Below are 72,089 nucleotides of genomic sequence, written 5' to 3'. Positions count from 1 at the left end.
CAATTACACGGACTGGGTCTGTAACTTGAGGATTATCCTCATTGCTGCACATAAGAATTACGTCCTCGAAGCACCGCTAAGTGCCAAGCCTGCTGCAGGAGCAACACCAGATGTTATGAACGTCTGGCAGAGCAAAGCTGATGACTACTCGATAGTTCAGTGTGCCATGCTTTACGGCTTAGAACCGGGTCTTCAACGACGTTTTGAACGTCATGGAGCATATGAGATGTTCCAGGAGTTGAAGTTAATATTTCAAGAAAATGCCCGGATTGAGAGATATGAAGTCTCCAATAAGTTCTATAGCTGCAAGATGGAGGAGAATAGTTCTGTCAGTGAACATATACTCAAAATGTTTGGGTATCATAATCACTTGACTCAACTGGGGTTAATCTTCCTGTTGATAGTGTCATTGACAGAGTTCTTCAATCACTGCCACCAAGCTAAAAAAGCTTCGTGATGAACTATAATATGCAATGGATGAATAAGACTATTCCTGAGCTCTTCGCGATGCTAAAAGCCGTGGAGGTAGAAATCAAGAAGGAGCATCAAGTGTTGATGGTCAATAAGACCACCAGTTTCAAGAAAAAGGGCAAAGGGAAGAAGAAAAGGAACTTAAAGAAGAACAACAAACAAGTTGCTGCTCAGGAGAAGAAACCCAAGTCTGGACCTAAGCCTGAGAATGAGTGCTTCTACTGCAAGCAGACTGGTCACTAGAAGCGGAACTGCCCCAAGTATTTGGCGGATAAGAAGGATGGCAAAGTGAACAAAGGTATATGTGATATACATGTTATTGATGTGTATCTTACTAATTCTCGCAGTAGCACCTGGGTATTTGATACTGGTTCTGTTGCTAACATTTGCAACTCGAAACAGGGGCTACGGATTAAGCGAAGATTGGCTAAGGACGAGGTGACGATGCGCGTGGGAAATGGTTCCAAAGTCGATGTGATCGCGGTCGGCACGCTACCTCTACATCTACCTTCGGGATTAGTATTAGACCTAAATAATTGTTATTTGGTGCCAACGTTGAGCATGAACATTATATCTGGATCTTGTTTGATGCGAGACGGTTATTCATTTAAATCAGAGAATAATGGTTGTTCTATTTATATGAGTAATATCTTTTATGGTCATGCACCCTTCAAGAGTGGTCTATTTTTGATGAATCACGATAGTAGTGATACACATATTCATAATGTTGAAATCAAAAGATGCAGAGTTGATAATGATAGTGCAACTTATTTGTGGCACTGCCGTTTAGGTCATATCGGTGTAAAGCGCATGAAGAAATTCCATACTGATGGACTTTTGGAACCACTTGATTATGAATCACTTGGTACTTGCGAACCGTGCCTCATGGGTAAGATGACTAAAACGCCGTTCTCCGATACTATGGAGAGAGCAACAGATTTGTTGGAAATCATACATACAGATATATGTGGTCCAATGAATGTTGAGGCTCGTGGCGGATATCGTTATTTTCTCACCTTCACAGATGATTTAAGCAGATATGGGTATATCTACTTAATGAAACATAAGTCTGAAACATTTGAAAAGTTCAAAGAATTTCAGAGTGAAGTTGAAAATCATCATAACAAGAAAATAAAGTTTCTACGATCTGATCGTGGAGGAGAATATTTGAGTTACGAGTTTGGTCTACATTTGAAACAATGCGGAATAGTTTCGCAACTCACGCCACCCGGAACACCACAGCGTAATGGTGTGTCCGAACGTCGTAATCATACTATACTAGATATGGTGAGATCTATGATGTCTCTTACTGATTTACCGTTATCGTTTTGGGGTTATGCTTTAGAGACGGCTGCATTCACATTAAATAGGACACCATCGAAATCCGTTGAGACGACGCCTTATGAACTGTGGTTTGGCAAAAAACCAAAGTTGTCGTTTCTAAAAGTTTGGGGCTGCGATGCTTATGTGAAAAAGCTTCAACCTGATAAGCTCGAACCCAAATCGGAGAAATGTGTCTTCATAGGATACCCAAAGGAGACTATTGGGTACACCTTCTATCACAGATCCGAAGGCAAGACTTTTGTTGCTAAATTCGGGGTTTTTCTAGAGAAGGAGTTTCTCTCGAAAGAAGTGAGTGGGAGAAAAGTAGAACTTGATGAGGTAACTGTACCTGCTCCCTTATTGGAAAGTAGTACATCACAGAAACCGGTTTCTGTGACACCTACACCAATTAGTGAGGAAGCTAATGATAATGATCATGAAACTTCAGATCAAGTTGCTACCGAACCTCATAGATCAATCAGAGTAAGATCCGCACCAGAGTGGTACGATAATCCTGTTTTGGAAGTCATGCTACTAGATCATGATGAACCTACGAACTATGAAGAAGCGATGGTGAGCCCAGATTCTGCAAAATGGCTAGAAGCCATGAAATCTGAGATCAGATCCATGTATGAGAACAAAGTGTGGACTTTGGTTGACTTGCCCGTTGATCGGCAAGCAATTGAGAATAAATGGATCTTCAAGAATAAGACTGACGCTGACGGTAATGTTACTGTCTACAAAGCTCGACTTGTTGCAAAAGGTTTTCGACAAGTTCAAGGGATTGACTACGATGAGACCTTCTCACCCGTAGCGATGCTTAAGTCTGTCCGAATCATGTTTGCAATTGCCGCATTTTATGATTATGAAATTTGGCAAATGGATGTCAAAACTGCATTCCTGAATGGATTTCTGGAAGAAGAGTTGTATATGATGCAACCAGAAGGTTTTGTCGATCCAAAGGGAGCTAACAAAGTGTGCAAGATCCAGCGATCCATTTATGGACTGGTGCAAGCCTCTCGAAGTTGGAATAAACGCTTTGATAGTGTGATCAAAGCATTTGGTTTTGTACAGACTTTTGGAGAAGCCTGTATTTACAAGAAAGTGAGTGGGAGCTCTGTAGCATTTCTGATATTATATGTGGATGACATATTATTGATTGGAAATGATATAGAATTTCTGGATAGCATAAATGGATACTTGAATAAGAGTTTTTCAATGAAAGACCTTGGTGAAGCTGCTTACATATTAGGCATTAAGATCTATAGAGATAGATCAAGACGCTTAATTGGACTTTCACAAAGCACATACCTTGACAAAGTTTTGAAGAAGTTCAAAATGGATCAAGCAAAGAAAGGGTTCTTGCCTGTGTTACAAGTTGTGAAGTTGAGTAAGACTCAATGTCCGACCACCGCAGAAGATAGAGAGAAAATGAAAGATGTTCCCTATGCTTCAGCCATAGGCTCTATCATGTATGCAATGCTGTGTACCAGACCTGATGTGTGCCTTGCTATAAGTCTAGCAGGGAGGTACCAAAGTAATCCAGGAGTGGATCACTGGACAGCGGTCAAGAACATCCTGAAATACCTGAAAAGGACTAAGGATATGTTTCTCATATATGGAGGTGACAAAGAGCTCATCGTAAATGGTTACATTGATGCAAGCTTTGACACTGATCTGGACGATTCTAAATCGCAAACCGGATATGTGTTTCTACTGAACGGTGGAGCTGTCAGTTGGTGCAGTTCTAAACAAAGCGTCGTGGCGGGATCTAAATGTGAAGCGGAGTACATAGCTGCATCAGAAGCAGCAAATGAAGGAGTCTGGATGAAGGAGTTCATATCCGATCTAGGTGTCATACCTAGTGCATCGGGTCCAATGAAAATCTTTTGTGACAATAATGGTGCAATTGCCTTGGCGAAGGAATCCAGATTTCACAAGAGAACCAAGCACATCAAGAGACGCTTCAATTCCATTCGGGATTTAGTCCAAGTGGGAGACATAGAAATTTGCAAGATACATACGGATCTGAATGTTGCAGACCCGTTGACTAAGCCTCTTCCACGAGCAAAACATGATCAGCACCAAGGCTCCATGGGTGTTAGAATCACTATTGTGTAATCTAGATTATTGACTCTAGTGCAAGTGGGAGACTGAAGGAAATATGCCCTAGAGGCAATAATAAAGTTATTATTTATTTCCTTATATCATGATAAATGTTTATTATTCATGCTAGAATTGTATTAACCGGAAACATAATACATGTGTGAATACATAGACAAACAGAGTGTCACTATTATACCTCTACTTGACTAGCTCGTTGATCAAAGATGGTTATGTTTCCTAACCATAGACATGAGTTGTCATCTGATTAACGGGATCACATCATTAGGAGAATGATGTGATTCACTTGACCCATTCCGTTAGCTTAGCACTTGATCGTTTAGTTTGTTGCTATTGATTTCTTCATAACTTATACATGTTCCTATGACTATGAGATTATGCAACTCCCATTTACCAGAGGAACACTTTGTGTGCTACCAAACGTCACAAAATAATTGGGTGATTATAAAGGTGCTCTACAGGTGTCTCCGAAGGTACTTGTTGGGTTGGCATATTTCGAGATTAGGATTTGTCACTCCGATTGTCGGAGAGGTATCTCTGGGCCCTCTTGGTAATGCACATCACTCAAGCCTTGCAAGCATTGCAACTAATAAGTTAGTTGCGGGATGATGTATTACGGAACGAGTAAAGAGACTTGCCGGTAAGGAGATTGAACTAGGTATTGAGATACCGACGATCGAATCTCGGGCAAGTAACATACCAATGACAAAGGGAACAACGTATGTTGTTATGCGGTCTGATCGATAAAGATCTTCGTAGAATATGTAGGAGCCAGTATGAGCATCCAGGTTACACTATTGGTTATTGACCGGAGACGTGTCTCGTTCATGTCTACATAGTTCTTGAACCCGTAGGGTCCGCACGCTTAAAGTTCGGTGACGATCGTAATTAGGGTTTTTTGTGTTTTGATGTACCGAAGGTTGTTTGGAGTCCCGGATGTGATCACGGACATGACGAGGAGTCTCGAAATGGTCGAGACATAAATATTGATATATTGGAAGCCTATATTTGGATATCGGAAACGTTCCGGGTGAAATCGGGATTTTACCGGAGTACCGGGGGGTTACCGGACCCCCCCGGTGGGTTATTGGGCCTACATGGGCCATAAGGGAGAAGAGGAGGGCCGGCCGGGGCAGGCCGCGCGCCCCCTCCCCCCTAGTCCGAATAGGACAAGGAAGGAGGGGCGGCGCCCCCTTTCCTCTTTCTCCCTTCCTCCTTCCTTTTCCAACAAGGCAAGAGGGGGGAGTCCTACTGACTCCCGGTTGGAGTAGGACTCCTCCAGGCGCACCCCTAGGGCCGGCCGCACCTCCCCCTCTCCCTCCTTTATATACTGAGGCAAGGGGACACCCCATGAGACACAAGTTGATCCTCGTGATCGTTCCTTAGCCGTGTGCGGTGTCCCCTTCCACCATATTCCACCTCGGTCATATCGTATCGGTGCTTAGGCGAAGCCCTGCGTCGGTAGAACATCATCACCGTCATCACGCCATGTGCTGACGAAACTCTCCCTCAACATTTTGCTGGATCGGAACTCGAGGTACATCACCGAGTTGAACGTGTGCAGAACTCGGAGGTGCCAGATGTTCGGTACTTGGATCGGTCAGATCGGGAAGACGTACGACTACTTCCTCTACGTTGTGTCAACGCTTCCGTTGCTGGTCTACGAGGGTACGTAGACAACATTCTCCCCTCTCGTTGCTATGCATCACCATGATCTTGCATGTGCGTAGGAATTTTTTTGAAATTACTACGTTCCCCATCAGTTCCAAGGCCATATCTGCATATGCTAGGCTCGTCAAGTTTAACCCGAGTATTCTGCATGTGCAAAACTGGTTGCACCCGTTGTATGTGAACGTAGAGCTTATCGCACCCGATCATCATGTGGTGTCTCAGCACGAAGAACTGTCGCAATGGTGCATACTTAGGGTAGAAGACTTATACCTTGAAATTTTAGTAAGGGATCATCTTATAAAGCTACCATCGTACTGAGCAAAATAAGATGCATAAAAGATAAACGTCACATGCAATCAAAATATGTGACATGATATGGCCATCATCTTCTTGTGCCTTTGATCTCCATCTCCAAAGTACCGTTATGATCTCCATCGCCACCAGCATGACACTATGATCTCCATCATCTTGATCTTTATCAACGTGTCTTCACATGGTCGTCTCGCCAATTATTGCTTTTGCAACTATTGCTATCGCATAGTGATAAAGTAAAGCAATTATATGGCGCTTGCATCTTATGCAATAAAGAGACAACCATAAGGCTCCTGCCAGTTGCTGATAACTTTAACAAAACATGATCATGTCATACAACAATTTATATCTCATCATGTCTTGACCATATCACATCATAACATGCCCTGCAAAAACAAGTTAGACTTCCTCTATTTTGTTGTTGCAAGTTTTACGTGGTTGCTACGGGCTGAGCAAGAACCGTTCTTACCTAAGCATCAAAAACCACAATGTAGTATAGTGATTGCTTTTTGATCTTCAAAAAGAACCCTGTTCATTGAATCCGATTCAACTAAAGTTGGAGAAACTGACACTCACCAGCCACATGTGTGCAAAGCACGTCGGTAGAACCAGTCTCGCATAAGCGTAAGCGTAATGTCGGTCTGGGCCGGTTCATCCAACAATACCGCTGAATCAAGAATCAACTAGTGATGGCAAGCAATATGTATATACCCACGACCACAACTCCTTTGTGTTCTACTCGTGCATATAACATCTACGCATAGACCTGGCTCGGATGCCACTGTACGGGAACACAGTAATTTCAAAAAAATTCTTACGCACACGCAAGATCTATCATGGTGATGCATAGCTATGAGAGGGAAGAGTGTTGTCCACGTACCCTCGTAGACCGTAAGCGAAAGCGTTATGACAACGCGGTTGATGTAGTCGTACGTCTTCATGATCCGACCGATCCTAGTACCGAAAGTACGATACCTCCACGATCTGCACACGTTCAGCTTGGTGACGTCCCACGAACTCTCAATCCAACTGAGTGTCGAGGGAGAGCTTCATCAGCACGACGGCGTGATGGCGGTGACGATGAAGCTACCGGCGCAGGGCTTCGCCTAAGCACTATGACGATATGACCGAGGTGGATTATTGTGGAGGGGGGCACCGCACACGGCTAAGACAATGATCAACTTGTGTGTCTATGGGATGCTACCCTCCCCCGCATATAAAGGAGTGGAGGAGGGGAGGGCTGGCCCTCTCTATGGCGTGCCCCAAGGGGGATTCCTACTCCTAGTAGGAGTAGGTTTCCCCCCTTCCCTAGTTGGAGTAGGAGAAGAAGGAAGGGGAAGAGGGAGAGAAGGAAAGAGGGGGGGCGCCGCCCCCTCCCTAGTCCAATTCAGACTGGCCCATGGGGGGGGGGTGCGCAGCCACCCCCTAAGGCCCTTCTCTCCTTTCCCATATGGCCCATTAAGGCCCATTACTTCCCCGGCGAATTCCCGTAACTCTCCGGTACTCTGAAAAATACCCGAATCACTCGGAACCTTTCCGATGTACGAATATAGCCTTTCAATATATCGATCTTTATGTCTCAACCATTTCAAGACTCCTCGTCATGTCCGTGATCTCATCCGGTACTCCGAACAACCATCGGTACATCAAATCACATAACTCATAATACAAATCGTCATCGAACGTTAAGCGTGCGGACCCTACGGGTTTGAGAACTATGTAGAAATGACCGAGACACATCTCTGGTCAGTAACCAATAGCGGAACCTGGATGCTCATATTGGCTCCTACATATTCTATGGAGATCTTTATCGGTCAAACCGCATAACAACATACATTGTTCCCTTTATCATCGGTATGTTACTTTCCCGAGATTCGATCGTCGGTATCATCATACCTAGTTCCATCTCGTTACCGGCAAGTATCTTTACTCGTTCCGTAATTTATCATCTGCAACTAACTCATTAGTCACATTGCTTGCAAGGCTCATAGTGATGTACATTACCGAGAGGGCCGAGAGATACCTCTCCGATAGACGGAGTGACAAATCCTAATCTCGATCTATGCCAACTCAACAAACACCATCAGAGACACCTGTAGAGCATCTTTATAATCACCCAGTTACGTTGTGACATTTCATAGCACATAAGGTGTTCCTCCGATATTCGGGAGTTGCATAATCTCATAGTCAGAGGAACATGTATAAGTCATGAAGAAAGTAGTAGCAATAAAACTGAACGATCATTATGCTAAGCTAACAGATGGGTCTTGTCTGTCACATCATTCTCTAATGATGTGGTCCCGTTCATCAAATGACAGCACATGTCCATGGCTAGGAAACTTAACCTTCTTTGATTAACGAGCTAGTCGAGTAGAGGCATACTAGGGATGCTCTGTTTGTCTATGTATTCACACATGTACTAAGTTTCTGGTTAATACAATTCGAGCATGAATAATAAACATATATCATGATATAAGGAAATATAAATAACAACTTTATTATTGCCTCTAGGGCATATTTCCTTCACATAATTGGTGTTACTTACCGGTGTAATATGATGTAGGTGTGTTCCCCATTGTCAGCACGAGCATCATCCGGTCCCTGCTCTTGCATTTTTTGTAAGTTATTAGTCCAACCTTCTTCCCTTGATAGCCAAAAGTGATATTTTACTAGTTACCGTTCAAGCTTTTGTTCTTTAGTTTTTCAAAAAAATAATATGCGGTGATGGCATTTTATGTTATACTTGCATGGCAACTTGTGAACAAACCACATGGCAACATGTGACCACACTAAATGGCAACTATGACTTCTCTTTTTTGGTTTCCTGCAATATTGTTGAAACTTACATGGCAATTATGAGATCAAGTTCACTGCATTTTTAGTATTTACATCCTATACTGGGATACAACCCACATAAGTTGCCATTTGCACTCGATAACTTCATTTAACCTTGTTTTACATATTTTTTTGCATGTGAGCAGTGTTGGAAATATGCCCTAGAGGCAATAATAAAATGGTTATTATTATATTTCTTTGTTCATGATAATTGTCTATTGTTCATGCTATAATTGTGTTATCCGGAAATCGTAATACATGTGTGAATACATAGACCACAACACGTCCCTAGTGAGCCTCTAGTTGACTAGCTCGTTGATCAAAAGATAGTCATGGTTTCCTGACTATGGACATTGGATGTCATTCATAACGGGATCACATCATTAGGAGAATGATGTGATGGACAAGACCCAATCCTAAGCATAGCTCAAAGCGTGTAGTTCGTTTGCTGTAGCTTTTCTGAATGTCAAGTATCATTTCCTTAGACCATGAGATTGTGCAACTCCTGGATACCGTAGGAGTGCTTTGGGTGTGCCAAACGTCACAACGTAACTGGGTGACTATGAAGGTACATTACAGGTATCTCCGAAAGTGTCTGTTGGGTTGGCATGAATCGAGACTGGGATTTGTCACTCCGTATGACAGAGAGGTATCTCTGGGCCCACTCGGTAATGCATCATCATAATGAGCTCAATGTGATCAAGTGGTTGATCACAGGATCATGCATTACGGTACGAGTAAAGTGACTTGCCGGTAATGAGACTGAAGAAGGTATTGGGATACCGACGATCGAGTCTCGGGCAAGTAACGTACCGATTGACAAAGGGAATTGTATACGGATTGATTGAATCCTCGACATCGTGGTTCATCCGATGAGATCATCGTGGAGCATGTGGGAGCCAACGTGGGTATCCAGATCCCGCTGTTGGTTATTGATCGGAGAGTCGTCTCGGTCATGTCTGCATGTCTCCCGAACCCGTAGGGTCTACACACTTAAGGTTCGGTGACGCTACGGTTGTTAAGAAGACTTGTATGTGATTACCGAATGTTGTTCGGAGTCCCGGATGAGATCCCGGACATCACGAGGAGTTCCGGAATGGTCCGGAGGTAAAGATTTATATATGGGAAGTTGTCATACGGTCGCCGGAAAGGTTCGGGGGCATATCGGTATTGTACCGAGGCCACCGGAGGGGTTCCGGGGGTCCACCGGGAGGGGCCACCTCTTCCGGAGGGCCTTATGGGCTGTATGGAGAAGGGAACCAGCCCAAGTGGGCTGGGGCGCCACACCCCCCTAGGGCCCATGCGCCTAGGGTTGGGGGAAACCCTAAGGGGGGGCGCCCCCTTACTTGGGGGGAAAGCCCCCCTCCCCTTGGCCGCCGCCCCCCTCTAGATCTCATCTAGAGGGGGCCGGCCCCCTTCCCCCTTCCCCTATAAATAGAGGGGTGAGGGGAGGGCTGCACACAACATCCAAGGCGCAGCCCCTCCCCTCCCCAACACCTTTCCTCCTCCATAAGAGCTTGGCGAAGCCCTGTCGGAGTATTGCAGCTTCACCACCACCACGCCGCCGTGCTGCTGTTGGAGCCCCCTTCCTCAACCTCTCCCTCCTCCTTGCTGGATCAAGGCGCGAGAGACATCCTTGCTCTGTACGTGTGTTGAACGCGGAGGTGCCGTCCGTTCGGCGCTAGGATCTTCGGTGACTTGGATCATGACGAGTACGACTCCATCAACCCGTTCTCTTGAACGCTTCCGCTCGTGATCTACAAGGGTATGTAGATGCACTCCTCTCTCCCTCGTTGCTAGATGACTCCATAGATTGATCTTGGTGATGCGTAGAAAATTTTAAAATTCTTCTACGTTCCCCAACAAGTAGACTTTTGTCTTACGACATAAGAGGTTGATGGCCTACCTTCCATTTTTAGTTGAAGCCATGTGCCAGCTCCCATTCATGTATTTTTATTTTTTAAGTTTCTAGTTCATCTGTTTACAGTTTTTGCATTGCTCGATAGTGATATTTACCTATTTTTTACCGCTCTATCATTTTTGTATCCGCCTCTTTTTTTTGCGTACCTTGAATTGCTTCTTTTACTTGATGTTGGCATCGTGGATGTGAAGCATCGGTAGTTTTTTCCGGTATAGATTGCCATGGAACTCCTAATGGTGTAGTTGTATTGAAAGCCTCTGCAAATATATTTTTTGGTTTCACGTTAGAAGCCACAAAATATACATGATGGCACCTGCTGGATGGGGCTTATATGGTTACAAATTATTGTAAACTTTTACTCAAACCATCAAACAATTACCACCTTATTACTACACGCATGGCAATTCTTTCTTCACATGACAAGCTTTTCTTAAAGAAGTTGCACTTCATGCATAGTTCATACCTATGTCTGCATATTGCTACAATAGTGGTAGCAACGCTCCGGCTGAAATTAGTTCCTCATAGTCCAGTGCATCCCATGTGGTGCTCAAATCGATCAGAACAACCATGGATTAGACCCATCTACAGGATCCATTTGTTTCTCGTCTTTTTTGTTTCCTGTGTAGAATGAACAAAACACCATATAGTTAATTTAGCAGGTCTTCATCTCAGAATGATGTCAAACCATGGTGCCATAGGAGGGCATGATTTACAAAAAATGGCATTCTTTTTCCACACTTCATAGTTATGCATTTATTTTGATTCCTTGTCATTTTCATGTACGACAATCCGCGCGCACAGAGCATGGCAAAGACAACAAATGTAATATGCCAAATTATCTTTATCATCGTCACATGACATTTTTTGCATGAGAAATCCATGAGGATCCCATGGCAGCCCAAGGAGATGCTCCATGCCATTTTGTTTTGCGTGCATTCTGGACAAACACTGTTTCTTGGCTGCATGACAGTTACTAGCAAACATAGGTGGAAATTAAAATTAAAATGACATGGCAACTTCTGTGCCAACAGGGGTGGCAAGTATCACTAAAATGATGTGGCAGATAGACGCATCAACTCATGTCAATTATTTCTTGGCTATCAGGGTGGCAAATACAGCTAAAATGTCCCAACAATTAACTACAAATAGACATGTCAATTTTTTAAAATTTCTAACTGGAGTTTGCGCGGGTGTCTTGTTTTTTTTCTGCTGAATGCTTTGTTTTTCATTTTTTTTGTCCCAAAATACATGGAAGCAACTGAAATTCGAGCCCACATTTTGAGTGTAGTTTCTCTCATATCCAACCATGATGTGGAACCAAAATCGCAAACAAAACCGAACACACATGGCAATTCTTACTCAGTGTGCACCCGGATTTGTGGTTCACAATAATAGTATCATCTCGTTGGCAAGAATTACAGGGAGGGGCAGGGGGTACGGCCCGATACGTGGATGAACTGACCTTCAAACCAGCAGATTGTTGCTTGTTTTTCGTCTAAATCTGGCTAGGGTTCTCGTGTTCTTGCCATGGCAATTTGAGAGGAGGGGATCGGGGGAAATCGAACTGAGGGGAGACGGGTGCTGGAGCTGCGGGTGGGAGAGGGGTTTCGAGAGGTTTTTCAGGCAATATTTGTTAGGGTATCTAAAACTTCATCCGTTGGAGACGATGTTGCGTACTCGCATGTACATGGGGACGGTGCATAGTGTGTGGCAAATCGACTTGCACTGTGCTTAGGGCATCTCCAGCCGCACCCCAGGAAGACTTCCCCAGACGATTTTTTCACGCCGGCGCCAAAAAAACGGCCCAGTCGCGTCCCAGGAGCCCGATTTTCGCCGGCCTGGGCCGAAAACAGCGTCGGCGGACCCAGGCCGAACCCGGCGCGCTGGGGGGCGCCCGGTGGCGCCGGGGCAAACTGTTTTGGCGCGAAACAGCCGCGGGCCCGCCGCGTCAGCGACACGGCGCCTCGTCTTCCCCCAACGGCCTCGGTTCCCGCGGGAAATCAATGCCAAGGCTGCCGCCGGTCAGCCTTGCCATTGATCCCTCACGGGCGGCACGTCACGGGACGGCGCGCCGACGCCTCCCCTCCCTCGCACGCGTACACACGGGTGCGGCGCGGCTATATAGCCGGTGGCCTACACTTGCCTGTACCCACACCAGCCCCGCCCCTCACCGCCGCCCAGCTCCTCCCTCTCCCGAGCGCCGCCGCCCAGCCCCTCCCTCTATCTCACTACCTCTCGCGAGCCCGTCGCCATGGCGGAACGCTACCCCGGAAACGAGGCGGCGGCCAACGGCTTTGGTCGCCGTTCGCTCCGCGAACAGGAGTCCTGGCTCCTGTTCCAGGCGAACATCCCGGCGCCGCCGGACATGCGCGCCGGGCCGACGGGGTGGAGGCTCAGCGCCGGGGAGTGCCCATTCCCCCATCGCCCGACGCCGTGGCGAAGCCGACGTACTTCGCCGAGGAAGTCGAGGTCATGCGCGCCTCCCTCACCGACGCCCAACTCTCCCTCCCCCAGTACGCCGCCGACAACCACGCGGCTTGGGCGGCGTATTTCGAGCGCCGCCAGCAGCAGCGCTTGGCGTCCATCAACGGCGCGCCGGTGGTTGGCGGCCGGCAGAACAGGGAGGGGCGCCACCTATGGTGGGGCGTCCCCAGCCGCACACTCGAGGGCGTGCTGACGTACCTCGAGGGCGGCAACGACCCGCCGTTGGCGTACCCAGCGAGGGCGGCCGCCCCGGCGCAGCACCGACGCACCGGGCCATGGGCGCTAAGGAGGTTCGGGTCCTCCTCCTCTTCTTCCTCCTCCCGATCTTCATCGCACTCCTCCGGCACTCCGGCCCTGCTCGGCGTCAAGGCCGAGCCCGCGGCGGAGACGCCGCTAGGCCGGCGCACTCGCAGCGCCGGCATCGTCATCAACGAGGGCGGCCGGCGCGCCTCCTCGTCGGCTCTTCCTCTGCACTTCGTCAAGCCAAAAACGGAGCCGGGGCTCGCGCCGGTGACGACGGCGCTCGACGATGACGACGTGGCCCTGGAATGGGCGCGCAGGGACTCCATAGCGATGGAGAAGGAGCGCTTGGAGAAGGCGAAGGAGCGCCCGCGCGCCACCCTGCTTCGCTTCGCGGAACGCCGACGCGGCCGCGACGAAGGCGGAGTCGTCGTCATCTGCGACAGCGACGACGACGACGACGATGCGCCGCCACCAGTCCGCCATGGCGACGCCGGGCAGGGGTCCAGCAGGGGCGCCCGCGTTAAGGAGGAGAAGGCCGACGACAACGATGGCGGCGACGGCGGCGACTTCAGCCAGTTTTTCCTTTAGATTAGTTTATGTATATGTGCTATGTAATGAAAATCCACGAACTTCGCCGAAATGTGCCGAAATTTATCGTGTTTGGCCGAAATTTATCATGTTTGGCCGAATTTTATCGTGTTTAAGCCGAACTTCTTTTATTTTAAAACGTGCCTGAGGCGGCTATGGGGCCGGCGGCTGGGGACCAACTCGCCCCCAGTCTCAATTTTTACGCCGGCTCATCCCCAAACGGCGATTTTAGATGCCCTTAGCCGGGCAAGAGCCCACAGGAAGTTGCGCTGCCAAAAGGCACTGACAGATAGACACGACGAAGAGAGAGGGACCGAAAGTCGAGCGGCTTTCCGGTAAAATCTGGGCAGGTTCCTCCAACATTTTGGCTCTTGTTGGCTGGGTTGCTCTGCTCCCATGCTTTTCACAGCGGATGCTGCGGCTTGCTCATGCGTGGAAAGACTGACAGCAGCACAGTGACTGGTGATTCGCCAACAAAACAATAATAATAATTGAGATAAGGGCATCTTCTATCTGAGTGCTTAGACCGTTTTCTCCAAAAGCATAAGCAACTAAACACCACGAAGATTAAGCAGGAGGCGAGGGCCCTTCCTCCCTATTGCAACTTTGCAAGGCTGCATCTGCTGTAGCCTGTAGGCTTTCACCCGCATTGCACCCGGCCTTGTCCCCTGCTGCATGGCTCCCATATGCAGCTCGGCAGCTGCCGCCGGAGTCCACAGCCACCTGCTGTTGCGGCGTTCCGCAAGATCCTCCGGAGATTGCATCTGGTGGTTTCGCCGGAACAATCATTTAGTGCCGTAACTTGACGCCCGAGAAACTTTCTGGCGTACTCCTTGTGCTCGCGTCGCGTCCTTTCGACGCGGTGGGGGCGTGCCCAGCGCCCGCGTCCTGTTCGGCAGAATTCCCCACCGGAGGTCCTCAGGCCGAAGCCAGGTTGGTCGGCCAACGGCCATGGCTGCCTGCTTCTTTTGCGGTGCAGTGCGTGCGGGGGCGCCATGCTGCAGGATCTGTGCCGTGGTGGTCTCCAAGGGTTGCGTCCGCGTTAAGCGAGAGGCGTCACCGCGTCAGGCTGGCGTGACGCTCCTTTGCTCCGCCAGTCCGTCTCGCCGGTGAAACTGTGCCCAACTGCCAATCTTCGCCGAGGCTGTACATGTTCGGTCCAGCTCCCTGCTTCACTCATTGAGTTCTCACACCGGAACGCAAGGGCCTGGCACGCAATGCCATGAATGAAAAAGACATGGTCGTCCTGCTAAAACAGAATGGATATTATTATCTTCGGTTCCGGGCAACTGGCCAACGGCCGCAGGGCCGCAACACGACTTGTTTGAGGATTTCTGTGAAAGTAGGAGACGTGGTGCCATTATCGGTGGATTGTTGGATGATTGGTGGACATATAGGCAGGCTAGTCTAACATGGGTGGGTCAGGCAGACAACTTCACCATGGTGAGGAGCATAGCCCCAGACCTCGGAGCCGGATCCTCTAACATTATAGAGCGAAGTCAGGGCTAGACATCCCTTCAGGAAACGGACACACAACACCTCTCCCTTCTCATGCACGTGACCTGCTCTTTCTCTTTCTTCTCTTTTGGAGGGAAAAGTCACCCAGCTTGGCGCCAAAACCACACCCGTGAGTTGCTTCCCTCCACTTCTTCTCCACTTTCCCCTCCACTGTTTGTACTGCACCTCACTTTTTCTCTTTTGCTCTTCTCTTTTGGAGCATCTGCCACTCCCAGCACAGTAATACTGCTTTTCTCCTCTTCTCTTTTGGAGCATCAGCACAACAAGCACCTGGCCTGATCAAATACAACATCAAAATCAGAATTTAGAGGCTGATCAATGGAGAATCAAGATCCAAACAAGTAAGTTTTGCTTTTTATGGATCTTTTCAGTAGGAGTTGCACATGTTAAACCAGTTCTTGTTGGTGTCACTATGTAGCAATTATATCATGAAACAAATTTGCACCTCTCCTCTTTCTTTTGTATGGATTAGTTAGAATAATATTTACTTGTTTATTTTACAGGGCAAATGTCACACCTAGCTGGAAACCTCAACTTGGCATGAAATTTGATAATTTGGATGAGGCATGGGACTTTTGGAGGTACTATGGAGGAAGAATGGAATTCAGTGTTAGAAAGAGGTTTACAAATCAGAGTAAATTTGATGGTGTAGTGACTTCATGCAGATATGTATGTTTCAAAGAGGGGAAGAAGTCTGCAGATAAAAGAGACAACCTAACTAAGACAGGCCGAGCTGAAATTAGAACTGATTGTGAGGTCCGTATGTCTCTTACAATAGACCGTGAAGTCGGAAATTATGAAATATATGATCTTTGTCTTGAACATAATCACATGCTTCAGCTGCCAGAAGCATGCCACTTGTTGCCATCACAAAGAAGGATCTCTAAAGTGCAAGCTTTTGAAATTGAAATAGCTGATGACTCTGGTATTGCACCAAAAAATGCTCATGAATTTGCTAGTCGACGTGTTGGTGGATCAGCTGGTTTAACTTACACACGCGTAGATCACAAGAACCACTTGCGAACAAAGCGCCAAAGAGAATTGAAGTATGGTGAGGCTGGAAGTATGTTGAAGTATTTTTAAGACAAAGCCATTGAGAATCCTTCCTTTCAATTTGTTATACAGTTGGACAGTGAGGAACAAATAACAAATATATTCTGGGCTGATGCCAAAATGATCATAGATTATGCTCATTTTGGTGATGTTATGACATTTGACACTACTTTTGGGACAAATAAAGAGTACAGGCCATTTGGTGTGTTTGTTGGATTCAATCAATTCAGAGAAACAATAGTATTTGGTGCTTCACTTCTCTATGACGAGACATTCGAATCTTTCAAATGGCTATTTCATGCCTTCTTGTTGGTACATAATCAGAAGCAGCCACGCACCATATTTACTGACCAAGATAGTGCTATGGGGAAGGCAGTTGGGCATGTTTTTTCAGAGTCAATACATGGGCTGTGCACTTTCCACATTATGCAAAATGCTATCAAGCACCTACCCAGCAAAGAGAATAGTGAAGACAACGAAGACAATGTGGATGAGGGAGATAATGAGGAAAATGAATCATCTCTTCTCAAAGATTTCAGTGCTTGTATGTTTGAATACGAAGACCGAGAAACATTTGAAGATGCTTTTAATGTTATGAGAACCAAAGTGAAAAAGCAAACTTGGATGGATAGTATTTATAAGGTAAAGGAGAAGTGGGCAGAATGTTTTATGAGAGATGCTTTCACTTTGGGAATGCGAAGCACACAACTGAGTGAAAGTTTGAACAATGACCTCAAGAATCATCTCAAGTCAGATTTAGATATCAACCGCTTTTTTCATCATTTTGAAAGAGCCGTGAAAGTGAAAAGAGACACTGAGATAAATTCAGAGTACGAGTCTAGGAAGAGTCTACCTAGAATCAAAATCCCCACACCAATGTTGCAACAAGTCAGTAGTCTTTATACTCCTGCTATATTTGAAGCTTTTCAAACCGAATATGGGAGGTCAATGGTGTTAGGTTTTGTAGAAGCGTCTCAACCCCCGTAATATGGGAGCCCGCGTATATATATTGATATGGTGAGGCCAGCTCTCGCAGGAGGCATACATCGAGGTAGTTGAAACCACCAGAGAGATACATGGAGATAGAGAGGATTACATCAAGAGATAAACATGAAAATAAAACAAAGAGATCTCCTCTAACTATCCCAACCGATGGTGGCCCATATCCATACGTGACAATGTTTAACATGCCCCCTTAATCACAACTGTCTCAAGTTGAGATTGCGCCTGAATTCTTCAAAGCTTCTGGTTGGTAAGGCCTTTGTGAAACCATCTGCAAGCTGGTCTTTGGAAGGAATAAACCGAACATCAAGTTGTTTATTGGCAACTCGTTCTCTCACAAAATGAAAGTTTATCTCAATGTGCTTGGTTCTGGCATGAAAAACTGGGTTAGCAGACAAATAAGTGGCACCAAGATTGTCACACCACAAACAGGGAGGTTGAACTTGAGGTACTCCAAGTTCTTTAAGCATAGATTGGATCCAAATGACCTCTGCTGTGGCATTTGCTAATGCTTTATATTCTGCTTCTGTACTTGACCTGGACACAGTAGCTTGTTTTCTGGCACACCATGAAATTAGGTTAGGACCATAAAATATAGCAAAACCTCCTGTAGACCTTCTGTCATCCAAACAACCAGCCCAGTCTGCATCTGAGAAGGCACTCACAAGTGTGGAAGATGACTGCAGAAACGTAAGACCTGTGGTTAAAGTATTCTTTATGTACCTCAAAATTCTTTTGGCTGCTGTCCAGTGAGCTATGGTAGGTGCATGGAGAAACTGACACACCTTGTTAACTGCAAAAGAGATATCTGGTCTGGTAAGAGTTAAGTACTGAAGACCACCCACCAAGCTTCTGTACCCAGTAATGTCCTCTTGAGTCAAAGGTTCTCCTTCTGTCAAAGACAAAGTTTCTGAACTAGACAAGGCTGTCGGTGAGGATTTGCAATTTGCCATACCAATTCTGCTTAACAACTCTGTTGCATATTTTGCTTGTGACAAGTGAATGCCATTATTAATTTTGTTTACCTCAATACCCAGAAAGAAATGCAAGTCTCCCAAATCCTTGAGAGCAAACTCTGACCCTAGGTCTCTGAGTAAAGCTGACACTGCTCCATTTGAAGAACTGGTGACAATAATATCATCAACATATATGAGGACAAATATGAAGGTTTGATGCTTATGGTAGATGAACAAGGAGGTGTCGGACTTTGATGGAATAAAACCAAGTGCTTGCAGTTTCATACTTAACCGTGAGTACCATGCTCTAGGTGCTTGTTTTAATCCATATATAGCCTTATCAAGCTTACACACATGAAAAGGTACATCTTTATCTTCAAACCCAGGAGGTTGTTTCATGTACACTTCCTCTTCTAGAACACCATGGAGAAACGCGTTCTGTACGTCTAGCTGTCGAAGACTCCATCCCCTAGACACAGCAATTGACAGTACAAGACGTATCGTTGCAGCTTTAACGACTGGACTAAACGTGTCCTCGTAGTCTATGCCATACCTTTGCTTGAAGCCCTTTGCCACAAGTCTTGCTTTATAACGATCTACTGTGCCATCAGATTTCTTCTTGATTCGATACACCCATTTACAGTCAATCACGTTCCTGCCTTGCCGAGGGGGAACAAGATGCCATGTCTTGTTTTTCATCAAGGCCTTGAACTCTTCTTCCATTGCCTGTTCCCACCTGGGATCATCAAGAGCTGCTTTCAAACTATTAGGTTCACCAGTAGTACATCAAGAGCCAGCAATGAGAAAGGAGATTAGCTCTCCTTCGAGAAGAGGCTTTCCAGCCATGGCAAGTTCATCTGCGAGTGCACGCATCTGACCAAAGTACGCAACAGCGGATTGAGAACCCTTCTGGGCATTGGAGAGGGCGGCGCGGCAGTTGTTGGCTCACGACCTGGACTGGGCAGCAAACATGTTTGCGAGAGCAGTCCAGATGGCGTGGGATTTTTCTAAGGAGGCGACTTGCACCAGAACTTCTTTCGAGAGATTGCGAAGGAGATAGGCTACAAGCTGTTGATCCTGGATCAACCAGGCAGAGTAGGCTGGGTTTGGAACGATCTGATCTTTGCCTTCAGCGTTCTTTGAGGTGATGGTGGCTGGTGGTTCTGGGATTGTTTGATCTAGGTATCCTAGGAGGCCCGCTCCTATAATCTGAGATCGGGCTTGAGCTCGCCACAGAACATAGTTCGTGCGAGTCAGGGGTTCTGAGATGGTGTTGTTTAGGCCAGCGGAGGAGAGAGTTGAGCTGGAGGAAGACATGGCGAGACGAGGTTTGATGCGTTGGTGGAGATCGATGATGGAGGCTAGACGAGAGGGAAGAGGGAGGCTTTGTATACCATGTTAGGTTTTGTAGAAGCGTCTCAACCCCTGTAATATGGGAGCCCGCGTATATATATTGATATGGCGAGGCCAGCTCTCGCAGGAGGCATACATCGAGGTAGTTGAAACCACCAGAGAGATACATGGAGATAGAGAGGATTACATCAAGAGATAAACATGAAAATAAAACAAAGAGATCTCCTCTAACTATCCCAACCGACGGTGGCCCATATCCATACATGACAATGTTTAACAAATGGCAGCAAGTGCTCATATGCTACCTGGAGACAATGAATACATGGTTAAGATTGGAAGGCTTATTGATGGGCAATATGCAACATTTGAAGAAGAATACAAAGTTGTTGGAGACAATCACCAACAAACGGCTTCATGTAGTTGTGGGCAGTTTGAGAGAGTAGGAATTTTGTGTGCTCATGCTTTGAAAGTTCTTGATTTAATGAATATCAAGTTGTTGCCGGCACACTACATTTTGAAGCGATGGACAAGAGAAGCACGATCAGGATCCATCAAAGATTGTTGTGGACGGACTGTAGTTGAAAATCCAAAGTTGGATGCCATCACCCGATACAATTTTCTTATACACATGTGTTGTGAGTTGGCAACTCTAGCAGCCAACTCTGAAGAATGTTGTATTGTCATCGAGAATGCACTTATTAGTGCTACTAAGCAAGTGAAGGAACTATTGGGTGCACGCACAACTAATGTTGAAGACATATGCCATGTCCAGGTGGCTCAATCATCAAATGAATCGTTGAGTGGTACACAAGTGACTCAAACATCAAATGAATTGTTGAGTGCTGCAGGTCTGAAGAAAAAAGAGGTTGAGAAGAAAGGCTCTAAAAGAAAATTAGGTTTCCTTGAGAGGCAACACAAGAGGAGGAGGAAAACACCATCTGCGACCACAGCAAAAAAAGAAAAAGAAGATTGTCCCATCAGCCAGCAGGGAGAAAAGGAGAACATACCATCATAGACTAGTTCAGTAAAGAAGGTTGTCTCAAAAAAATCTGCAAAAAAGACCAAACCAATACCAAAACCGAAGGAAGCAAGCACTGCAAAATATGAGTTCATGGAAAGTTTCACCAATCTGTTGACAGCTCCTATTGTTAATGATATAGATGTTGACACATTCTGAATGGTGGTGTCCTGGTAGCTAGTAAGGTAGGAATTATTTTGGCTGCTGCACCTTGTACTCTATTTTCTGAATGTTCCAAATGTTCTGAATGGTGGAGTATTGGTAGCTAGTAAGGCAGAAATTATTTTGGCAATGTAAGGATTTACTAAGTTCTCTTATGTTGCTACCTGGTGGGTTTTATGATTCGCAATTTGTATCCTTTCATATCACCAATCACAAGACAAATCAGTGCCAATTGGTTCAAAGATGCAGTGGCTACTAAGCACTTCCCACGCACCAAGTATTCAGAAGATATAAGCAATTCAGTTGATCCACGCAGTACTGACCTGCGATTAAGGAAGTTAGAGGCGCAGGCGGCGCGGATGGAGGTGCCGTCGATGATTGGAGGACGCGGACGGGCGGCGCAGACGGAGGGGCGGCACGGGCAGACGGCGTGGACGGAGGTACGGCGCTGGCGGCGCGGACGGAGGTGCCGCCGACGACTGGAGGACGCAGATGGGCGGCGCAGACAGAGGGCACGCGGGCGGACGGCCGGGGTGGACGGAGGAGCGGCGCTGGCGGGCTGCGCGGACGGGCGAGTTCCGCGAATCGCAGCGGCGCGGGCGAGGACCGGGCGGTGCTAGCGCCCAGCGGTGGCAGAGGAGTCGGGAGAGTTTCTTTTCTTTTTTCTTTTTTTAGCGACCCCCGCGTCCGTTTCCTGAAGGGATGTCTAGCCCTGACTTCGCTCTGTAATGTTAGAGAATCCGGCTCCCAGACCTCCGGCCCAGCGCAAACTAGCCGTTCTCAACAGAGGAGCATGTGCAAGGGCTTACTTGTATGGATTGGGCAGGAGTGGTCTCCGGAATGGAGGCCCCCACTGGTATGGATGGTGTGCTCAAACCTGAGAAAGTGCATCAACATTTTGCAGGTACAGTTATCAGTTGGTAAATCCAAGAAATGGGAGTCAGAGAGTGGCACAAATGATTTTCTTTTCTTTGTTGCCGTGCTGTTTTTTTGTTTGGACTAGTGGCAAACTGGAAGGAGGACGAGGCTACTTGCATGTTCCACGCTTCCACACAAACACACTAGGGTTCATAGGCTGCATATGATCTGAGAAACTCTTTTCTTCATAGGTTGCAGACGATCAGATGATCTAACAATTCATTTTTCATCACCTTCGTGCAGGATCATTGCTGGAATTTATGAACTTCCCAAGGTTTTCTGATGCATCGACGACGGGGGTTCCTCCTTTCCGAATGAAAAAAGGTTATTTGATAATTTCATACAATCTGTTTCAGTTGTGCCTTTCACGTCGGAGCATGTTACCTTTAGAGACCTTTTACAGTGCATCTAATTATTTTGGACCGTTTATTTCTGTGCTTCAACGGTCCAGATATGACAATGCTACACCAAAAATCTGGTAGTATATCTAGGCAATAGGGGCATTTTGGGAAAAAATCACAATACATCAATCTGCGATCTGAGTCCCAAATTATTCGCGACACGTCCTAGGTTGGGTTGACTACCGCCAACATATACAGTTTTGTACAAACCCCCCTATAAAGTCTTGTCTTTCAATTTGAAGGCCCTTTCTAATTTTTGCATGTTGTTTTTCTAGTCGTTGCCCGCGCCTGGTCCTTTTTTCCGGGCCCGACATCTGGTCATTAATAATCAACCCTGACCTTGGTCCCCTGCGGCGTGGTGTATGAATACGCATAGGCTGCCATCTGAGAACACGTCGAGGCAGCGGCTGTCATTGGGGGACGCGGTGTCTCAGACCAAAGCCAGCATGAACGAGAACGACTGTCCTCCCGTTGCGGCAGAAGCGGACGCCTGAGGAAAAGGTGAGCGCGTCGCCGTGGATTTGCAGGGGTCCGGTTGTTATCTGAATGCTCGCTCTCATTTGATTGGTTTGCTCGATCAATCCAGCTAGCGAGTGCCCCAACGAACCTGCCTACCACCATGAACTTTTTCCCAGTAGCTTGATCCAATCGAGGGTGGCGAGAGGAAGGCGCTGGAGTAGAGAGTATGTGTGTATTCTTGACCTGTGGCATAGATCGGGCAACTAAGCGGATGGGGTGATGGACTAATTCAGTTTTGTTAATTAGGCATTGATCAATGAGCGATCCTTCTTGGCCTAGGCGTTCAGCATGGAGGACAGAGCTATGGATGCATGCATTTAGGACTAATCACGTGAGAGGATAAATATATCCCTAATTGGAATTACCAATATGCCCTCAAGCTGCATTTCATACCAGCCATTGGATCAACTTAATACTACCCACTGAGTTATGGAGTATGATGTACCGTAAAAACTCTCTACCTTTAATGTACTCTCTCTTTAAAGAAGTATAAGAGTGTTTAGATCAGTGATCTAAATGCTCTTATATTTCTTTACAAAGGGAATATTTTCTCTGAATTCCTTCCATGAGATCTTTCCATGAGATTTTATAAATTCCGGTGAGTTGAAATTTCCTTATAATCTCTCCTTTGGTACCTCAAGGTGATAATGGAGCCAGACGAGGACAACCAGCTCATTTTCATCTTCAACATCTTTCAGATATCTTATGTTCATAAGTGTTACGCCTAATAACAGACATAACTAATTTTATCCGCAAGGCATTTAGCGAGGGTGGTAAAGAAGCTCATGGAACGCGGGGGAGCTATTTCTTGCCTCACACAAGCGCGCTACTGGCTCAGCCCATTACTATAGCAATGGTGTGAGTTTTATTCCTCTGTGGTTTTCTAATCCTGTTTTCATGTTTGCAGCAGTTTTCGTTGGTTTCTTTTTTTCTTTCTTGGTTTCCACTGGTTTTCTTTGCTTTTTTCTCTTTTTTAACATGTCTACATTTTTAATACATATTCTATATTTTTCATATACACCAGAAACATTTTATACACGTTTAATATTTTTCAAATACATTATTAACATTTTTCAAATATATATTTGATATCTAACTTTTCATACACATTGTATATTTTTCAAATATATATTTGATATCTAACTTTTCATACACATTGTATATTGTTGGTATGCATATAAAATATTTATTTATAAATGTTAAAGAATTTTCAAATACATGATTGTCGCTTTCCAAATACATGTTTTTGAATATATTTTTTCCAATACGTGTTAACATTTTCATATACATGTTGAAAACATTTTTCTGAATGATGCAATTGTTTTCTAAAACTATATGAACATTTTTTTACATTGCATAAACATTGTTTTTAAATGTCATAAACATATTTTTGAAACTTGTGATTTTTTTAAAAGTAATGAAATTTCTTTTTGAATGGCAAGATTTTTTTTGAATCACGCATTCCTTTTACATTGTATAACATTTTTGAAAAATGTCATTTATATTTTTTTGAAATGCAATCAAATTTTTTTTGGATTACACTAACAAAATTTTACACTATGATAACATTATTTAAATTCGCCGTAGCCATTTTTAAGAATTTAAGCACATTAAGTTTTTTGAAATATACATGTCTTTTTTTTTGCATGTCGTGGTTATTTCTTTGACAATATGTATAGGGGTGTGTATGGAGGAGCATCATATCTACCAAAAGATGAAGATGGGAGTACACACAAGGAATTTAGACAGGTTTGGACCCTCTGCTCTAGAGGTAATACCCTACTCTTATGTATGGTGCTTGTCGGGTGGTTGGTGCGACATATGCCAACGGGTGGCTTATTATTGTGGAAGCCAATAAAACATCGCTGGTGAGTGGAAACGGGATAAGGCGAAGACATGCACGCCAGCGGATCTTACCCAACTTCGGGGCTCTCCGTGGAGATAACACCCCTACTGCTGCTCTGCGGGGTCTCCGCATGGTCACTAGGTCAACAAGTAGCTACAAGAGGCTCCTTGAACTGTTCGGTGGAAGAATGAAGAAGGGCAAGGCTAGCCTACCTCTCCTCTCGATGTGGTCTCTAGAACTACTGAAAAAGGATCCCCCTGCATGGGTGCCCTGGGGGGTTTATATAGGCCTACCCCCCAGGGGTACAATGGTAATCCGGCTGAGCGTGGGCCCTAGCCGTCTGTGTCTACGCTCGCCGGCTTCTCCGCTGACCGATGGGGCCCGCCGACTGGTGGACCCCGCCAGCTGCCGGCCTTCTGGTCGACAGGCCGGTCCCACCGCTCGGGGGTCTTGTCGGAGGCTGGTTACTGTTGCCTCGCCTTTGGCGACGAGGGCTTTGTCGTGGTAAGCATGGCTACACTGCTGCCGCTGGGCGGCTTATCGCTGTAGCCTTACCTCGTCTTATCTCCTTAATGAGGCGCCTCCTTCGAGGGAGTGAACTAGCCGGCTATTGGGACTCGGCCATACCCCAGGCCGACTGGGAGAGGCCTGGCCGCCTTTAGGCTTCTCCCTGACTGAGGGGCCCCACACCCCACGGGTCGTACTGACAACTCGCCGTGGGTGACGTCATGGTCAACATGGCAACAGTGCCGCGCCGGACGGATGATGGCCGCCCCGTACGACACGCTATGGCCATGCGCGTTCCGGGATTCGGGGGTGGCAGGCTTCACTGTAGCCATGCCCCGTCTCATCGCCATTATGTGGGTGCAGACTCTGAGGGCACGATCTCGGCCACCTGCTGGGGGCCGGCTTCTTGGAGTCGGCCCTCTCGTGGTTTTCTTTACGAGGATTTTAGGGCTGGGCCGCCTTCGTGCAGCCGGCCTGAGAGGTAGCCAGCTGGGGGAAGGCGGCCCCACGTCTTGGATGCTTGAAGGCTCGATCGGCCTATAATTTTTCTGAAGAGCCAGGGGGAGCCGGCTAGGCTACCCGTGGTCATTTACTCCGACAGTAGTCCCAGAAGCTGGTTGGGCTCCGAGGCAGGAAAAATACGAAAAGCTCAATCAGCTTCCTATCTTGAGGAGCCGGAAACTGGGAGCCGACTTTGATTAGGTGTGCCGTCTTCTGGAGGTTTCGAAGCTTGAAGGCGGGAACCAGGAGGCGCGCGCGCGAGTCAGGCTGCGAGCTGACCGCTCGTTGCCTGCGTGCCACGTGGCACCCTACGGCTGGAAGGGCCTGCCAGCCCACGCGCGCGACGGGATACCGCCGCAGTCCGGGGCTCGCCACTACCGGGCCTCGGCCCATGCACGGATCTTCTGCGGCCCGGATGGACCGCGCGCCTCCCAGCGGCGGTTACCGCACGCCGTGAAGGCGCAATAATCGCGGGGAATGGGGGAGTGGGCGCAGTTAATCTCACGTCCCCCACGCCCTGCCTCCTCGGCTTCGCCGCACGAGGCTATAAGTAGGGGGACAGGAGGGGAGCGGCAGACGCTCGCACGCTCGCCCTAGCTCCGCCCCTTCCTTCTTCTTCTTCCTCCTCTCCGTCGCCACAGCTACCCGCCACCGCTCGGTTTTCCCGCCAATCTTCTTGGCTCGCCGTTGCTCAGCTGCAACAGGGTCGCGCGCTACCCGCCGCCGCGCCTTTCTCGTCGCCGCGCCGTCCCCATGGCACTGTCGAGCTCCTGGGATGGCTCCAACGTCCATGACGACCATGTCGACTTCCTCCGCCGGACGCGGCGGCTGCCAGGTGCCAACTACGTGCGGGTTCGTCTCGCGCCGGAGAGGGAGATCTCGCCGGCACCAGAGGAGGACGAGCGGGTAATCTTCCGCTCGCCTGCCTGCGCGGCTTCGGCCTGCCGGCGAGCGGGTTCTTCCGCTCCTTCCTCGAGTTTTATCATCTCCAGCCGCATCACCTCACTCCAAACGCGGTGATGCTGCTGTCGGCCTTCGTCGCCCTATGCGAGGGCTTTCTTGGCGTCCTCCCCACCCTTGAACTCTGGGGGGAATTCTTCTAGTGCAAGCTTGGCACTGTCGTCACGGGTGTGCCCGCCCCATGCGGCGCCTTTATCGCCATGCGGAGGACGAGCGACAACAATCCGTTTCCGCCCATCCCGCTGATCCCGTCGGTGAAGCTTTGGCAGAAATCTTACTTCTACGTGAAGAACGTCGCTTCGCAAGGCGACTTTGTCAATCTACCGGCTTACGTAGCCGGCCCGCCAGCTGGGAGGCTGTAGGATCAAAAGTATGTCTAGAGGGGGGGGTGATTAGACTACTTGACCAAATAAAAACTTAACCTTTTCCCAATTTTAGTTCTTGGCAGATTTTAGCTATTGTAGGACAAGTCAAGCAATCATCACACAATTCAAGCAAGCATGCAAAGAGTATATTGGCAGCGGAAAGTAAAGCATGCAACTTGCAAGAATGTAAAGGGAAGGGTTTGGAGAATTCAAACGCAATTGGAGACACGGATGTTTTTCCCATGGTTCGGATAGGTAGTGCTATCCTACATCCACGTTGATGGAGACTTCAACCCACGAAGGGTAACGGTTGCGCGAGTCCATGGAGGGCTCCACCCACGAAGGGTAATGGTTGCGCGAGTCCACGGAGGGCTCCACCCACGAAGGGTCCACGAAGAAGCAACCACCCACTAAGGGTCCACGAAGAAGCAACCTTGTCTATCCCACCATGGCCATCGCCCACGAAGGACTTGCCTCACTAGCGGTAGATCTTCACGAAGTAGGCGATCTCCTTGCCCTTACAAACTCCTTGGTTCAACTCCACAATCTTGTCCGAGGCTCCCAAGTGACACCTAGCCAATCTAGGAGACATCACTCTCCAAGAAGTAACAAATGGTGTGTTGATGATGAACTCCTTGCTCTTGTGCTTCAAATGATAGTCTCCCCAACACTCAACTCTCTCTCATAGGATTTGGATTTTGTGGAAAGAAGATTTGAGTGGAAAGCAACTTGGGGAAGGCTAGAGATCAAGATTCATATGGTAGGAATGGAGTATCTTGGTCTCAACACATGAGTAGGTGGTTCTCTCTCAGAACATATGAGTTGGAATTGTGTATGTGTTCTGATGACTCTCTCCACGAATTAAGAGGAGGTGGAGGGGTATATATAGCCTCCACACAAAATCCAACCGTTACACACAGTTTTCCAATCTCGGTGGGACCGAATCAACAAACTCGGTCGGACCGAAAAGGTAAACCTAGTGACCGTTAGAGATTTTCGGTGGGACTGACATGCAACTCGGTAGGACCGATATGGTTAGGGTTTGGGAATAACGTAATCTCGGTGAGACCGATTACACAAACTCGGTGAGACCGAGTTCGGTAATAAGCTAACCAGAGAGTTGGTCAGGTAAACTCGGTGGGACTGATTTGCTCTTTCGGTGAGACCGAAAAGTTACAAAAGGGAAACAAAGAGTTTACATTGCAATCTCGGTGGGACCGATTCGCTCTTTCGGTGAGACCGAAAAGTTACGAAAGGGAAACATAGAGTTTGCAATCCCATCTCGGTGAGACCGAGATCCCTATCGATAGAACCGAATTGCTAGGGTTTGGCAGTGGCTTATGACAAGTGAAACTCGGTGGCGCCGGATAGAAAGAATCGGTAGGACCGAGTTTGGCTTAGGGTTTAGGTCATATGTGGATATGGGAAAGTAGTTGAGGGTTTTGGAGCATATCACTAAGCACATGAAGCAAAAGTCTCATTAAGCAACACCTCATCCCTCCTTGATAGTATTGGCTTTTCCTAAAGACTCAATGTGATATTGGATCACTAAAATATAAAATGAAGAGTCTTGACTTTTTGAGCTTGAGCCAATCCTTTGTCCTTAGCATTTTGAGGGTTCCACTTTCACATCCATGCCATGCTAATCATTGAGCTTTCCTGAAATAGTCATCTTGGAATAGCATTAGCTCAATGAGCTATATGTTGTTATGAATTACCAAAACCACCTAGGGATAGTTGCACTTTCAATCTCCCCCTTTTTGGTAATTGATGACAACATATAGATCAAAGCTTCGACAAATGATAATAAGCATGAAATATATCGTCGCTTTGAGAAGTATGTGACAAGTAAGAGCTCCCCCTAAATTTGTGCATATTTAAAATTTGCTTTGGACTGCAAATGCACAAAGAGTTAGAGTCATGGGTTACTCTTCCATGTCACATATATCTTGGTGGAGCGCTTAAAATGATAAGAATGAAATACATGCAGTCATCACCAAGAATAGTGAATGATCACATAAGATAGATAAGATGATAATATTAAGCAAACATTAAGTGTAGCTTATGATCAAACACATGATCATCAATGTCTCACGAGCAATGACATAGTATCTCACACAAAAGCAAACAAAGTTCGAAAAAAACACCAAATAAAACAAGAGAATAAAGGCAACACTCTCTCTCGAAGCCTATGATCTATACATTTTCTCCCCCTTTGGCAACAAGTTACCAAAAAGTTCCTAGAAAATGCATAGTGCTAAGTCGACACTCAGGCTTGATCTTCAGGTGGTGGTGGAGTCCGGAGCACTCCAAGGACGAAGCCTTCTGTAGACGTGGTCGGAGTCGAGGCTGAAGTGGACGCTGGAGCTGGTGGAACTGAGGCTGTAGCTGGTGCAGACGTGGTGGCTCTGGGGTCAGCAACTGGCACTGCAGACGACCTCGGACCTCGTGGCACTCTGGCAACGGCATCAGTTGTAGTCTTGCCTCTCCTCTCCTGCATGTCATCCTGGAGCTGCTCCACTGCAGTCTGAATCTCTGTCACTTTGACATCCAAGTCATAGAACTTTTGTTCCATGATCCTCTCTAAGCTTGCCTGGTTCTGAGTTATGGTGGCTAGTCCTTGCTCAATCCGCAGGGTGGATGCAATCAAGTAACCAAGCTGCTCTTGTTTGGTTTTCAGGAAATATTCAGATGCCTCTTCTTGAGTAGGCATCTTGGCAGCTTTCTCCTTCCTCTCCTTCTCCTTCTTGGCTTGTGCTTGGGCAGATGATGGCTCATTCTCAGTCATCACCACTTGATTATCTTCAAAGTCCGGATGGATGGGCAGGTGTTCCTTGTCCAATAAGTATATGCCCGTGCCCATCTTAGAGTTGATGAGCTCCTGAATCTGTGGGGCATATCCACAGCTCCTCTTCTGGTCTGCTGCTGTCCTCTTGATTGTTTCAATCATAAGGCTCATGACTTTGAATTTCTGTGGCACGTCAAAGATATGAAGCAAGTTGATCGTGTGGCCCCTGATCATCTTGTGATCTCCAGACTTGGGCAATAGGGTGTGCCTAAGAATCCAGTTGATGGTTGGCAGCCCTGACAGAAGATAGTGTACTGAGCCAAACATGAACGTATCAAGTGCTTCATTTGGAATCTCCTTGTACATGTTTGACATTGAGTTGTGGTCCATCTTCTTCTTGGCATAAATGTCCAAGTCATCGTCATGCTCTTCTGGGGCATTAATCAGCTGAGCCCATTCAGCAACTGTAGACTGGTACCTCGTACCTTTAGACATCCATGTGATCTTTCCATCTGGGTAGAAATGTGCTGTGGAGTAGAATTGCATAATGAGTTCCTCGTTCCACTTTGTGAGCTTCTGCCCAACAAAGTCTGCTACTCCACAAGCATTGAAGCTGTCATACACTCCAGGATAGTGTTCTTCATTGTCCTTGATGTTCCCAATTGACCCATCTCATGTCACAAACTATGGGCTTCTTGTCCAACAAAACTGTCTCATAGAAGTCCTGCTGTTCCTTAGTGTGAAACCTGTAATCAACAGCAGTTCTTCTCCTTGAAGCATACGGATCTGCTTCTCTCCACTTTCCTCAGCCCTGAGTCTCTTCTGAGCTTCATGTCCTTAGCCACAGGATGAGCATCATTGTGGTCTGGGATCTTGGGCTTGAGCTTTCTCAGAACATGCTCTTCATCATCTTCTTCAGCAGCTTCAGGCACTGGGGCCTTATTCTTTTCAGTTGCAGGTATGCTCCTCGTATTTCTCTTTGGAGCTGTCTTGACCTTTGATGCAGCCTTGGGTGCTTCCTTGGGCTTAGATGCAGTAGCCCCTGATTTGATAGCATCACCCATTAGCTTGGGTGCCTTAGGTGCTGGTGCAGCAACCTCTTCTTCTTCCTCTTCTTCCATGATGGAAGCCTTTCCAAGCACTCTGGCTACGGCCTTCTTGACCCTTTCCTTCCTTTTCTTTCCTTCAGCAGCAACTGGCTCTATGGTTGCAGGCTTTTCAGGAATCTGAGTTGAGGCTCTGGCCTTTGGCATAGGCTGCCTAACTGCTGGCCTTTTGATCTTCATCCCTGGTTTTATGCCCTGTGCTGGCTCAACTCTCTTGGAAGTTGCTTCCTCTTCTGCCACATAATCCTCATCTTCTGAGTCTGAGGTTCTCTTCTTTCTCTGTCTTGTGGCAGCTTTAGGCAGATTGCTAGGGGTGCTCCTGTTGCCATCATCTGAGGAACTTGAGGGACTAGTGCCCTCACTCATCTGCACTTGCTGCTCTGACAAGTTCTGGCTATCACTTTGGTCTGACATGATGCAAACTCTGACTGCTGACCCTGTGAATAGGTTATAGATGAGATAGAGTGGATGAGCATCACAAAATGCAGAGATTTTTGCAAAAGAATAATTCAAAAACTTAGTTTTAGTTTCCCACTGAAAGCATCTCGGATCTACCGATTTCTAAACTCGGTGATACCGAAGCAGTTTTGGCACCTAAACTAGTGAACTCGGTCAGACCGAGTCACAGTTTGGTGGCACCGAGACTGCTAGGGTTTCACAGAGTTCCAAAATCGGTCACACCGATAAGTAATTCTCGGTCAGACCGAGTCTCACTTGTGCAATGGCATAAGCCAAATCGGTGGGACCGAGTTTTTCAACTCGGTGGGTCCGAGATGGTTTCGGCGGAAACCTAACCCTAAAATTTTCGAATTAGACCTAATCTACGAGTTCATTGACTGGATAGAAGTTTAACAAACGTGACAAGAATCATGATGATCACAATGTGCTAAGAATCGGATTGGGGAATAGCACAAAGATCGAGTCCATACCCTAGTTCGGCGGAGACTCGCTACGGCGGCAACGGCGGGGTTGAATTTCCGTTGATGGCGACGGAGACCAGCGACTGGAGGCGGCTGGCGGCGAGGAGACGATCCGGAGACCAAGTTGGCAGAGCAGGCTATCACGCGGGCGAAGGGGTTCGGAGAAATTTCCAAATTTTTGCCCGTGACTATATATAGCCCGACCCTGTCGGTGCGAGTGGAACAACTCGGTGGCACCGAGATGCAAAACTGTATACAGTTGTTGCAACTCGGTGTGACCGAATGGTTCAAATCGGTTGCACCGAGATCGAAAACCTAGATCAACTTAATGATCTCGGTAGGACCGAAAGTAGGGTATCGGTCAGACCGAGAATCATAAAGAGGTTTTGGAAGTTTAAGTCTATGACGAATCGGGGACTCCGAGCGCTCCTCACACAGAGTGGTTCGAATCTGACTTGATCAAATTTTGTGATGTAGCATGAATAGAGTTTGAGACGAGAAAAGCATAGATAGCTAGAGGAGGTTCTTAGGCATTCTTGTCCATCCACTTGGCAAAAGGAAATAAAACCAAACAATCAAAACAACAAGTGGATGTCCTCGAATGAGTAAAATATGCAACCAGCATGCTCACACAATAAGATGGCAAATGAAATATGTGACAAGGCATGCACAACCAATTCTAGCATCTATCAAGCAATTTGCGATGACAAGGTCATCTATATATGAGTATATTGACTTAGGAGTCAAGTGAGAACACTTGATCATAGGTCATACTCATCGTTTAAGCTCAAGTGGGGTTACCACTTTTACATAAAGCATTGTTGTGTTCACATCTTTAGAGTTGCTTTAGCTCAAGTCTTAGTGTAAAGCTCCCCCTAGATGTGATATCCCCCCTTAGAGGGATGAACTAACCTCGGGTTTTGTCGATGATGACTTCATGTAGATGTTGAAGATGTGGATGCTCAATGTTGATGTAGATCACTTGGAGCTATCCATTTGAGTGAATTGCACTTTCAATACCTACATGGGTTAGTCCCACAAGGAACAAACAAGGATATCCATAGACATAGAGTGATGCACACACAAGATGATGTCCATGAAAACTTTTAGGTTACCTTGTCCCTTGTCTTACCAACAAGAGGGTTTGTGACTCCTTGAACTAGTGCAAGATGTGGAAGTTGATTGCACTTGTTCTTGCCAAAATGATAAGAGTGAAGTATGTTGGCGGAGTCACCCTCAAGAACTCTCTAGTTCTTCTTCTTTTGGATCCACACCATCTTGATGGGAATCCTTGGAGTTGTAGTCGTACTTGATGAAGTGGAACTTGAAGTAGTCTTGGGAATCCACTTGACTAAGGTCTTAGGAGCTTCTTCAAATGCATCAATTTCCTCTTGAAGCTTGTCCTTGCCTTTTTGCTTGTAGTCTTGTGATGGAAGATCATCTTGAGCTTGTGTCCCCTTGAAAGAAGTATCATACTTCTCTTGTTGAGGAACAAACTTTGTCTTGGGGTATTGATCTTCTTCCCACTCAACTCCATTGGCATTGAACTTTCGTTCAAAACCAACACCTTGATTCTTCCGGTGCATTCCTTGCTTGCGCACAATTTCCTCGAATTGCTTACTCCCAGCAAGGCTTTTGTACACTCCTTTCTCTATAATTCCCTTCAACAAGCTATTTTCTTGCTCAAGTGTAACTTGGCTAAGAGACTCATTAGTGGAATCAAGAGAACTACTAGAAGCAACAATATTGGATTTAGCATGATCATTGTTACTGCTAGAGGAAGAATTTTTCTTGTTCTTGTTACTAGACTTGACTTGAGGCATGTAAGTGGATAAGAGTAAACGCTTGGCAATGTAAGAAGAACTTTTCTTGCGGAGATCATCATTGATTGCTTTTAAGAACTCATGCTCTTGCTCAAGATTGAGCTTTTCAAAGCGTAATTTCTCATGAGCTATTACAAGTTCTCGATGATCTTCGAAGATAGTTTCATGAGCTAACTTAAGAGTGTTTAGTTCTTTAGTTAGAGCCTCAATCTTCTCCTTATCATTGTCATTTGTTTTATCTTGATTAGCATGATTAATTGACGTTTCATCATAGTATTCATCATTAGAGTTGTCAACAAGCAAATCATCACCTAACAAGTCATCTTCATCACTATTGAAATCAACATACTCGGGGTGTGTTACCTTAGGACCTTTGGCCATGAAGCATCTTCCAATTCCTTCATTTGGTGAGTCAAATATGTCGTAGGAGTTGGTTGACACAATTGCTAGACCGGCAACACCTTCATCTTGAGTATCTTCGGAGTCGGAGTGATAACTTCTCTCGGAGTGGCTGTCGGAGTCTGAGCCGGATACCCATTCACCAACACGAGCTTGATGTCTTCGTTTTGTGTAGCTCCTTGATGATTTTTCCTTCCTTTACGAATCCTTGCTTCTCCGTGAGTATCTTCGTTCATAACGATCATCTCTACTCCTTCTCTCTCTTGGTGGTGATTCTTTGCTTCTTCTTTTTGGAGAATCTTCTCTTCTCTTGTAGGGAGCCGTACACTCATTGGAATAGTGTCCGGGTCTTCCACAACTGTAGCAGTTTCGCTCTCGACTAGAAGATCTTTTGTCATTGTAGGACCTTGACTTGAAGCTTCTATCTTTGCTTCTACTCTTGTAGAACTTGTTGAAGTTCTTCACCATTAAGCTCAATTCTTCATTGAAGTTTTGTTTCTCACTTGATGATGTAGGGGCTTCACATGAGGCTTTGTAGGCACCACTTGATTTGTTGTGAAGTTCCTCTTTATCCTTAAGTGACATCTCATGAGCAACAATTCTTCCAATCACCTCCGTTGGCTTGAGATCTTTGTAATTGGGCATCATTTGGATCAATGTGCACACGGTATCATATTTTCCATCCAAGGCTCTTAGAATCTTCTTGATGATGAATCTATCGGTCATCTCTTCACTTCCTAGGCCGGCAATCTCATTTGCGATGAGAGCAAGCCTAGAGTACATTTCAGCGACACCTTCACCATCCTTCATTTTGAACTTGTCAAGTTGACTTTGAAGCACATCCAACTTGGATTCCTTGACGGAGTCGGTACCTTCGTGCATATCAATCAAAGTGTCCCAAATTTCCTTTGCATTCTCAAGACGGCTGATTTTGTTGAATTCTTCGGGGCACAATCCGTTGAAGAGAATATCACAAGCTTGAGCATTGTATTGCAACATCTTCAACTCATCCGCGGTAGCTTCACGGTTTGGTTCTTTCCCCTCAAAGAAGTCACCTTGCAAACCAACACACACAATAGCCCAAACGGCGGCGTTATGTCCAAGAATATGCATTTTCATTTTATGCTTCCAACTAGCAAAATTAGTACCATCAAAGTAAGGACCTCTACGGTGATAATTTCCCTCGCTAGACGCCATACTCTCCTAGGTTGTGAAACCAAGGCTATGACCACCAAAAGCTATGGAGATCAAAGCAAATGGAGACCAAAGCTCTGATACCACCTGTAGGATCGAAAGTATGTCTAGAGGGGGGTGATTAGACTACTTGACCAAATAAAAACTTAACCTTTTCCCAATTTTAGTTCTTGGCAGATTTTAGCTATTGTAGGACAAGTCAAGCAATCATCACACAATTCAAGCAAGCATGCAAAGAGTATATTGGCAGCGGAAAGTAAAGCATGCAACTTGCAAGAATGTAAAGGGAAGGGTTTGGAGAATTCAAACACAATTGGAGACACGGATGTTTTTCCCGTGGTTCGGATAGGTGGTGCTATCCTACATCCACGTTGATGGAGACTTCAACCCACGAAGGGTAACGGTTGCGCGAGTCCACGGAGGGCTCCACCCACGAAGGGTAATGGTTGCGCGAGTCCACGGAGGGCTCCACCCACGAAGGGTCCACAAAGAAGCAACCACCCACTAAGGGTCCACGAAGAAGCAACCTTGTCTATCCCACCATGGCCATCGCCCACGAAGGACTTGCCTCACTAGCGGTAGATCTTCACGAAGTACGCGATCTCCTTGCCCTTACAAACTCCTTGGTTCAACTCCACAATCTTGTCCGAGGCTCCCAAGTGACACCTAGCCAATCTAGGAGACACCACTCTCCAAGAAGTAACAAATGGTGTGTTGAAGATGAACTCCTTGCTCTTGTGCTTCAAATGATAGTCTCCCCAACACTCAACTCTCTCTCATAGGATTTGGATTTTATGGAAAGAAGATTTGAGTGGAAAGCAACTTGGGGAAGGCTAGAGATCATGATTCATATGGTAGGAATGGAGTATCTTGGTCTCAACACATGAGTAGGTGGTTCTCTCTCAGAACATATGAGTTGGAATTGTGTATGTGTTCTGATGACTCTCTCCACGAATGAAGAGGAGGTGGAGGGGTATATATAGCCTCCACACAAAATCCAACCGTTACACACAGTTTTCCAATCTCGGTGGGACCGAATGAACAAACTTGGTCGGACCGAAAAGGTAAACCTAGTGACCGTTAGAGATTTTCGGTGGGACTGACATGCAACTCGGTAGGACCGATATGGTTAGGGTTTGGGCATAACGTAATCTCGGTGAGACCGATTACACAAACTCGGTGAGACCGAGTTCGGTAATAAGCTAACCAGAGAGTTGGTCAGGTAAACTCGGTGGGACTGATTTGCTCTTTCGGTGAGACCGAAAAGTTACAAAAGGGAAACAAAGAGTTTACATTGCAATCTCGGTGGGACCGATTCGCTCTTTCGGTGAGAACGAAAAGTTACGAAAGGGAAACAGAGAGTTTGCAATCCCATCTCGGTGAGACCGAGATCCCTATCGGTAGAACCGAATTGCTAGGGTTTGGCAGTGGCTTATGACAAGTGAAACTCGGTGGCGCCGGATAGAAAGAATCGGTAGGACCGAGTTTGGCTTAGGGTTTAGGTCATATGTGGATATGGGAAAGTAGTTGAGGGTTTTGGAGCATATCACTAAGCACATGAAGCAAAAGGCTCATTAAGCAACACCTCATCCCTCCTTGATAGTATTGGCTTTTCCTAAAGATTCAATGTGATCTTGGATCACTAAAATATAAAATGAAGAGTCTTGAGTTTTTGAGCTTGAGCCAATCCTTTGTCCTTAGCATTTTGAGGGTTCCACTTTCACATCCATGCCATGCCAATCATTGAGCTTTCCTGAAATAGTCATCTTGGAATAGCATTAGCTCAATGAGCTATATGTTGTTATGAATTACCAAAACCACCTAGGGATAGTTGCACTTTCAGAGGCAGCCCTCATGGTCCTACCGGGCCAGGTCGCTGTGTCAGGGTGGGGCCGCCTCTGTTGCACGGCTCCGAGTGATGATCTAGTCGGAGGGCCTGACTGGGGCCGACCTGGTGGCCGTCTTCGTGGAGCGCCAGGTGCTCCCGCTCCAGGGCCGGCCTCATATGATCTGCCAGATGAGCGGCCGCTTCGACCCGTGCCGGCTAAGCACCAAGGAGATGCCTCACGCCGAGGTGTCTTACATGGTGAACTATATTTCCAACCGCAAGCTCACCGAGGAGTGGCAGTACGGCAAGTAGCTGTACTCTCGCGCCAATCCTCCGCCTACGGTAAGTTTCTCTTATTTTCTTCTTTCCCTGTTGCCGGGTTCGTGATGGCCGACTCCGGACCAGTCGGCATGTTTTCGGCAGAACCCCATGCTTCCGCCGGCAACAGGGGCTGCGGGGGTGGAACACCAGTTCCTCCCCAACCACGCGGTGGACGACGTCGACGACCCGGACCTGGGGGCGGCCGCCATGGAAGACGACGTCATAGGGGAAGGCGGCGAGGCAGGCGGCCCTGGGCTTGGGGCCGCCTTCGAGGACTGGCCGGATGACGATGAGGCCGAAGTTGTTCCGCGCCGTCAGCCGGCGCCCAATCATCAAGGCGTAGGCCCATCTGCTGCGCCGGCTGCTCGTGGTGGCGCGCAGAAACGCCGGGCCGCGTTGACCCACTTCGACAGTCGGCCCAAGAAGTCCAAGAGTACCGCGGTGGCGACCAAGCGGGACGAAGCGGCCGCGAAGGCGGCCCACTTCCGCAAGGTGGTGAAGCAGCCACAGGCGGTTTCAGCGTAAGTGTTGTTTTTCTTACGCCTTTCTTTTTCTTCTTCGGTTGATATTCTTCTAAGCCTTCTTCTTGACTTATCCAACAGGGCCCCGCTTTCCCTCGGGCGGGTCCCTGTTGCCTCCATAGTCCGAGCCGTGGGAGGGTCTTCAAGCTCCCGCCATGTGGATCCCCGTGCCGATCTCCTAGTGGCGATGGAGCGGAACATGCGGGAGGCGCGGGAGGAGCGGGAGGCGGAGGAGTGGAGGGCGGCTCGGGAGGCGGAGTAGAAATCGGCGGAGGTGCGAGCCAACGCGGCCGCCAAGGCCCAGGCGGAGGCCGCGGCCGCGGAGAGGGAGGCGGAGGCCCTGCGGAACCAGCCTCCGCAGCTCGTCATCCCCCTTCGCGCCGCGGCTCCCGACATCCAAGTGCCCCCGTCGGAGGAGGCCGGCCGTGGCCAGCCGGTGATGGAGAGGGAGGCGGCACCGTCGCCGCCGACTGGAACGGGCCAAGGAGGCCGGCCTGATGCGCTGCTCGTGCAGCCGGCTGGAGGCGAGCTGACTATGGGGGCGGATCTTGTGGTCTCATCGCCGTCTCGTGGGCGCACGGGGAAGGCGACTACGGCGCCGGAGCCGCAAAAAACTGCGGGCGCCAGCTCGTCGGCCCAGGACCTGGAAGCGGCCAGCGATAGCTCGTCCGGGTGGACGCCGGGCAGTGGGACGGCCATGCTGAACGTGGTGGCGCAGGACGTCTGGAACCGGCTTCAGGCCCAAGCTGCCGCGCTGAAGCAGTACACTCAAGAGTTTCTCACGACCCGAACGGTTATTCGGGTGAGTCCTCCTGCTCTTCTTTGATTGCTCCTGATTTCTTTCGTGGGGGCGCATTAGCGCACCCACTGGGTGTAGTCCCCGAGTTCCGAGTCGGCTGCTGAGCAGGCGGCTTGGAACTTCTTGGTAGACTTCGATTGCCATCTTGTTCTTACTCGCATCTCTTATCTTATCTGCAGGAGTATCATAACCTCCGCGCAGCTGCTTTCAACTCCCAGGCCCATGAGTTGAATCAGAAAGCCACTGATCTGACCGAGAGCCGGAGTAAGTGCTTCATCTTTTATCTTAAGTGGGGGCGCGTCAGCGCACCCACTGGGTGTAGTCCCCGAGATTCGGGCCGACTGCTGAGCAGTCGGGTCGGATCTTTTCCTGACGACTTCTTTCTTCATATCTGCAGGGGCCAATGCTGACTTGAGGGGCCAGCTAAGCGGAGCCCAGTCCGCCCTTCGCGCCAAGGAGGCCGAGTGCGCCGCCCTGGCTCAGAAGCGCGATCGCCTGGCCAAGAAACTGGCCGACCAGGAGGAGAGCCACAAGGCGGCCCTGAAGGCGGCGTAGGACAGCGAGGCCGCCCTCAAAGCCGAATATGAGACCGAGGCGGCGAACTGGGCCGAGGCAAGGCAAGCGCTGAGTCAAGGCTACAGCCGGGTGGAAGACTTAATCGACGGTAGGCCGCCTTCTTCTTCGTTTCTTTGCCTGCCTCCTGCCATCTGGCTCGTCTTTTGATTTTATGCTACTGCTTTCTTCTTTGTGAAGATTACTTTCTCGGTTACTCTGTTGCCGCCTCCCAAGCCATCGAGGCCTACCACGACGCGCGACGACAGGCAGGGGCCGAGATCGCACCGGGTGCCAGCCGGTCACTTGAAGAGCAGCTTCTAGCGCTTCAATCCCGCCTGCAGCCGACCCACCGCATGCTCCGCCGTCTTCAGCGCGCCGGGGCGCAAGTGCTGGCCGCCCTCTGGCCCGGCGAGGTGGTTCCCCGCACCCCAAGTCGGACTGGCGACTGGCTGGAGGTCGCAGTCGGCCGCTTCGAGGCTTGGAAGGCGTCAGCGGCCCGGTCCCGCGCTGGGCGGTCGCTGGAGTTCGTCCGAGCTTGGTATCCTGGGCTGAATTTGGACCAGCTGAGCACCTGGCGTCAGGAGGCCGACGAGGAGCTGGAGGCAGTGCGGCCGGCTATCGTCCAGCGCGTCTCGGCGATCGCCGAGTACACCGATACCAGCGCCTTTACCCCTGAGGTGGATGATGCCGGCGTCGCTCAGCCGGAGGAGTGTTTCAGGCTGAACCCGGCAGAAGGTGAGGACTCGGCGGAGGAGATTGCTTCCAGCGATGAGGGCGAAGGGGAAGAGGGAGAAGATGGTGAAGACGTTGTGCCAGACAGCGAAGCGACCAGCCCGCCTCAGCCTGATCGTGCCTCCAGCAATGAGGCACGTGCAAGCGCGCCGCCTGCAAGAGTTGATGATCATGCCGGGATTCGCCAGCCGGTCACTCCTCCAGCCGGCACTGCCGTCTCCACCAACCTGCCCAACTCGCCCGTCGCTCCCTTGGCTTGATCCGCTGTCCTTGCTTTCCTGCGTGTTACTCTTTTGAACAACTTTTATTAAATTTGCGCAGTTCCACCCACTGGGGGTATATTCAAACTATGTTGAATGCTGGCCTTTTGAAGGTCTTTTGTGTAAATATAATTATGCATGTGTTTGGCTTCCGTTCATGTTTGCTATTCATCCTTTTGCCTTTTTCCTTTGCCACCTTCCCTTGGCCACCGCTTTCCCAGCCGGATAGCTGCTCTATAGTCTGTGGCTGAAGAAGGACTTGGTTGTTTTTGGGAAGACAAGTACTCGAGCTTTCTTAGATTGCAGCAAGGTGAACAGGAAGCCGGCCAGCCGGCTGCTCTGGTAGTCAGTTGGCAGGGTGGGAGGCCGGCTCGCGTTATATAAGTTTGTTTAGTCCTTAGCTGTTTTTCGTGTGGGCATCCTTTCCTGCCCTTGGCTCTTGCCAGTCGGACAATCGATTCTTCGAGCTGCGACTTTTGACAAGAGGGGGCTTGGGTGCCGGCACACTACTTGTCTGATTGCAGGCAGAACTTTAGATATAACTCGAGGCGGCGAGTCCCCGGGCCGACTGGTCGAACCCGGTGCCGGACGAAAAAAGCGAATGTAGTAACATAATCATAGACATGATACTCATTATTCATAGATAAAAGAGGGTAGTCCCCGAGTGCTCCTCGGGGGACCCTTTGTCTCGTACTTAGTACAAAAGGTAGCATGGTACATACTGATTTTTAACTGTAAAATCTTCGGAGGAGATTGGCGTTCCATGGTCGTTCTGACTCCTTGCCGGAATCATCTCTCTTGCGTGCCTTCGGCTTCTGCGCGTCAATTAGGTAGTAGGAGTCGTTGCCTAAAGCTCTGCTGATGACGAAGGGGCCCTCCCAAGGAACCGAGAGCTTGTGCTGGCCGGCTATTCGCAGGATTAGCCGGAGCACAAGATCGCCCTCTTGGAAGGATCTTGGCTTGACCTTCCGGCTGTGGTAGCGGCGCAGACCCTGCTGATAGATGGCGGACCGGCTGAGGGCTAATAGCTGGCCTTCTTCCAACAGGTCGACACCATCTTCTCATGCTTCCTTGGCCTCCGCCTCCGTGTACATGGTGACTCGAGGTGAGTCAAACTCGATGTCAGTTGGGATGACAGCCTCAGCACCATATACAAGGAAGAAAGGGGTGAAGCCGGTTGACTTGTTTGGGGTAGTGCGCAAACTCCAGAGGACGGCCGGCAGCTCGTCGAGCCAACAGCCGGTCGAACGCTCCAGTGGCACGACCAGTCGGGGCTTGATGCCGGAGAGGATGAGGCCGTTTGCTCGCTCGACCTGTCCGTTTGACTGCGGGTGGGCAACGGACGCTAGGTCCAGCTGGATGCCTTGTGTTGCGCAGAAACGTGCCAGGGCTCCCTTTGCAAAATTTGTGCCATTGTCGGGGATGATGCTGTGCGGTACGCCGTACCGGGTTGTGATATCTGCGATGAACGTCACGGCCGTCGGCCCATTCAGCTTCTTGATCGGCTTTGCTTCAATCCACTTGGTAAATTTGTCCACGACGACAAGCAGATGTGTCATGCCGCCGCGTGCCGTCTTGAATGGGCCCACCATGTCCAGCCCCCAAACGGCAAAAGGCCAGGTGAGGGGGATGGTCTTGAGTGCAGAAGCCGGCAGGTGTTGCTTGGAACTAAAAACTTGGCACCCTTTGCAGTGTTTGACTAGTTCCTTGGCGTCATCCAAAGCAGTCGGCCAGAAGAATCCATGGCGGAAAGCTTTGGCAACGAGTGATCTTGAGGCCGTGTGGTGGCCGCATTCACCTTGGTGGATGTCCTTGAGGATTGCTATGCCCTTCTCTGGCTCGACGCAGCGCTGGAAGACTCCAGTGACGCTGCGCCTAACAAGCTCTCGGTTTACTATTGTGTATGCTCCGGCTCGGCGTTGGACTTGTCTTGCCGAGATCTCGTCAGTTGGCAACTCTCTATTTACTAAGAAGTTAAGGATGGGCTGGGCCCATGATGGAGCCGTGACTTCTTCTACTGTCAAAACTGCTACTGTGACCAGGGAGGGTGGGCTGGGTGGTGAAGAGTTGGAGTCGGCCACCGCTGTTGTGTCGGTGCAGTCCCCGGGCCGGCTGCAGTAGCCCCCGGGCCGAGTTCCGAAGTTCCCGGGCCGGGTGCGACTACGGCAGTCCTCGGGCCACCTGTCGAAGTCCCCGAGCCACCTACTTGGTTCCTCAAGTCGGATCCGACTGCGTCGGGGTCAGGCGGCACGAAGATGGAATTAGATTCTGGAGACGGCTTTATAGACGGCTTGAGGAGGCGGTGGAGAGAAACGCCGGCTGGTATAGCTTGCCGGGTGGAGCCTATTCGTGCCAGGGCATCTGCTCGCACGTTGTCGGCCCGTGGTACATGAAGGAACTCGCATCCTTCAAAATATCCACTGATTTGCTGAACGAGGAAGCGGTAGCTCGCCATGTTCGCGTCCTTGGCGTCCCAGTCGCCAGATGACTGCTGGACCACCAAATCCGAATCGCCATAGCACAGGATCCGGCGGATGCCGAGCTCTTTGGCTAGCCGGAGCCCGTGTATGAGCGCCTCGTACTCGGCCACATTGTTGGAGGTGGCAAAATGAATTTGCAATGTGTACTTGAGCTTGTTGCCCTTGGGAGAGGTGAGGATGATGCCGGCTCCCAAGCCGGTGTGCATCTTGGACCCATCGAAGTGCATCTGCCAATGAGTGGAGTCGGGGGCTGGTGGCAGGTACTGGGTTTCGGCCCAGTCGACGAGGAAGTCGGCCAGTGCTTGGGACTTAATGGCGGTGCGGGGCTGGTAGAAGATCGTGTAAGGAGCCAACTCAATGGCCCATTTTGCCACTCGGCCGGATGCATCCTGGCTGCCTATGATCTCGGCGAGCGGGGCAGTACATACGACCGTGATGGGGTGCTCTTGAAAGTAGGGCTTGAGCTTTTTGGCGGCGAATTACACACTGTAGCACATCTTCTGGTCTTGTGGGTAGTTCTGCTTCGAGGCGGATAATACTTCGCTTAAATAATACACCGGCCTCTGGACTAGCTGAGCTCGGCCATCTTCTGGGCGCTGGACCACGATAACTGTGCTGACCACCCGACTAGTGGCGGCAATGTAAAGGAGCATGGGCTCTTTCTCAGTCGGTGCCGCCAAGACAGGCGGCATGGTCAGCATCTTCTTTAGCTCGTGGAAAGCTTGGTCCGCTTGGTCGTTCCACTCGAAGTGAGTGGACTTCTTCATGAGTCGGCAGAGGGGGAGAGCTTTCTCTCTGAGCCGGCTGATGAACCGGTTCAGGGAAGCCAAACATCCGGTGAACTTCTGGACGTCTTGTAGCTTGGTGGGAATCTCCATTCTCTCTATGGCCTTGATCTTCATCGGGTTGCATTCGATGCCGCGTTCGGAGACCAGGAAGCCTAGAAGCTGGCCGGCTGGTACTCCGAACACGCATATCTCGGGGTTGAGCTTGATCTGAAACTGGCACAAGTTTTCAAATGTTTCTCTGAGGTCTTCCAGCAAGGTGCCGCGCTTCTCCGTCTTCACCAAAATATCGTCTACATAGACGTGGGCATTTCTGTCGAGCTGCTTGAGGAGGCATTTCTGCATGCAACGCTGAAAAGTGACACCGGCATTTCTCAAGCCAAATGTCATAGTCAGGTAGCAGAAAGCTCCGAATGGTGTGATGAAGGCGGTCTTCAGGCGGTCAGCTGGATCCAACTTTATCTGGTGGTAACCTGAGTAAGCATCCAAGAAGCTCAACAGCTCGCATCCGGCCGTGGAGTCTATTACTTGATCAATCCTTGGCAGGGCGAAGGGATCTTTGGGGCAGGCCTTGTTGAGGCTGGTGTAGTCTATACACATGCGCCACTTGTTATTTTTCTTCAGCACGAGGACTGAGTTGGCGAGCCACTCTGGAAAGAAAAACTCCATAATGAAGCCGGCTGCTAGAAGCCAGGCTATCGCTTCTCCTACAATCCTTCTCTTCTCTTCTGATAGTCGGCGAAGGGGATGTTTGACTAGTTTCGCACCTTCTCGGACATGTAGTTTGTGCTCGGCGAATTCCTTCGGAACACCCGGCATGTCCTTGGGGGACCATGCAAAGATGTCCCGATTCTCATGGAGGAAATCGATGAGCTTGCCTTCCTATTTGCTGTTCAGGTTTGCCCCGATGGTGGCAAACCTTTCTGGGTGCTCCGGGTCCAGAGGTACCTTCTTTGTTTCTTTGGCCGGCTGGAATGAACCTTGGGCATCACACTCCTTGGGGCCAGGGGATAGGGTCGGCTGCTTGCCGGCCATGGCCACGACTCAATCCAGTATCTTCTTCTCTTCAGCAATCACGAGGGACTCGGCCAGCCGGCTACTAGCTGCCGCACACTTGGAGGATTTCTTGTAGTCTCCGGCTATGGTGATGATGCCCTTGGAACTCGGTATCTTCATCTTGAGGTAGGCATAGTGGGGTACAACCATGAACTTGGCCAGAGCAGGTCGGCCAAGCAACGCGTGGTAAGGGCTCTCCAGATCCACTACCTCAAACCACACTGCCTCTCGGCGGAAATGATCCTTGTCCCCGAAGAGGACATCTATCCTGATCTTGCCGATTGGGGAGCAGGACAGGCCGGGTACGATGCCATGGAACATAGTCCGACTAGGCATGAGCTGCTTCGTCTTGATGCCCAACTTCTCCATGGTGTCTCGGTACAGTATGTTGATGCTGCTCCCGCCATCTATCAGCACGCGGGAGAAACGGGCAGCTCGCCTTTCTATTGCGAGGGTGGCATCCAAAACCAATGCGTAAGAGCCAGGAGACGGCATCCCCTCTGGGTGATCAGTCCGGCTCCAACTGATAGGCCTTTCTGACTAGTGCATGAACTCGGGGTTGTTGGAGGCAACTGCGTTGACTTCTTGGTGCTGTCGGCGCCGGCTACGCCGATCTTCTGGTTGGCTTGTAAAGACGACGTAGGCGGCATGCTCGTCGGGGAACTCATCTTGAACAACCCCGACTGCTGGCCGAGCGGCCGACTGCGGAGGGGCCGGAGGCGGCTGACCAGCAGGCGGAGGCGGCGCTATCCCCTCGCCCTTGGAGATCCGCGTGAGCCAATGGCATTTCCGGGTCGTGTGGTTTGAAGGCTTCGCGCCGCTGTGGAACTTGCAAGGGGCATCAAGTGCTTGCTCGTAGGAGAAAGCCGGCTGCCAAGCCGGCCTGCTGCCTTTCTGCTTCTTGGGCGTGGGCCGCCCTTCGGGTTGTTCATCTTCGACTGTGGCCACCTGCCGACTGATGGAAGGCGGCATGGGAGCCTTGCGCTTGTGATCGTTCTGGTACGGGCGTCGGCTGGAGTCTCCAGCCGGCGTCTTGGGACTCAGAGCGAGCACCTTCCCGGAGGCGTCGACTCGGAGCTCGGTCTTCATTGAGGAATCGGCCGTGGCGTATTTATCAGCTATGACCAGCAGCTCGTCGAGGGTAGTCGGCTCGTCGCAGAGGAGTCGGTGCTTGAGGAGGGTGCCTTCTCGGCACCCGGCGGTGAAGTACTCTATAGCTTGAACCTCGTGCACCCCTTCGCAGGAATTGCGGAGCTCGGCCCAACGCGTGAGGTAGTCGCGAGTTGATTCATTGGGCCCTTGTACACACAAGGAGAGCTGTCGGGGCTTGGGAGCCCGCTTGTAGGTGCTGGTGAAGTTGCGGATGAAGGCTTCTATGAAGTCCAGCCAGCTGTTGACGCTGTAAGGCTTGAGGCTGTTGAGCCAGGTGCGCGCCGTTCCTTGGAGCATGAGGGGGACATACTTCACGGCAACACGCCTGTTGCCGTTCGCGATGCTAACCGTAGTGGAGTAGTCGATCAACGAGTCTTCCGGCTTCACGGAGCCGTTGTACTTGGGCGTGTCTCTTAGGCCTTTGGGTAAGGGCTCGTCGCGGATGCGGGGGCCAAAGCAGGGCGGGCCGACATCATCTTCTTCTTCCAGGGCCAGGGATCGCGCAAGTCGGTCGATCCGGTGGCGGGCGTCATTCTCGCCGACTCCTCCACGGCGGCCCAGTCGGCCGCTGAGAGTCGGATGCGTGACAGGCGGCGGAGTGGGATATCTCTCCCCACGAGGCGGAGGAGGAGGCAGGTCGCCCCGCCACTCCACAGCTCGAGGGCGGCCTCCTGCGTCATGCTCGATGGAGATTCGAGTCCGACTGCGGCTGGCAGCCGACTCCTTTTCTTTCCTTGCGCGGGTGTTGCCCACAGTCGGTGTTCGGGACGTCGCACCATGCTCTCGGCGTGGGGGAGGACTTTCAGCGTGGACACCGGCTTCATGCCGCTCTGTGGCCGCGTTGATAAGCTGCTGGATGCGTCTGGTCATGTAGGGGAGCTCGTCGGCCCCCAGTTCGTCCAGCTCGTCTACGGCCGTCTGGGTGGCGCGTAGGTTCTCGAGAGGCGTGGCATATACTGGGTAGTCTGCTCCCAGCACGTTGGCGACAGCCGCACCGCGTTTCTTGATGATGTCGACGCGGCTCGGCCCGTCGGGAGGCGGCGTGCCGAAGGCGGCGCGGTCGACCTCGCGCTGGTGAGCCTCGGTTAGGCGTCTCATGGAAGCTAGCTTCTGGCCCTCCGCAACGAGGGCGAGGCGGCGCGCCTCCAGTGTCTTGGCGTCGGCGTCGGCCGGGATGGGGGCAGACAAGTCATGCAGCACCGCCTGCAGGGCGTCGTGGGCATTTTCGCTAGAGGCGGCGCCGTGGCTGATGACCAGTACCTCGGTGATGGCGCTGCCGCTGCTGTCGGCTAGAGGAAGAGGGTCGTTGATGATTACTACGTTGGTGGGGAAGGCGTCAAGCGACGCCGTGTTAGAGTCGACAAGCATTGGGTCGGTGGAGCCAACCGACTCCAAGTCCGCGGCAAGCTCGCCGGAGACGTGGAGTTGGTCGAGGAGGCTGACGAGGTGGCTCTTGGGGCAGCCTGTGCCTGCGTCGGATGCGGGCTCGTCGGAGATGCGAGCCTCACTAAGAAGATCGGCGAGGCAGCTCGCCGCGCAGGCGTCGGTGACGCCTTGCAGCGCATCGGCGACGCCTTGCAGCATGTCGGCGACGCCTTGCAGCGCGTCGGGGCAAGCGCCATTGGGCGAGCCGGGCTGGCTACGCTCGCTGGGAAGGAAGAGGGTTCCCGTCCAGAACAGGTCTCCTGACGACGGTGCACCTGGCCCCACGGTGGGCGCTAAATGTCGGATGGTTGGTGCGACATATACCAAAGGGTGGCTTATCATTGTGGGAGCCAATAAAACATCGCCGGTGCCTGGAAACGGGATAAGGCGAAGACATGCATGCCGGCGGATCTTACCCAGCTTCGGGGCTCTCCATGGAGATAACACCCCTACCGCTGCTCTGCGGGGTCTCCGCATGGTCACTAGGTCAACAAGTAGCTACAAGAGGCTCCTTGAGCTGTTCGGTGCAAGGATGAAGAAGGGCAAGGCTAGCCTACCTCTCCTCTCGATGTGGTCTCTAGAACTACTGAAAAAGGATCCCCCTGCATGGGTGCCCTGGGGGGTTTATATAGGCCTACCCCCCAGGGGTACAATGGTAATCCGGCTGGGCGTGGGCCCTAGCCGTCTGTGTCTATGCTCGTCGGCTTCTCCACTGACTGACGGGGCCCGCCGACTGGTGGACCCCGCCAGCTGCCGGCCTTCTGGTCGACAGGCCGGTCCCACCGCTCGAGGGTCTTGTCGGAGGCTGGTTATTGTTGCCTCGCCTTTGGTGACGAGGGCTTTGTCGTGGTAAGCATGGCTACAGTGGTGCCGCTGGGCGGCTTATCGCTGTAGCCTTACCTCGTCTTATCTCCTTAATGAGGCGCCTCCTTCGAGGGAGTGAACTAGCCGGCTATTGGGAGTCGGCCATACCCCAGGCCGACTGGGAGAGGCCTGGCCGCCTTTAGGTGTCTCCCTGACTAAGGGGGCCCGCCACCCACGGGTCGTACTGACAGCTCGCCATGGGTGATGTCATGGTCAACATGGCAACAGTGACGCGCCGGACGGGTGGTGGCCACCCCGTATGACGCACTGTGGCCATGCGCGTTCTGGGATTCGGGGGTGGCAGGCTTCACTGTAGCCATGCCCCATCTGATCGCCGTTATGTGGGTGCAGACTCTGAGGGCACGATCTCGGCTGCCTGCTGGGGTGCCGGCTTCTTGGAGTCGGCCCTCTCATGGTTTTCTTTACGAGGATTTTAGGGCTGGGCCGCCTTCGTGCAGCCGGCCTGAGAGGTAGCCAGCTGGAGGAAGGCGGCCCCATGTCTTGGATGCTTGAAGGCTCGATCGGCCTATAATTTTTCTAAAGAGCCAGGGGGAGCCGGCTAGGCTACCCGTGGTCATTTACTCCGACAGTGCTCTTGCTCTTGCACATAGGCTTATAAGTATGTTCAACCCTCAGCCCGGTGCTCCTCCATGGGCTTATATACAATGCGTGAAGAGGGGTGTCATAACCGATAGGTATTCATCCTGGTAGTAGCAGCCATGCACAACCAACTGTTTCCCAACCATAACTCAATAGTAACAGGCGCAATTAACTAGATACACCGCCATTGGTAATGATCACACTTAATGCGCAGTGGAGGTCATGTTCAACACCCCCAGCAGCTGACTAGCCGCTAGCCTTCCAAGACCAACTGGAGGTTCTTGTCCGACTGGAGGAAAATATGCCTGGGGCTTGGTGACGATTAGAAGATGATCCCTTTTTAGGCCATCCCATGGACTGCAATCTTCATGGGCCTATACCTTATGTTGTTTTGGGCCTCCTTAGTGTGCATTTTTCTAATCAGTAGTGTCAATCTTGTGAAGACTGGGTCCCACGCATCCGTCTCACATGGGTCATGGCATCCCCATCAATGGGTGTGCACGGGCTGGCTGGCCGTGCACTACAAATGTGTGCCCCTCCAGAGGTGGAATTTAGATCTTCATCAAGAGTTGAGGCTGAGAAAACCCATCTTCAGTGTAGGCGTGGTCGTCTCACGACGAGTAGGTAATTCAAGGATGGCGGCGCCCCAGCAAACTACAACATCGAAAAGCAACCCATGTTGCCACCTTGTCGTCCGACAACGTGCTGGCATGCATGTCTTTGCCAAAATCTCTCCTCAAGATGCAGATCTTTATGAACACTCTCACTGGCAACACCATCACACTTGGGGAAAAACTTTTGACACCATCGACAACGTCAAGGCCAAGATCTACCCAGCAAGGATCTACTTCATGACGACACGCTTCCTATCACCTGCCTCCCGTGGATGCCCAAGGACCTGCCATTGACTAGTCGTTAGCGGGCGCGGTGATGAGATTGCTCAGGCCTACAGTGGCCTAGACCTTTAGCATCCACCCGTAGCCCAGAGCGTGTTGTCTAGCATGCACGGCTTCCCTTGCAAGGCAAGTTGCATGCACGTGTTGGGAAACATTGCATGAAAAACAAAAAAATTCTATGCGCACGCAAGATCTATCCATGGAGATGCATATCAATGAGAGGGGAGACTGTGTCTATGTTCCCTCGTAGACCGTAAGCGGAAGCATTTGTTAATGCGGTTGATGTAGTCGAACTTCTTTGCGCTCCAACTGATCGAGTACCGAACATACGACACCTCCGCGTTCAGTACACGTTCAGCTCGGTGACGTCCTATGCCCTCTTAATTAATCCACCAAGACAGCGAGGTAGTGGATGAGTTCCGGCAGCACGACGGCATGGTGACAGTGATGGTGAAGCTATCTCCGCAGGGCTTCGCCTAAGCACTATGAAAATATGACCGAGGGTGTAAACGGTGGAGGGGGGGCGTCGCACACGGCTAAGACAATGTTCTGTTGTGCTAGGCGCCCTCCTCCCACATATATATAGGTGGGGGGAGGAGGGAGCAGCCAGGAGGGCGCCCCAAGTAGGCCGAATCCTACTTGGGGCCTCCTCCCAAGTGGTGCCCCCTGCCATGTATAGGTGTGGGGGGAAGGCAGGGGAGGGAGGCCCCCCTTTTCCTCTCTCCCATGAGAAGGGGAAGGCAGGAGGGGCTAGCCCTCCCCCTTTCCTTCCCTAGGGCTGGCCGGCTAGGGAGAGGGGCGCACCAGCCCCCTGTGGGCTGGTTTGTCCCCTCCTTGGCCCATTAAGCTCATACACCTACCTCGGGGTGTCCGGAACCCCTCCCGACGACCCGATGACTACCAGATGCATCCCCAAACTCTTCTGGTGTCCGGATACCATCGTCCTATATGTCAATCTTTACCTCTCGACCATTTCAAGACTCCCCGTCATGTCTGTGATCTCATCCGGGACTTCGAACAACATTCGGTCACCAAATCATATAACTCATATAACACTATATCGTCAATGAACGTTAAGGTGCGGACCCTACGGGTTCGTGAACTATGTAGACATGACCGAGACACCTCTCCGGTCAATAACCAATAGCAGAACCTGGATGCCCCTATTGGCTCCTACATATTCTAAGAAGATCTTTATCGGTCAAACCATTATGACAATATACGTAATTCCCTTTGTCCATCGATATGTTACTTGCCCGAGATTCGATCGTTGGTACCTTCATACCTAGTTCAATCTCGTTACCGGCAAGTCTCTTTACTCGTTCCGTAATATATCATCTCATAACTAACACCTTAGTCATTTGCTTGCAAGCTTATGATGTGTATTACCGAGATGGACTAGAGATACCTCTCTGATACTCAGAGTGACAAATCCTAATCTCGATCTATGCCAACTCAACAAACACCTTCAGAGATACCTATAGAGCATCTTTATGATCATCTAATTACATTGTGGCATTTGATAGCACACAAGGTATTCCTCCGGCATCCGGGAGTTTCATAATCTCATAGTTGAAGGAATATGTATTTGACATGAATAAAGCAATAGCAATAAACTGAACAATCAATATGCTAAGATAACGGATGGGTCTTGTCCATCACATCATTCTCCTAATGATTTGATCCCGTTATCAAATGACAACACATGTCTATGGTTAGGAAATCTTAACCATCTTTGATCAATGAGCTAGTCTAGTAGAGGCTTACTAGGGAAATGATATTTGTTTATGTATTCACACATGTATTTAAGTTTCTCATGAATACAATTCTAGCATGAATAATAAACCTTTATCACGAATAAGGAAATATAAAATAACAACTTTATTATTGCCTCTAGGGCATATTTCCTTCAGTCTCACACTTGCACTAGAGTCAGTAATCTAGATTACATAGTAATGAATCTAACACCCATGGAGTCTTGGTGTTGATCATGTTGTTCTCATGGAAGAGGCTTAGTCAATGGGTCTGCCACATTTAGATCCGTATGTATTTTGCAAATTTCTATGTCTACAATGCTCTGTATGGGAGCTACTATAGCTAATTGCTCCCACTTTCAAAATGTGTTCAGATCGAGATTCAAAGTCATTCGAATCGGTGTCAAAGCTTGCATCGACGTAACCCTTTACGACGAACTCTTCATCACCTCCATAACCAATAAATATCTCCTTAGTCTTTCTTAGGTAACTAAGCATAATTTTGACCTGTGTCCAGTGATCTACTCTTGGATCACTATTGTACCCCCTTGACAAACTCGTGGCAAGGTACACAACTGGTCTGGTACACAGCATGGCATACTTTATAAAACCTATGGCTGAGGCATAGGAAATGGCTTTCATTCTCTCTCTATCTTTTGTCGTGGTCGGGCTTTGAGTCTTACTCAACTTCACACCTTGCAACACAGACAAGAACCCTTTCTTTGACTAATCCATTTTGAACTCCTTCAAAACTTTGTCAAGGTATTTCTTTGTGAAAGTCCTATTAAGCATCTTGATATATCTCTATAGATTTTGATGCGCAATATGTAAGTAGCTTCCCCGAGGTCTTTCATTGAAAAATTCTTATTCAAGTATCCTTTTATGCTATGCAGAAATTCTATATCATTTCCAATCAACAATATGTCATCCACATATAATATTAGAAATGCTATAGAGCTCCCACTCACTTTCTTGTAAATACATGATTCACCGTAAGTCTGTATAAAACTATATGCTTTGATCACCTCATCAAAGCATACATTCCAACTGCGAGATGCTTGCACCAGTCCATATATGGATCGCTGGAGCTTGTACACTTTGTCAGCACCTTTAGGATCGACAAAACCTTATGGTTGCATCATATACAAGTCTTCTTTAAGAAATCCATTAAGGAATGCAGTTTTGACGTCCGTTTGCCAAATTTCATAATCATAAAATGCAGCAATTGCTAACATGGTTCAGACAGACGTAAGCATCGCTGCGGATGAGAAGGTCTCATCATAGTCAACCCCTTGAACTTGTCGAAAACCTTTTGCGACAAGTCGAGCTTTGTAGATAGTAACATGACCATCAGCGCTTCTTGAAGATCCATTTATTCTCAATGGCTTGCCGATCGTCAGGAAAGTCCACCAAAGTCCATACTTTGTTCTCATAGATAGATCCTATCTCAGATTTCGTGGCCTCAAGTCATTTATTGGGATCTGGGCTCATCATAGCTTCTTCATAGTTCGTAGGTTCACCATGGTCTAATAACATGACTTCCAGGACAGGATTACCGTACCACTCTGGTGCGGAACGTGCTCTGCTCGACCTACGAGGTCCAGTAGTAACTTGATCCAAAGTTTCATGATCATCATCATTAGCTTCCTGTCTAGTTGGTGTAGGCATCATGGGAACAGATTTCTCTGATGTGCTACTTTCCAATTCAAGAGAAGGTACAATTACCTCATCAAGTTCTACTTTCCTCCCACTCACTTCTTTCGAGAGAAACTCCTTCTCTAGAAAGGACTCATTCTTAGCAACAAAGATTTTGCCTTTGGATCTGTGGTAGAAGGTATACCCAATAGTTTCTTTCAGGTATCCTATGAAGACACACTTCTCCGATTTAGGTTCGATCTTATCAGGCTGAAGCCTTTTGACATAAGCCCGGCATCCCCAAACTTTAAGAAACGACAACTTAGGTTTGTTGCCAAAACCACAGTTCATGCGGTGTTGTCTCAACAAATTTAGACGGTGCTCTCTTTAACGTGAATGCAGTTGTCTCTAATGCATAACCCCAAAACGTTAGTTGTAAATCAGTAAGAGACATCTTAGAACACACCATATCCAATAAAGTATGGTTATGACATTTGAACACACCATTACGTTGTGGTGTTCCAGGTGGCGTGAGTTGTGAAACAATTCCACATTGTTTTAAATGAAGGCCAAACTCGTAACTCAAATATTCGCCTCCACGATTAGATCGTAGAAACTTTATTTTCTTGTTACGATGATTTTCCACTTCACTCTGAAATTCTTTGAACTTTTCAAATGTTTTATACTTGTGTTTGATCAAGTAGATATACCTATACCTACTAAAATCATCTGTAAAGGTCAGAAAATAACGATAGCCGCCGCGTGCTTCAACACTCATTGGACCGCATACATCATTTGCATTATTTTGCAATAAGTCATTAGCTCGCTCCATTGTTCCGGAGAATGGAGTTTTAGTCGTCTTGCCCATGAGGCATGGTTCACAACAAATGATTCATAATCAAATGATTCCAAGAGTCCATCCGCATGGAGTTTCTTCATGCGCTTTACACCAATATGACCTAAACGGCAGTACCACAAGTATGTTGCGCTATCATTATGAACTTTGCATCTTTTGGCATCAATATTATGAATATGTGTATCAGTAAGATTGAGATTAAGTAAACCATTCACTTTGAGTGTATGACCATATAAGGTTTTATTCATGTAAACAGAACAACAATTATTCTCTCACTAAAATGAATAACCGTATTGCAATAAACATGATCCAATCATATCCATGCTCAACACAAACACCAAATAACATTTATTTAGGTTCAACACTAATCCCGAAGGTAGAGGGAGTGTGCGATGGTGATCGTATCAACCTTGGAATTACTTCCAACACACATCTCACTTCGTCCTTAACTAGCCTATGTTCGTTCTGAAACTCTTGTTTCGAGTCGCTAATCTTAGCAACTAAATCGGTATCAAATACCCAGGGGCTACTACGAACACTAGTAAAGTACACATCAATAACATGTATATCAAATATACCTTTGTTCACTTTGCCATCCTTCTTATCCGCCAAGTATTTGGAGCAGTTCCGCTTCTAGTGACCATTTCCTTTGCAGTAGAAGCACTTAGTTTCAAGCTTGGGTTCAACTTTGGGTTTCTTCACGGGAGTGGCAACTTGCTTGATGTTCTTATTGAAGTTCCTTTTCTTTTCCTTGCCTTTTTCTTAAAACCGGTGGTCTTCTTAACTATCAACACTTGATGCTCTTTCTTGATTTCTACCTCTGCGGATTTTAGTATCACGAAGAGCTCAGAAATTGTTTTCGTCATCCCTTGCATATTATAGTTCATCACGAAGTTCTAGTGACTTGGTGATAGTGACTAGAGAACTCTCTCAATCACTATTTTATCTGGAAGATTAACTCCCACTTGATTCAAGCGATTATAGTATCCAGACATTCTGAGCACATGCTCACTAGCTGAGCTATTCTCCTCATCTTGTAGGCAAAGTATTTGTCAGAGGTCTCATACCTCTCAACATGGCATGAGCCTGAAGTACCAATTTCAGCTCTTGGAGCATCTCATATGTTCCATGGCGTTCAAAACATCTTTGAAGTCCCGGTTCTAAGCCGTACAGCATGGTGCACTAAACTATTAAGTAGTCATCATATCAAGCTTGCCAAACGTTCATAACGTCTACATCCGCTCCTCCAATAGGTCTGTCACCTAGCGGTGCATCAAGGACATAATTCTTCCGTGCAGCAATGAGGATATAATCCTCAGATCAGGGATCCAGTCCGCATCATTGCTACTATCATCTTTCAACTTAGTTTTCTCTAGGAACTATCAAAAAACAGGGGACATACATTGCGAGTTATTGATCTACGACATAATTTGCAAATACTATCAGGACTAAGTTCGTGATAAATTAAGTTCAGTTAATCAAATTACTAATGAACTCCCACTTAAATTAACATCCCTCACGTTATCTAAGTGACACATGATCCAAATCAACTAACCCATGTCTGATCATCACGTGAGATGGGGTAGTCATCAATGGTGAACATCTCTATATTGATCATTCCTACTATATGACTCGCGTTCGACCTTTCGGTCTCCAGTGTTCCGAGACCATGTCTGTACATGCTAGGCTCGTCAAATTTAACCCAAAGTATTCTGCATGTGCAAAACTGTCTTACACCCGTTGTATGTAAACGTAGAGTCTATCACACTTGATCATCACGTGGTGCTTGGAAACAACGAACTTTGGCAACGGTCCATACTCGGGGAAAACACTTTTATCTTGAAATTTAGTGAAGGGATCATCTTATAATGCTGCCGCCATTCTAAGAAAAAATAAGATGCATAAAGGATAAACTTCACATGCAATCAAAGTATGTGACATGATATGGCCATCACCATCTTGTGCTTTTGATCTCCATCTCCAAAGCATCATTATGATCTCCATCGCACTGGCTCGACACCTTGATCTCCATCATTGCGTCGGGGTCGTCTCGACAACTATTGCTAACGCATAGTGATAAAGTAAAGCAATTACATGGCGCTTGCACTTCATACAATAAAGAGACAACCCTAAGGCAACTGCCAGTTGTTGATATTACAAAACATGATCATCGCATACGTCAACATATATCACATCATATCTTGACCATATCACATCACAACATGCCCTGCAAAAACAAGTTAGACGTCCTCTACTTTGTTGTTGCAAGTTTTACATGGCTGCTACGGGCTTCTAGCAAGAACCGTTCTTACCCACGCAGAAACCACGATGGTGATTCATCAAGTTTGTTATTTTAAACTTCTTCAAGGACCGACCGTATTCAAATTCGATTCAAATAAAGTAGGAGAAACAGACACCCGTCAGCAACCTTGATGCAAAACTAGTTGCATGTTTGTCGGTGGAACCGATCTCATCACTGGTACAACGACGTGCTATACAAACGGTTTTTAACCCCTTTCTGCGACGACATTTGGAACGTCGCCAAGTGAGTGTGGGCGATAGGGGGGTCCTTCCCACACGACCCAGAAACTGTCGGGGATAGGCCCTCCTGGCACACAAAATGTGCTCGTGTGCGATCTGGCGGGGCATCGAAACCCAATTGTTTCCGTTCGTATGTACATCCCACACGGTGAATCCCAGAAAATCATTTCCGTTCGTATGCATATCACACACAGTTCTTTGTGTGGAAACGTTTGTGCAAGGTGGCCTAATGCAGACAGTTCGCTACCAGAAGCCGTCTGTGATTGTTAGTTGATTGAACACACCTACTTTCTAGAAACCGCGCGGGTTGTTTGAGTTCATCGCCCACGGTGATGTCTGAGTAACCGTCTGCAATAGAAAACCCCAATAAGCAGGGTAATTAGACTATTATTGATAATCCATGTACTAATCAAATTGATATTTCTTATAAAACACACTAGATATTTCATCTCCGTATAACAGCAACCAGGATTTCATAATCGAATTACATCAGATAGCTTCGACACTCAGTTACGCCATCACACAACAACACCAAGTTTCACATGCAACATCAAAAACATTTGGAAAGTAGCATCATACACGATAAATAGACAGATGAATCTCATCTAGGAAACTGCAGAAGCGGAAGGCAAATATTGAGCCTTCAGTGATGTTGAATGTCCTTGCAACTTTAGGCCAGTGGCTACGGATAATTGCCCGCCCAACCTTCGTCCTCTTCAGCAAGACTTCAATATTGTACCGTGGGTGTTGAATGAATACCTTCCTCGCCTCTTGACCATGTAGGTGGTTTGAGAGGTAATCATCGGTGAACTGCTTTGGAAAGTACTAAAAACAAAGATATGCATAAATTGCTGTTATAAATTTTGAAATGGTGCAAGGGGTAAAAACAAGGTAAAAGAGTTAGTACCATCCTGTAGTTGACTGATGTCTTCTTCATTGTGCAAACAAAGATCTTGTTGTTATTCATCGCAAGTTTCGTCATCATAACAATCTTTATGAGTTTCTTGACTTGACTGATATTCATGGACATCTCATTTCCCCGTATGGAAAATGGGTCGAACAGTGGGTCTAAGCCTCTGACAGCAGGACCTACATGTGCAAGACCAAATTTTAAGAAACCTAAATATTAGAATGATTCCTGCAACTACACAATAATGTGCTATGAGCCAAAGGACCATGCTTGAACAAACCTCGATGGTAAACCGTAGTGCCTCCAATTGTTTCCCTGCAACACACATAAGGAAGATCTTGATCAGGTTAACTGAGAGTTGCCATACTATCAGTAGAATATATATTGAGTACAGCCAAATTCGATTGTTGTCACATGCACAACAATACAAAATTGTACCCACAGCAATTGAAAATCAAATTGCAGAACTGAACCAAACAGTTAAATGCACATCGGAACAAATGAACCAAAATAGTTAACTGAGCATGACATTGCAGAATAGAAACATGTACTAGAAGGAAGACAGTTAACAAAACAAAGAATGCTTGAGAAAAGTGCTACGAAATGTAGCAATTGTTGGACCAAAGTGTTAACTAAACATTGCATTCCAGAGGAACAAACTATTAACTAAACATCAGCTTACATCTTAACATTACAGAGGACAAATCACTAGAAGGCACTGGCGGTGGCCTCGAGAAAACATCATGAACTGTATTTTAAAGTAGACTACCGCGTGGCGGTGTCGACGGTGGCCTCGAAGACGAGGTGCTCCTCCAAGATCTGGCAGTCGGCATGCATGGCAACCATAGCGCCCTCCTGCGCGCGTGCGGCCGCAAGCTACTGAGCTCCACGTTATACTACATGCAAAATGGCTGTGGGCAGCGCTTACTTGGAGGAGGGGGACAGTGATTTTGGCGGAAGGTGTAGCGTCGTCAGTCGGGGCATGTGGGACGGGAAAGGAGGAGGATGGTGTGGGTGGGGTGTGGATTACCTGACCATATCAACGAGGTCGCGCAACAAGAAGAAGGGTCGGCGGCGAGGAGGCCGCGCAGCAAGAAGAAGGGTCGCCGGCGAGGAGGCGGCACTGTAAGAAGAAGGGTAGCAGGCGAGGAGGCAGCGCTGCCAGCAGAAGGGTCGCCGGCGAGGAGGCTGAGCTGCCAGTAAGCAGCAGTGAAGGTTTGAACTTGGAAAGCAAGGAGGAACAGTGGAAATGTGGCTTTTGTTGGGAGGGGGCGGGCAGATAGATGTTTCCATGGTGGCAAAAAAATTTCGCTCGGTGCCACGAGAAACTGGCGTGCAAGTGTGGTTCAAGCGAGGGCGGTGGACTGTAGATGACGAAGCTTCCTGCGTAAGCCAGACAAGAAGGTGCGCCAAGATATTTTATATCGCATCCCACACGATTCTTTCTAGTAAACTATTTGTGGTATACCTGATTTTTTCATTATGTTTTGAAAGACAAAATGGTGTTACGGAGGGAAATGATGGTGTTTGAATTGCTAGAACATTTACGTACAGTGAACATGCAAGTAGTACATGAGTGTCGTGTTTAAATTTGGAATTATTCCGGGTTCATTTGGCATTTTTTATGCATTAATTGAGTTTCTGGGTATTTAATGTGCATAATTCAAATTTGAACTACAAGCACATGCTCCAGTGCACCAAAGTTTGTTGAAAAATCACATGTGTGTCTTTAGGTGAATTTATAGGTCCCATGCAAGAAATGAGAATGAAATTCAAACATCTGGGCATCGTCGCTCGCCGGAAAGATTGAGAAACTTGGTTTTTTAATTCCTGTAAATCCAAAACACGCCTGAAAATCATGAAACTTGGCATGGTGTCATGACATGGTGCCAACATGTTGCAGTAATTTTTTGACCGAATTGGGACAAGATTTGGTTTAAGCTTCTTGCAAACCGGAGCTTCCCTCAAGAAGGCTCGTGGTTCCGAGAGGGAACGTGTCACCTCCGTGTGCGAAACGACATGCGTACACTGCCTTCTCCCACCTTAATTTTTTTACACAAGCATATTAGACCAAATAGAAGTATCGTGCTAAATTTTGGAATTATTCCGGGCTCGTTTGGCCTTTTTATACATTAATTGAGTTTCTGGGCATTTAATGTACATAATTTAAATTTGAACTGCAAGCACATGCTCCAGTGCACCAAAGTTTGTTGAAAAATCACATGTGTGTCTTTGGGTGAATTTCTAGGTCCCATGCAAGAAATGGGAATGAAATTCAAACATCTAGGCGTCGTGGCTCTGCCGAAAAGATTGATAAACTTGGTTTTTTAATTCCTGTAAATCCAAAACAAGCCTGAAAATCATGAAACTTGGCATGGTGTCATGACATGGTACCAACATGTTGCGGTAATTTTTTTTGCCGAATTGGGACAAGCTTTGGTGTAAGCTTCTTGCAAACCGGAGCTTCCCTCAAGAAGGCTCATGGTTCCGAGATGGAACGTGCGACCTCCGTGTGCGAAACGACATACGTACACTGCCTTCTCCCGCCTTAATTTTTTCACACAGGTAGATTAGACCAAATAGAAGTATCGTGCTAAATTTTGGAATTATTCCAGGTTCATTTGGCCTTTTTTATACATTAATTGAGTTTCTGGGCATTTAATGTGCATAATTCAAATTTGAACTACAAGCACATGCTCCAATGCACCAAAGTTGGTCGAAAAATCACATGTATGTCCCTGGGTGGATTTCTAGGTCACATACAAGAAATGGGAATGAAATTCAAACATCTGGGCATCGTGGCTCGGCCAGAAAGATTGAGAAACTTGGCTTTTTTAAATCATGTAAATCCAAAACACGCCTGAAAATCATGAAACTTGGCATGGTGTCATGACATGGCACCAACATGCTGTGGTATATTTTTTGGCCGAATTGGGATAAGCTTTGGTGTAAGCTTCTTGCAAACCGGATCTTCCCTCAAGAAGGCTCGTGGTTCCGAGAGGGAACGTGTCACCTCCGTGTGTGAAATGACATACGTACATTGCCTTCTGTAGTGACCAGACCTCAAACGGTCTGATCTCTGTGCTCCGGTGTCATCCCTGGATCAGTAATGCTGACACCACACAGTACTCGGAGGATTTATAGCAGAGTAGCAATCACACACTTATTACATCGAGTGTCTCATAAGAGAACTTATTACAATAAATATGGCTTAAGGCCATCTAATAACGATAACAGCGGAAGGCTTGGAAGATAAGTGAGTCCATCAACTCCAACGGCATCACTGAGTATAGAACCACGACCTAAAACTCCTTAATCGTCGTCTGAAAAGTCTGCAACATTAGCATTGCAGCCCGAAACGGGCCAGCACATGGAATATGCTGGCAGTAACACATAGAGAGTAATGGAATGAAACAGCTATACTATATGCATATTTGGCTGGTGGAAAGCTCTATGGTTACAGTTTGCGTAAAGCCAATTTTTCCCTACTACAAAGGAATAAAATTTATTTAACTATCATGGTAGTTGTTAAACATTGAGAATGGTTGACAGCATTCTCAATCCCAATTAAGCATCATCATTAAACATAACCCAGCAAAATTAATTTAGGGTAACATGTTGAGATTCACATGATAATCCAGGTACTAGATACTCAAGATGTCCATAACCGGGGACACGGCTAACCATGATTAGTTTATTACACTCTGCAGAGGTTTGCGCACTTTTCCCCACAAGACTCGATCACCTCTGTTTGGTTTCTCGCACTACATGGTGTTTGAGAAGACGGATGACCGAGACATAGTCTTTCAGAAGCGCTAGCACCTTACGATCGGGTAGACCGTACCACCTACATCCCCTACATCTGCTAGTCTACCACTGTAAGAGTTCGCACAACTTAGTCAACTATGCTAGAGCCCATAATAGCTTGTGGCTGCACACGGAAGTTTCTAGTATGAATAGTCTCATGATCCCTTTGAGCCTGGGTGGCGGTCCAAAAGAAAACAGGCAAGTTCCGGAATACCCAGGTGCCTCAATCCACCCAGATGTGTGTTTAAGTTGCCACCTTAGATAAACCATTAATTAACAATCTCACATCTGTCATGGATATCACTCACCCAATCCACGTATACTAGCATAGCATGGCATAATAAGCAAACACAGAAGTAACTCCCAAAGGTTTGATAATAACCGGTAATAGGTACTACCTCATCTACTTCCCATCCCACAATTTAATTAGATCCTAATCATGCAATGTGTGAGGATTGATCTAATGCAATAAAACTGGGTAGTAGAAAAGGCATGATCAAAGTGTTACTTGCCTTGCTGATGATCCGCGAAACCTAACGATTCGAAGTAACAAGCGGCACACTCCGGGTATTCTATCGCAGACAAACAAACAAGCATACAATAAGTACTCATCTAATGCAAAGGTAAAACTCAAATAAGAGATCTAACCAGAAGGTTCAACTTAAGAACTCCGGTTGGCAAAAAGAATCAAATCGAACGAAGCAACGAAAGTCAAACGGCGGAAGAAAACAACTTCGTTCTAGTAATCTGGATCTAAGGCAAATTTTGCAGTAGCAAAATCTTGTTTAAGTTGGTTAAACGGATAGAGGGTTTCGAGACGAAACTCTAGGCGCTTGAATCGCCTGATTCCGATAAACGAGCGAAAATTATACTAAAACAAAAATCGGATCAGGAATCGCGATCAGAAAAATCGCGGATTTAATCCGAGAAAAAGAGAAACGACGAACGCTCGCTAGAACGAACGGACGGACGAACACTCGCTATTTAAATAAACCGGAAAAACTGATCTATTTAAAAAAAATGGAATCTAAAAAAACCGACGAAAACCGAATTTTTTTAAAAACGTTGGCACGGAAGTCGAGGCGGTGGCGAACCTCGGCGGCGGCGGCGGCGTCCGGCGACGGCGGCGCGGGGCGGCGCGATGGCGGGCGGCCGCGGCGGGCGTAGGCGACGGCGGCGGCGGCGGGACCGGGTGGCGGCTAGGGTTGGGGCTGGGGCGGCTAGGGTTCCCCAGGGCTGGGCCTCGGCTTATAAAGGCCCCCTCGGGCCGGAGTCCTAGTCGGACACGGCCCGTAGGTCGGTTCATTTTTTTTAAATTATTCCGCTCGGAAGAAAAATAAAAAGAAATACTAAACAGACTCCAAAAATTCCAAAATAAATTTTCACTGGCTTCTAAAATCAAGCCGCACAAGGTGAACATTTATTTGGGACCTAAATGCAATTTTGAAAAACGCACATTTTTCCTAAATTCAAATAAAACACCGAAAAACTCCGAAATAAAATCTTATTTGATTTTATTATTAAATCCTCAATATTTCTTTATTTTGGGAAAGTCATTTTATTCCCTCTCTCATATTTTTGTAATAGAAATAATTGATGATAAAATAAATAAAATCAACTGATCCTATCCTCAAAATTTGAGAAAACTCAAATATGAAAATAACAAAATCCCCAACTCTCTCCGTGGGTCATTGAGTTGCGTAGAATTTCTAGGATCAACCAAAATGCAAAATAAAATATGGTATGCATTGATGATCTAATGTATAACATTCCAAGTTGAAAATTTGGGATGTTACAAACCTACCCCCCTTAAGATGAATCTCGCCCTCGAGATTCGGGTTGGCTAGAAAATAGGTGAGGGTGGTCCTTGAGTAAATCTTCCTCTCGTTCCCAGGTGGCTTCACCCTCCGTGTGGTGGCTCCACTGAACTTTGCAAAACTTGATAGCCTTGCTGCGGGTAACTCGACTGGCAAACTCGAGGATCTTAATTGGTTTCTCCTCGTAGGTCAAATCGTTATCCAACTGAATAGTTTCCAACGGCCCTGTGTCTCTCAACGGTATGTCAGCCATCTCCGCGTGACATTTCTTTAACTGAGAAACATGGAACACATCATGAACTCCTGACAATCCTTCGGGCAATTCCAACTTGTAGGCCACTTCTCCCATATGTTCCAAAACTCGATATGGTCCTACAAATCGTGGCGCTAACTTCCCTTTAACTCCAAAACGCTTTGTTCCCCGAAGTGGAGATACTCGAAGATAAGCTCTATCTCCAACTTCGTAAACTGTCTCCTTGTGTTTAGAATCTGCATAACTCTTCTGTCTGGACTGGGCTACCTTGAGCCTATCGCGAATCAACTTCATCTTCTGTTCAGACTCTTTAATCAAGTCAGGTCCAAACAACTGGTGGTCTCCAACTTCGTCCCACGATAGCGGTGTCCTGCACCTCCTTCCGTACAAAGCTTCGAAAGGGGCCATCTTTAAACTGGTTTGATAACTGTTGTTGTAAGAGAACTCTGCATATGGCAAATTATCGTCCCAACTAGATCCGTAATATAGCGCACAAGCTCTCAGCATATCCTCCAAAATCTGATTGACTCTCTCGGTCTGTCCATCTGTCTGTGGATGAAAAGCTGTACTGAACTCTAGTCTGGTTCCCAAAGTTTCGTGCAACTATTTCCAAAACTTTGAGGTAAATTGGGTTCCTCTATCTGATACGATACTCCTCGGAACTCAATGCAAACATACGATCCTGGTCATGTATATCTTTGCCAACTTAGCACTGGTGTAAGTGGTCTTTACTGGGATGAAATGAGCTACTTTCGTCAATCGATCAACTACAACCCAAATCGAGTCATAGCCTGAACGAGTCCTGGGCAATCCCGTGATAAAATCCATGCCTAGCTTATCCCACTTCCATTCGGGTATCGACAATGGTTGTAACAATCCTGCTGGCTTCTGATGCTCTGCCTTTACTCTCTAACATACATCACAAACTACTACATACTCCGCAATATCCTTCTTCATTCCGGTCCACCAGAAAATATCCTTCAAATCCAAATACATCTTGGTATTACCTGGGTGAATCGAATATGGTGAATCGTGTGCCTCTTGCAGTATCAATTTCCTGATCTCCGGGTCATTGGGCACATAAACATGGTCTTCAAACCATAGGGTGTCGTGCTCGTCCTCACGAAATCCTTTAGCTTCTCCTTTGCTCAGTTTCTCCTTTATAGCGGCAATCTCTTTGTCAGTTTTCTGAGCTTCCCTGATTCTATCCATCAAGGTTGACTGAATCTCCAATGCTGCTACATAGCCTCTCAGAACTATTTCCAAACATAGTTCACGAAGATTTTCGGCTAACTCCCTTGGTATTTCTCCCGTCATTAATGTATTGACATGGCTCTTATGGCTTAATGCGTCAGCTACTTCATTAGCCTTTCCGGGGTGATAATGCAATCTCATATCATAATCCTAGATGAGCTCCAACCATCTCCTTTGTCTGAGATTTAACTCCTTCTGTGTGAAAATGTACTTCAAACTCTTATGATCCGTGTACACCTCACAATGATTTCCAATGAGGAAATATCTCCACGTTTTCAATGCATGCACTACGGCTGCTAACTCCAAATCATGCGTGGCATAATTTAACTGATGAGGCTTTAGTTGTCTAGAGGCATATGAAACAACTCTCCCTTCCTGCATAAGCACTGCTCCAAGTCCTCGACGTGAAGCGTCGCAATACGCCTCATAATCTTTGGTCTGGTCTGGCAAAATCAACACTGGTGAGGTAACCAAACGTTTCTTCAACTCCTAGAAACTAGCCTCACATTCCTCTGTCCATATGAACTTGGTATCTTTCTTCAACAACTCCGTCATAGGCTTCGCAATCTTTGAGAAATTCTCAATGAATCTCCGGTAGTATCCTGCGAGTCCAAGAAAACTCCGGATCTCTCTGACTGTTGTTGGGGCTTCCCACTTGGTCACGGTTTCAACTTTAGCGGGATCAACTGCTATACCTTCTCCAGATATAACGTGTCCGAGGAATCCTACTTCCTTCAACCAAAACTGACATTTGCTGAACTTGGCATATAATTGATGTTCTCTGAGCTTTCCAAGTACCAAACGCAAATGCTCCTTATGCTCCTCTTCATTCTTTGAATAAACCAGGATATCATCAATGAACACTACAATGAACTTATCCAAAAATTCCATAAATACTTTGTTCATCATGTTCATAAAATATGCGGGTGCGTTAGTCAGACCAAATGACATAACGGTATACTCGTACAGCCCATACCTGGTGGTAAAAGCTGTCTTCAGAATATCCTGTTCTCGAATCTTCAACTGGTGGTATCCTGATCGCAGATCGATCTTGGAAAATAACTTAGCTCCTTGCAATCGATCAAACAGATCATTGATCATTGGTAGTGGGTACTTGTTCTTGATCATTACTTCATTCAATCCCCGATAATCAACAACCATCCTTAACGATCCATCCTTCTTCTCCACTAGAAGTACTGGCGATCCCTAAGGCGAAGAACATGGGCGGATATATCCCTTATCCAGTAACTCCTTAATCTGCTTCTTAATTTCCACCAAATCCTTTGTTGGCATCCTATATGGTCTCTTAGATATTGGCCCTGTGCCTGGCAATAGCTCAATCAAAAACTCAATATCTCTATTCGGTGGCATGCCTGGCAACTCTTCCGGAAATACATCGGTAAAATCCCTTACCACTGGTACTTCCTCCTGCACAACTCCTGTTAGGCAATTTACTTGAGTCCCCTTTGGCACATGCCAGGATACATACTTGATCCTTCTCCCTTCTGGGGTGGTAAGCAAAATTGACTTACTAGCACATTCAATATTCCCTTCATACTTTGATAACCAATCCATGCCTAATATCACATCCAATCCTTGAGATTCCAATACTATTAGGTCTGAGGGAAAAACATAGTTACCAATCCTTAATGGTAACCGATCACACCATAGACTAACCACATACTCTGCTCCAGGCGAGGTTACTAACATGGGTGACCTAAGGGCTTGGGTTGATAGGTTATACTTATCCACAAATCCCCTTGAGATGTATGAATGCGATGCACCAGTATCAAAAAGAACGAGTGCAGTAAATGACTTAACCAAAAACTTACCTATTACTGCATCAGGCTGAGCTTCAACCTCCTCCACGCTAACGTGGTTCACCTGTCCCCTGTTGAAAGGGTTCGACTTCTTCCCAGAACTTCCATTGCCATTTTGGCCTTCAGGACATTCATTGGCATAATGTCCGGTCTTCTGACACTTAAAACAAGTGACTTGGCTCAGGTCCTTCTTGGCTGGGGTTGATGGGTTGGTGCAGTTCTGGCCGTTGCTTCCTCCATTGCCATTACCATTCTTGGTGCCATTGTGATTGTGCAAGCTACCTCCTCCATGGGTATGCTGAAAATGTCCTCCCGGTCTAGGGGTAAAACGTGGCTTCTGCTGAGCTCCTGAATTGTACTTTCCTTGTCCATACTTCCTCTTGCAGTTCTCAATCTGTTGTTGCTTCCCTTCAATCATAAGAGCACGATCTACCAACTCCTGGTAGTTGTTGATGGTAGCTACCATCAACTGCGTGCTCAACTCATCATTCAGTCCTTCCAGAAACTTCTCCTGCTTAGCTGCATCCGTAGCGACGTCATCTGGGGCATAACGTGCTAGCTTACTAAATTCCTCCACATACTGGCCAACTGTCCGTCCTCCTTGGCGCAAGTTGCGAAACTCACGCTTCTTCATGGCCATAGCTCCTGCTGAAACATGGGCAGTACGAAAAGCCTGCTGAAACTGGTCCCATCTGACAGTGTCAACTGAGAAAGTGGCTGTGAAATTCTCCCACCATGATGCCGCGGGTCCTTCTAGCTGATGTGCGGCAAACTTCACCTTCTCCACATCTGTGCATCCTGCTGTGGTCAACTCTCTAGCTGTCTTGCGGAGCCAATCATCTGCTACTATCGGCTCGGTGCTACTAGAAAACACCGGCAGATTCAGCCTAAGAAAACGGGCTAAGTGGTCAACAGGGGGTGGTGGTGGTGGTGGGTTGTTGTTCCCCTGATTCTGATTCTGGACTAGCAACTGTATCAATGTGTTCTGCTGCTGGATCAATTGGGTGAGCTCCGAAGGAAAGGAAAATCCGGGGTCACGTCTCGGAGGCATCTGAGGGTTTAGAAAAGATGAGATATAAGAATAGAGGGGGTCTAAAGAGAAAACACTACCCATATGCACATGAGGCAAAAGCAAACAATTCACTTCAATCAATCAAACAAGGGCATACAATCGATCTATCTATCACAAAAGTGCTCGGACTACTATATTTACATGGTGGACTACTACTACTACTGATGAGGTGGTCTACTAGAAATATTCTTTGGTTGCAGACTCCATGATATCTGCTCCAGCTTCATCAACATAGTCATCATCGCTACTATCTGGTTCCGAGTCGGTGCCGTCGATGATGATGTAGTCTTCCGGGCTAATCTCCTTGGGTTCTTCGTCTTCCTCTACTGGCGTAGGGCCTCCCATAAATATTCCAATCTTCTTGATCAGGTCATCATTCTTCTCCACCAATACTTCAATTTCTTCTTCATAATCTTCACGTGTAGCCTTGAGTTCTTCCTCCAGTTCCTTGATTCTAGTCTTAGCCTTCTTTAGATCTATCATGTCGGCGCACATCTGGTTCTCCTGTCGTCGAATGTGCTGGTTTAACTCCTGGATAAAAGCTGCGATTGACCTATCCTTCCTGGTGCTGATCATCTCCCAGTGCTCATCTCGGCGCCCACAAATCTGGTAGATAGTATCCTTGAGATCCTTGTGGTAGACTTCTCCAATGCGTGCCATGGCGATGTGAGCTACCATGCTCTTTCCAAGACTCCAAGTTGGTGCATCAAAAGAAAACTCTATGGGTTCGGTGACTGGCATGAACGTCCTTCCTGGAACTTGAACTTGAATCATCCAGCGCTCTTCTTCAGGTAAAGTGGCGTTGTAGGTTCCTGTGAAGCTTGGTACTCCTATGTTCAGGTATCTAGTGACTTCCTTCAAGTGTCGTCCAAAGGGTGTATCTTCATCCGGTTGTGTGAACTTGTTCCTTGCATCCGCCATCCTAAAGAGTAGAAAAGATGAGAGGTCAGAAGAGAAGAGTGAAAAGTGATCTAGGTCTTTTAGCTTAGTGGTCATGTCCTACAGTCAGCGTGTGCTCTGATACCATCTCTGTAGCGACTAGACCTCAAACGGTCTGATCTCTGTGCTCCGGTGTCATCCCTGGATCAGTAATGCTGACACCACACAGTACTCGGAGGATTTATAGCAGAGTAGCAATCACACACTTATTACATCGAGTGTCTCATAAGAGAACTTATTACAATAAATATGGCTTAAGGCCATCTAATAACGATAACAGCGGAAGGCTTGGAAGATAAGTGACTCCATCAACTCCAACGGCATGACTGAGTATAGAACCACGACCTAAAACTCCTTAATCGTCGTCTGAAAAGTCTGCAACATTAGCGTTGCAGCCCGAAACGGGTCAGCACATGGAATATGCTGGCAAGGTAACACATAGAGAGTAATGGAATGAAACATCTATACTATATGCATATTTGGCTGGTGGAAAGCTCTATGGTTACAGTTTGCGTAAAGCCAATTTTTCCCTACTGCAAAGGAATAAAATTTATTTAACTATCACGGTAGTTGTTAAACATTGAGAATGGTTGACAGCATTCTCAATCCCAATTAAGCATCATCATTAAACATAACCCAGCAAAATTAATTTAGGGTAACATGTTGAGATTCACATGATAATCCAGGTACTAGATACTCAAGATGTCCATAACCGGGGACACGGCTAACCATGATTAGTTTATTACACTCTGTAGAGGTTTGCGCACTTTTCCCCACAAGACTCGATCGCCTCTGTTTGGTTTCTCGCACTACATGGTGTTTGAGAAGACGGATGACCGAGACATAGTCTTTCAGAAGCGCTAGCACCTTACGATCGGGTAGACCGTACCACCTACATCCCCTACATCTGCTAGTCTACCACTGTAAGAGTTCGCACAACTTAGTCAACTATGCTAGAGCCCATAATAGCTTGTGGCTGCACACGGAAGTTTCTAGTATGAATAGTCTCATGATCCCTTTGAGCCTGGGTGGCGGTCCAAAAGAAAACAGGCAAGTCCCGGAATACCCAGGTGCCTCAATCCACCCAGATGTGTGTTTAAGTTGCCACCTTAGATAAACCATTAATTAACAATCTCACATCTGTCATGGATATCACTCACCCAATCCACGTATACTAGCATAGCATGGCATAATAAGCAAACGCAGAAGTAACTCCCAAAGGTTTGATAATAACTGGTAATAGGTACTACCTCATCTACTTCCCATCCCACAATTTAATTAGATCCTAATCATACAATGTGTGAGGATTGATCTAATGCAATAAAACTGGGTAGTAGAAAAGGTATGATCAAAGTGTTACTTGCCTTGCTGATGATCCGCGAAACCTAACGATTCGAAGTAACAAGCGGCACACTCCGGGTATTCTATCGTAGACAAACAAACAAACATACAATAAGTACTCATCTAATGCACAGGTAAAAATCAAATAAAAGATCTAACCAGAAGGTTCAACTTAAGAACTCCGGTTGGCAAAAAGAATCAAATCGAACGAAGCAACGAAAGTCAAACGGCGGAAGAAAACAACTTCGTTCTAGTAATCTGAATCTAAGGCAAATTTTATAGTAGCAAAATCTTGTTTAAGTTGGTTAAACAGATAGAGGGTTTTGATACGAAACTCTAGGCGCTTGAATCGCCTGATTCCGATAAACGAGCGAAAAGTTATACTAAAACGAAAATCGGATCAGGAATCGCGATCAGAAAAATCGTGGATTTAATCCAAGAAAAAGAGAAACGACGAACGCTTGCTAGAATGAACGAACGGACAAACGCTCGCTATTTAAATAAACCAGAAAAACCGATCTATTTAAAAAACCAAATCTAAAAAAACCCGACGAAAACCGATTTTTTTTAAAACGTTGGCACTGAAGTCGAGGCGGCGACGAACCTCGGCGGCGGCGGCGTCCGGCGACGGCGGCGTGGCGTGGCGGCGGGCGCAAGCAGCGGCGGCGGCGGGACCGGGTGGCGGCTAGGGTTGGGGCTGGGGCGGCTAGGGTTCCCCGGGGCTGGGCCTTGGCTTATAAAGACCCGCTCGGGCCGGAGTCCTAGTCGGACACGGCCCGTAGGTCGGTTCGTTTTTTTTAAAATTATTCCGCTCTGAAGAAAAATAAAAAGAAATACTAAACGGACTCCAAAAATTCCGAAATAAATTTTCACGGGCTTCTAAAATCAAGCCGCACAAGGTGAACATTTATTTGGGACCTAAATGCAATTTTGAAAAACGCACATTTTTCCTAAATTCAACTAAAACACCGAAAAACTCCGAAATAAAATCTTATTTGATTTTATTATTAAATCCTCAATATTTATTTATTTTGGGAAAGTCATTTTATTCCCTCATATTTTTGTAATAGAAATAACTGATGATAAAATAAATAAAATCAAATGATCCTATCCTCAAAATTTGAGAAAACTCAAATATGAAAATAACGAAATCCCCAACTCTCTCCGTGGGTTATTGAGTTGCGTAGAATTTCTAGGATCAACCAAAATGCAAAATAAAATATGGTATGCATTGATGATCTAATGTATAACATTCCAAATTGAAAATTTGGGATGTTACACCTTCTCCCGCCTTAATTTTTTTACACAGGCAGATTAGACCAAATAGAAGTATCGTGCTAAATTTTGGAATTGTTCCGGGTTCGTTTGGCATTTTTATACAACAATTGAGTTTCTAGGCATTTAATGTGCATAATTCAAGTTTGAACTACAAGCACATGCTCCAGTGGACCAAAGTTGGTTGAAAAATCACATGTGTGTCCTTGGGTAAATTTCTAGGTCCCATGCAAAAATGGGAATGAAATTCAAACATCTGGGCGTCGTGTGGGCGTCATGGCTCGGCCGGAAAGATTGAGAAACTTGGTTTTTAATTCCTATAAATCCAAAACACGCCTGAAAATCATGACATTTGGCATGGTGTCATGACATGGCACCAACATGTTGCGGTAATTTTTTTAGCCGAATTGGGACAAACTTTGGTGTAAGATTCTTGCAAACCGGAGCTTCCCTCAAGAAGGCTCGTGGTTCCAGGAGGGAACGTGCGACCTCCGTGTTGATAACCCACAAGTATTGGGGATCGCAACAGTTTTCGAGGGTAGAGTATTCAACCCAAATTTATTGATTCGACACAAGGGGAGCCAAAGAATATTCTCAAGTATTAGCAGTTGAGTTGTCAATTCAACCACACCTGGAAACTTAATATCTGCAGCAAGGTATTTAGTAGCAAAGTAATATGATAGTATTGGTAACAGTGGCAAAAGTAATGGTAGCAGTTTTGGTTTTAAAGTGGTTGTAATAGTAGCAACAGAAAAGTAAATAAGCGAAGAACAATATGTGAAAAGCTCGTAGGCAATGGATCGGTGATGGATAATTATGTCGGATGCGAGCAATCATGCAACAGTTATAACATAGGGTGACACAGAACTAGCTCTGGTTCATCAATGTAATGTAGGCATGTATTCCGAATATAGTCATATGTGCTTATGGAAAAGAACTTGCATGACATCTTTTGTCCTACCCTCCCGTGGCAGCGGGGTCCTATTGGAAATTAAGGGATATTAAGGCCTCCTTTTAATAGAGTACCGGACCAAAGCATTAACACATAGTGAATACATGAACTCCTCAAACTACGGTCATCACCGGTAAGTATCCCGATTATTGTCACTTTGGGGTTAACGGATCATAACACATAATAGGTGACTTTAGACTTGCAAGATAGGATCAAGAACTGACATATATTCATGAAAACATAATAGGTTTAGATCTGAAATCATGGCACTCGGGGCCTAGTGACAAGCATTAAGCATAGAAAAGTCA

The 72,089-nt window shown here is 47.4% G+C and overlaps 1 protein-coding gene and 1 pseudogene across 2 annotated transcripts; one reads left to right on the top strand and one right to left on the bottom strand.

Moving 5' to 3' along the window:
• The first annotated feature begins 14,437 nt into the window (after positions 1-14,437).
• Positions 14,438-20,321, top strand: LOC147990367 (protein FAR1-RELATED SEQUENCE 5-like; annotated as a pseudogene). The gene is made up of 3 exons (XR_015612462.1): positions 14,438-15,831; positions 15,994-17,494; positions 20,142-20,321. The product of XR_015612462.1 is annotated as a protein FAR1-RELATED SEQUENCE 5-like (transcript).
• A 19,885-nt stretch (positions 20,322-40,206) lies between these two features.
• Positions 40,207-42,983, bottom strand: LOC147990366 (uncharacterized). Its single transcript, XM_087538183.1, has 3 exons — positions 42,428-42,983; positions 41,819-42,380; positions 40,207-40,315 (listed from the first exon to the last, which is right to left on the bottom strand). The coding sequence occupies exons 1-3, from the start codon at positions 42,981-42,983 to the stop codon at positions 40,207-40,209; spliced, it is 1,227 nt and encodes a 408-aa protein (XP_087394309.1).
• Between the last annotated feature and the right edge of the window lie 29,106 nt (positions 42,984-72,089).

The sequence above is a fragment of the Triticum urartu genome, chromosome 1A (genome assembly GCF_056163025.1).
Source record: "Triticum urartu cultivar PI428250 chromosome 1A, HENAU_Tu73, whole genome shotgun sequence".
Lineage (NCBI taxonomy): Eukaryota > Viridiplantae > Streptophyta > Magnoliopsida > Poales > Poaceae > Triticum > Triticum urartu.
This window is presented reverse-complemented; position numbering and strand designations above follow the sequence as displayed.

Bases quoted from the DNA above. Each gene is read 5' to 3' on its own strand.
- LOC147990366 (XM_087538183.1), bottom strand. From the start codon at position 42,983: ATGCACACCGGCTTGGGAGCCGGCATCATCCTCACCTCTCCCAAGGGC. The intron at 42,381-42,427 runs GCCCGGGGGCTA...CCGACACAACAG, and splicing joins CCCGGGAACTTCGGAACTCG to CGGTGGCCGACTCCAACTCT. The intron at 40,316-41,818 runs GTGGATTGAAGC...AGTAACACGCAG, and splicing joins GTCGTGGACAAATTTACCAA to GAAAGCAAGGACAGCGGATC.